General features: G+C 37.2%; 1 protein-coding gene across 1 annotated transcript; it reads left to right on the forward strand.

Annotated features, from left to right (window-relative positions):
• Positions 1-3554: 3554 nt before the first annotated feature.
• LOC129042590 (carbonic anhydrase 1) lies at positions 3555-57807 on the forward strand. The gene is made up of 8 exons (XM_054498799.2): positions 3555-3615; positions 44467-44527; positions 47704-47901; positions 49089-49207; positions 52537-52632; positions 53599-53661; positions 56305-56460; positions 57398-57807. Exons 2-8 carry the CDS (start codon positions 44491-44493, stop codon positions 57512-57514), a joined length of 786 nt encoding a protein of 261 aa, XP_054354774.2. The 5' UTR covers positions 3555-3615; positions 44467-44490; the 3' UTR covers positions 57515-57807.
• The last annotated feature ends 14282 nt before the right edge of the window (positions 57808-72089 follow it).

Raw genomic sequence — 72089 nt, forward strand, 5'->3', positions numbered from 1 at the left:
TAGCCAAGACAATCCTAAGCAAAAAGAACAAAGATGGAGGCATTACATTACCCTACTTCAAACTATACTACAAGTTTACAGTAACCAAAGCAGCATGGTACTGGTACAAAAACAGATACATAGACCAATGGAATAGAATAGCAATCTCAGAAATAAGACTGCACATCTACAACCATCTGATCTTTGACAAACCTGACAAAAACAAGTAACGGGGAAAAGATTCCTTATTTAGTAAGTGGTGCCGGGAGAACTGGCTAGCCATATGCAGAAAATTGAAACTGAACCCCTTCCTCACATCTTACACAAAAATTAACTCAAGATGAATTAAAGACTTCGATGTAAAACGCAAAAGTAAAAAAAAAAAAAAACCCAGAAGAAAATCCAGGCAATACCATTCATAACATAGGCATAGGCAAAGATTTCATGACAAAAATGTCAAAAGCAATTGCAACAAAAGCAAAAATTGACAAATGGGATCTAATTAAACTAAAGAGCTTCTGCACAGCAAAAGGAGCTATCATTAGAGCAAACAGGCAACCTACAGAGTGGGAGACAATTTTTGCAATCTATCTATCTGACAAAGGTCTAATATCCAGAGTCTTCAAGGAACTTAAACAAATTTATAAGAAAAAAAAGAACAGCCCCATTAAAAAGTGGGCAAAGCCCATTAACAAACACTTCTCAAAAGAAGACATATATGTGGTCAAGAAACATAAAAAAAGCTCAACATCACTGATCATTACAGGAATGCACATCAAAACCACAATGAGATATGATCTCACACCTGTCAGAATGGTGATTATTAAAAAGTCAAGAAACAACAGATGCTGGCGAGGCTATGGAGAAATAGGAGTGCTTTTCCACTGTTGGTGAGAATGTAAATTAGTTCCCCCATTGTGGAAGACATTGTAGCAATTCCTTAAAGACCTAGAACCAGAAATAGCATTTGACACAGCAATCTCATTACTGGGTATATACACCCAAAAGAATATAAATTATTCTATTATAAAGATACATGCTTATGTATGTTCATTGCAGCACTATTCACAATAACAAAGATGTGGAATCAACCCAAATGCCCATCAATGATAGACTATAAAGAAAATGTGGTACATACACACCATGGAATACTATGCCGCCATAAAAAGGAACAAGATCCTGTCCTTTGTAGGGACACTTAGCTGCCTTTAATTGAGACTTTGATTGTACCATTCAGATTGTGGCATTTTGGTCCAATTATAGCAGTATTCTGGACGTCAGCATCTTTGCTAGCTGTGCACCCACAAAGCCTTTGACTTAAAAGACATTTGCGAATCAAGCTCCCAGGACCCAACATTGTATTCAAATTCTACAAATGACTCAGCCTCATTATAACACAACAGAGCCACAAAAATACGGCCCACATCAACCCTAGTGGGTATCAATTTGGGAAGGATACCCTAGTCCGACACTGCCCTAGCTCAAGACCACGCCATTAAAGATGACATGCCCCCTGCCTCCCAACCAACTACGAGCAGTGCCAACTACACCAGCACATGGAATGTCTTGCCATTCACAGGAGACCAGAGGCTCTTGGTTTTCCAGTAGCTGTTTACACTGCTGACTTCTGTTTTAAAAAAGCAAGACCCACAAAACTGGAGTAACTTTCCAGACTTTACAGACACCTATAAAACTCTAAGTTCTGCTCCCTGTGATTGTAATTCCACTCTTTACCAGGTTAAGCCCTTATGAGACCAAGTCCAATGCCTCCTTAATGCTTCTAAGATTCGGGTTCCTGCTAATCCCACCCACTTCTCCTGACTAAAGGGTAACCTAACTGAAGTATCTACTCTGTGTGCTCTCCTAGGAGTAAAAGGAGCATCTGCTGGTCTCCCACTGTCAAACCATTTATTCCCTTCCATCCTCTTCCCCTTCACTTTCTCATTGTCAGTATCCCTACTCCCACCCCCATCTCTTCCATCCTAACAGCATCTTCTCCTCTTGCTCTCTAAAAGACTACATAAGTAAAATTCAAACCCACTGTCCCAGCTTCTCTGATATTTATATGGACATCCAAAATACAAACACATTTGACTGAAGTAGACTCTTCTGCACTGACTATCCATAACTCATCACCCTGCCTCCACATATCCCACACCACACATTTACCCAACTGATAATTTCCCCAGAGATGAAAAATACTGAGAAATGAAAACCACTTCCAAACGGCCTTTTCTCCTGTATTGTGGTGCCCCCTCATGGCAAGTGGCAACTGCACTCATATTTCCTCAATACATACCACAGATGGGCTACCCAATGAACAACTGCATATTCTCACCTTGTGCCCAACAAAAGCCACTGTCTTCCTCCAGTCCTATTCTTTAGTAATTTCCCTTTACCTAAATCAAGGTACAATTTTCCAATCTAAAGGTAATGCCACAAAACAATATTGTGCCCCAACCAACAAGGGTGTTTATCCCCTCTCCTTTGCCCTTCCATTACTCTGAAACTGGAAGCCACGAGATGCATTCTGGCCTCTCTTGGCATTCCTATTTATATAAATGTTAATTATTCTTTCCCCACCCAGCCAAATGTCATTGATGTGCCACGTTCGTACCTATAATACTGGGACTCACCACTGCTCTGGGACTTGCTGCAATGGCCACAAGGACCGTTGCTTTAGCCCAACAGTCAAAAATAATTGATGCTACCCTACAAATGTCCAAAATTCTAGTATATCATATTTCTAAATTACAACAAATATTAGTTCTGCTAGACCAGGGAGCTTTGGCAAAAATGTTTTTTGACAGTAAATTTGTCCTTGATTATATGTTAACTAGTCAAAGAGGTGTTCGTAACATTATTAGAGCTTCTGGTTGTAGGTGGGTTAACACCACCAGTCAAGAGGTCATTCTAACAGAAAGCCTAGATCACAAAACCATCACCCTAAAAAAACATGCCTTACATATTTAACACACTCTGAAATCCAGTCAAAATATGACTAAAGGCCCTTGCCATGACTGATGTATTCTCCCGGCCAACACCAAACAAATGGGAGCCTGGTTACAAGTCAGCCTTCAGGGACTTGTCACATTTCTACTTGGTTTCTTCCTTGTTATTGTCATAATAAAATGTTTTCTATGCTGTTTGGTGCAACTTAGGCCTTATTCTGTAGAAGTCTCCTCTACTATTCAGGCCACTCAAATACCCCAAATAATTGAGTTCAAAATCGACATCAAGATATAAAGGAGTCAGTGACTAAATATATTTTATATATGGTATTTTTATTGATTATTGTGCTGTCTTGACCTAGTATGGAGGCCTCTGCTAGAGGCTGGTCAGTTTCCTCTCTTGAGCAGCTGATTAAATCCACACCCCAACCACTTCCCTTATCAGGTTCTCACACTCCGGGGCCACTATGTACCCACTCTAATCACCACAGGGCCAGATATCAGACAATTAAGGACAGCGCCCATGCCCCAAAGCCTGCCAAAATTATGCAAATTATTCAACCTAGCTAACCCCACCCTTTTTGCTCTACATAAGCTGCCCTTTCCCCCTCCAGCTTGTGGTACCCGGTCCTCAGGTGCAACCCCTTGCGTGGTCCTCTGTGGCAGCCTTCTCTCATTTGGAGCTGTAAGTAACAAAGACTTCTGCCTTTCATCTAGCTGAGCATTGAAGTGTTTTGTCCGACAGCCAAAAGAATCTTTAAATCTTATAAAATACAGTCGTACCTACATCTTAATTACTATTCAATGAATGAAAGCTGTAAAGTTTAAAAAGCCTTTATAGTTTTTCTAAACCTTTTATATTTATCAAGCAGATATCTGTAAATCTGAAAAGGATAATATAAATTACCTTTTTTTTTTTTGAGACAGAGTCTTACTTGGCAGCCTAGGCTGGAGCACGGTGGCACCATCTCTGCTAACTGTAACCTCTGCCTCCCAGGTTCAAGTGATTCTCCTGCCTCAGCCTCCCGAGTAGCTGGGATTACAGGCACATGCCACCACACCTGGCTAATTATTGTATTTTTAGTAGAGGGGATTTCACCATGTTTGCAAGGCTTGTCTCGAACTACTGACCTCAGGTGATCTGCCCTCCTCAGCCTCCCAAAGTGCTGGGACTACTGCAGGCATGAGCCACCGCAACCGGCCAATATAAATTACCATTTAAACTTATTCCATGACTAATGTTCAATTTGACGTTAATTCCCCTAAACAATTAATGCAACTGATAGACTTGGTTAATTAAGTTCCTTTAAATATTATATATTATATCAATTACAAATTTATTCTACCTGAATCTCTCAAACATTTCAAATGCCTGACACATTAGTATCTTTTATACATCTTGCAAGTTTACAAAAGGAGGGAGGGGGTTCTAATAATTAAAGCAATTCCAGTAAAAGTAATAAACCAAATGTATGCAGTAGTAAGTTATGTTCTCTTGAACATTCAAACACTGTGTATAGACTGAAGAAAATGCTCTTGTACTTTAAAATTGAAATTATATGGTTCATATATCTGATTTTCTAATATATCAGGTTATATTAAATGCTTCAAGTAACTTAACAAACAATCTTTCATAGGTTATCTCAAGGATTAAATAATTAAATTTCTAAAGTTAATACAAATGTGTTAATACTGTGGATTTGACTAACTTCAACATTCTTATAGTTATTTCTCTCTTCTCCCAGTATTGTAAAGCCACTTATGCAAATAAAGAGAATAGAAAGATGTATGATCTGATTGGGCTGAGGATACTGTATCAGAGAATCAAGGCCAGGGTTGAAGTGTCAGTTAAAGAATTTGAGAGAGGGTCAGGGACATAATTAGGTACCACACATGGCCAGGGTGCCTCTACACAACCCAAAAGTCAATCTGCTGGGCATCTCCTTGAGGTAACAGAGCTTTCCAAACTCACAATGTTTCATGCAGTCTAGTATATCATGTGTACCCTTACCTAGTTTTATTTTATTTATTTATTTATTTATTTATTTATTTATTTATTTATTTATTTTTGAGACAGTGTCTCTGTCGCCAGGCTGGAGTGCAGTGGTGGAATCTCGGCTCACTGTAACCTCTGCCTCCTGGGTTCAAGCGATTCTCTTGCCTCAGTCTCCCGAGTAGCTGGGACTACAGGCATGTGACACCACGCCTGTCTAATTTTTGTATTTTTAGTAGAGACAGGGTTTCACCATGTTGGCCAGGATTGTCTCAATCTCTTGACCTCTGATGATCCGCCTGCCTCGGCCTCCCAAAGTGCTAGGATTATAGGTGTGAGGCACCGTGCCCGGCCCCCTTACCCAATTTTTAAAGTTACCTCTTTCATAACTTTTTTGTTTTTTTGAGACAGAATCTCACTCTGTCAACCAGGTTGGAGTGTAGTGTCACAATCTCTGCTCACTGCAACCTCTGCCTCCCGGTTCAAGCAATTCTCATGTCTCAGCCTCCCAAGTAGCTGGGATTACAAGTATGCGCCACCACGCCCAGCCAATTTTTGTATTTTTAGTAGAGATGGGGTTTCACCATGTTGGCCAGGCTGGTCCCAAACTCCTGACCTCAAGCAATCAACCAGCCTGGACCTCCCAAAGTACTGGGATTAAAGGCGTGAGCCACCATGCCCAGCTTCTTTTATAACTTATAACTGTGTAATTTGATAGTTGAAATTCCCTCTGTAGGATATTATTCAGTACTGGACTGAATTTAATCTCTTTATTGCCTGATTGGGGTCAACTTGCGTTTTACGTGTTTTATATCCAGTTCAATATCAAGAATCCTTTTGTCATTTTATTGGCCATTCCCTACGTGATTAACACTATCTACTGAATACTGTATCTTAGAATATTACCCACATTTGCATCAAGCTCATGATCTATAGCTCACCTACATCCACCATTCTATTTTTGAAATTTGGGATAGCAATTGCCAGGATACAGTTGTTCTGCCTGAGTCTTCACTGCACCTCAAGTTATTTTGAGGTTCATCCATCTTATCTGAACTTTCTCTGTGCTCTGGATTTTATTTCTCTCCAAGAGACACAAACTCATTTAGAGCATGTAGATCTTCCCTTGGGATGTTTCTGCCTATTTTATTCCTTGTTTCTATCATGCCAACATTTGTTCTAATCTTTCTATTTGTTCTAATTTTTTTTTTTCAAAAGAAAAGGAAAAAAACAGGTATTTTAGGCACCACTGGTCAGTGTAGGGCCGGTGGGTGGGACATGGCATTAGATGTGCTAGTTGAGCAGAGCTGTGCTGTTAATTTTCTGAAAGTGGTAACAAAATACATAAAATAAAACAGTGCAATGCCAGGACAGGCCAGCATGAGATAGGTGAGTTCTTCCCTCCGAAGCCTTCCTTCCAGGCTGTTTTATGTGCCTTTCCTTAGTGTGTCCTTCCTGTCTAATTAGGTTTCTCTCATTGCCCTTGTCCTAATGTTTTACAGTTATCTAAGGTGGAATAGCACAGTGGAGAGAAGCAAAAATATTGGAGTGAGACAGACTTAGGCAGAGGTGGCAATATTGTAAAAATAATGATGCTTAAGATGTAAGACTATTCATTGCTTGATTTACTTCCAAGATCCCAGAAGGGCACAAGAAATGTGTTCACACAATCATATGTTTTAAATAAAATTTGCAAAAGATATTTAACCACAATCAGTCAACCCCATTATCATTTTACTCTGACTGTCCGGCATCATATTTCCTGTATCAGGTGGTATTGGAGGGTCTGTGGGCATTTTTGAGACCCAAATGGGGGAAGTTGAGTTGAGAATAATTTCAGTTTGGCTTTAGTGGGACATATTTATGTGGGTGTCAGTCATATCTGTATATTGATAATTTATTGCTAGCCATTCAGGGTAGCATCCACTATGCCAAAACAAATATGCAGGGCCAGAAGTCATATCAAAAAGTGAAAGTGTGCTTCCCAATGGCTCCCAGGTTCAGAAATTTGTAGGTTATTGAAGAGAAGCAGATGGTGAAATGCACAGAGACAAAGCTAATCCAGGGAAAATAATTTCAATCATCCAGTGTGTAAAGCTGCAGACAGAGAATTTGGTTTTAGAATTTGACCAGAAAACCTAGTTAAGACAGGTTCTGTCAGGAATGTATCTGATAATGTCTTATGTACAATTAAAACCACATCATACGTTACAAAATTTTTTTGATGAAAATAGTACAAAATTAAAGAATCCTGTGTATTAAGACGCAAACCTATAGCAGTACTTCAAATGTGTGTGAAATTTTATGAATCCCAGTATTAATAAGAACAAACATAAATTTTAATCAACTGTGCTTGAAATAAGACTGAAATATCTTTCTATTCTCTCTACAGAAAATAATATAAAATTTTTGTTATATGAAGAGATAATCCAGAATTATGAAATTAAAATATAGATAAAAGCTATTAGAGAATTCTGTCTGGCATTGGCTGAATATAAAATATTGTTTTTTTGATTATGTGATATTTTTGATATTTAACTTTATAAAATATTTGATTTATTATAAATCATTTTCTTGTTCTAAATAGATATTCACTTTTGTCACTAATTTTATTATTAATTTTGTATTCTTTTTGTGGTAAAATTAAATTTACTACTTTAAACATTTTAAGGTATACAGGTCTGTGGCATTAAGTACATTGACGTTGCTGTGCAACCCCCATCGCGCATCATCTCCATAACTTTTTCATCTTTCCAAATGGAAACTCCATATTCATTAAACAATAACCCCCCACTCCTTCCTTCCCCGAGCTCTGGCAGCAATTATTCTATTTTCTAGCTCGATAAATTTGACTATTCTAGTTATCCCATATAAGTGGAATCACACAGTATTTGTCCTTTTGTATATGGCTTATTTCACTTAGCACAGTGTCTTCAATCTTCATCCATATTGCAGCATGTATCATTTCTTTTTAAGGCTGAATAATATTCCCTTGTATATACAGTAGTCCCCCTTATCTGTGAGGATACGTTACAAGACAATACATGAAACCATGGCTAGTACCGAACCCTATAAACACTATGTTTTTTTTCCTTATACAAACACACCTATGATAAAGTTTAAATTATAAATTCGGAATAGGAAGAGATTAACAACAATAACTAATAATAAAATAGAACAACTATAACAATATATCATAATAAAAGTTATGTGAATGTAGTCTCTCTCTCTCAAAATATTGCATTGTACCGTACTCACCTTTCTTGTGATGGGAGATGCTGTGATGTCTCTGTGATGAGATGACAGGAGGTGAATGATGTAAGCATTGTGATGTAGCCATAGGCTACTACTGATCTTCCTTATTTCTGAATCTGTGTATCCAGCCCTTTGCGGTGTGGTGTCACTCATTTCTTGCTTGCTGAAGTCTTCGTAGATGCTCAGTGCTTTCTGGTGCAACAGGTTGTTATCAAAACATGTTTTCTATTCATGTCTTCCACCCACCCATTTAAAGTCTTTTCCGTCTTAACAAAACACCCATCTTCCACTGTAGCTGTAACTTTTACAGTTTGAGTTGCAACAGCAACACTAGCATGAATTTCTTTTTCCTCCTTCACAATTGCCTGGATAGAAGATTTGTTCTTACCATAGATCTTAGCAACCTCAGTATATGACTTTTTTCCTTTCCTTATTAAGCCAAAAGCTTTCAAATTTTCACTTAAAGGAAGGACTGATGGCTTCTCTTTGGCATATCCAAATTACCAGCATCACAAGTCTTGGGCTTTGGGACCATTATGAAGTAAAATAAAGGTTACTTGAACACAAGCACTGCAACATGGCAACAGCAAATCTGATAACTGAGAAGGCTACTAAGTGACTAAGGGGAGGGCAGTGTGTACAGAGGCGATACGATGGACAAAGGGAAGATTCACGGCCCCATCAGGATGGAGTGGGATGCTGTGAGATGTCATCACACTACTCAGAATGGCATACAATTGAAAACGTATTAATTATTTCTGGAGGTTTCCATTTAATAATTTTGGACTGTGGTGGATCATACATAACTGAAACAGAGGAAAGCAAAGCTTTGGTTAAGGGGGAAACTACTGTATATATAGTACCACATTTTGTTTATTCATTCATCTGACGATAAACACTGGGTTTGTTTCCACCTTTGGACTATTGTGAATAACGCTGCTATGAATACAGGTGTACAAATATCTGTAGAAGCCCCTGTTCTCAGTTCTTTCAGATATATACTCAGAAGTGGAATGCTGGACCATAAGGTAGTTCTGTGTTTAATTCTTTGAGGAATCACTATACTGCTTTCCACAATGGCAACAGCTCTTTACATTCCCACCAGAAATGCACAAGGGTTCTCATTTCTCCACATCATCACCAACACTAGTTTTCTGCTGTATTTTTGTCTGGTTGGTTTTCTTTTTGTTTTGTAGTAGCCATCTGATGAGTACAAAGTGCATAATTTTTTAAAGACGGCCTCCCAAAAACCTGGGTCTTCTCTGTGCTCGCGTCTGAATTTTAGTTCTACCATGGCATATGGTCCATCGTCCATGATTTTGTTTCCTCGCTTGTAAAATGAGGATAAAAATAAACATGACTCTAGGATTGTTTTAAAGATTTGGTGAAATAATATATGTGAAACCATTAGCACGTAGTCTACACTTAAAAAGTAGCAATCCCTTTCATTATTATTTACTTACTTGTCTTTCTCCTGTACAACATTATGAGCTCCTCACTCATTTTCTGTCCTCAACACCCAGCATAGGACCTGACATATACTTGGTGTTTAATGGAGGTTTGATGGTTGAGCTTAAAATCATCCATAGAAGACAGGCCACAATTCTTTTAGTCACAATGCATATAGAAGTCAAAACTTCCTCAGTGAAGAGGAACTGAAAGTAAATATCAGAACCTTGCTGCTCTGTAATTCACTGAGTGCCATCAAGTCTTTATCAACACAGTAAAACCTTTACTGTTCTCATTCTCTAAAGTAGCTTCACTCACGCTCAGCAAATGATTTTATTTTTCTCATTAAGTTGTAAATCATATTACCTCTCTGGGTATTGCTTTAGACAAATATTTGTATTGGGTGGACCCTACCTGACTACTGCTGACAAGATTCTGGTGCACCAAAGGGCAAGAAAGTTTCAATGGCATGTGATTTAGGATGCTGCCCCAGCTGGGCTGATTTCTGCTTAGGTGTACTACACATGGCATTAAAGCCTGCAATATTCAGAGACCCCATTCTTTGGGGGTTGCCTTAGGATTCATGAAAGCCCAGAAACTGTATTCAAAATTGTGAGCATGTGTGTATACGCACACACATCTGAGAATATGTGCACTTTCAAAGGAAACAAACCTAACTTTTGTCATAATTTCAAAGGAATGCATGACCAAAAGAATTAAGACTAACAGACCTAGAAAGCCTAGGGTGGCAGAATCATTATCAAGCCAGAGGCTTACCTTTAGGAAAAGAAACAGGTCTTGAAACAATTTGTGGCATGAGTTCAGATCTTTAGGGGAGCTAGAACCCCCAATTACTAGGACCAAGGCACAGAATCAGCTAACCAAACTCCAAGGATGAAGAGTCATTGGAGTTGGCAGGGCAATTTAAATCTCCTTTAAACTCCCTCTAACTGCACATAAGTTAGATCCAGAATCTGTGGATCCATCCTAAAGATGGCAGTAGTCATTATAGCTGGGAGCTATTCAGAGAGGCATTCAAATATCACAGTGTGTCATATGTTAAATGCAGACAACCAAAGGTGATAGAATTATGACATCAAATTTAAAATTCTTAGAAGTATCCAGAATAGTATGAAAATGTAAATTTAGCACTTCTAAGATCCATTTAAACACAATGGCAAATTATATTTTAACCTATTTTGTGTCTTAATCTGATAAGAAGAAATTTGAAATTGTGCATCTTTTAATACAGGACTGAATGAAATAATTTCTGAGAAAAGTCAATAAAAATAAATATTAGCTGAGAAAAGAAAATCTAAGACATAAATTTAAAATAGTGTATCCGTACATACTTATACTACAGGTTGTCATACATTTTGACAGTACTTGTAATTTTTAGAAAATTGAAATTACTTTCTATTTACTCTCTGTAAATATAAAGCATCTCTACTGAGACATGGTTACTGAGTTCCATATTTACAGAAATGAGCTAGAATGTTTTACTCTCTAACTACAATAAAATCACCCAAGGTGATCATAAAGTTCCCATATCTCTTTCTAAAAAATAAAAATAAAATAGAACAAAGCTAAAAGATTTTAAAACTTAAAAAAAAAACTCCAAGGTCTTAGTACTATTAAAAAATGCCTAAGTTTAGAGAGTTTTGATTCAATTTCCTCTTAATTTCACTCTTCCCATGATAACCAGTCACTACCATTTGTATCCCCAGAGGTTTGAATGAAGTCTGACAAAAGTTTACTTCAATTGATTTCCTGCCATTCTGAGATAGGCTGAGACTGTCAAAGTGAAGGAAAAACAGTACAAATAAACATATAAAATACAAGAAGCATAAATCTTTATGGGCTTATAAATTACAGGTATTAATATACAACAATCACTAGTTCTCTAGAACAGTCCTAACCTATTCTATGGCTGTGCCATCTAGCCCTTAATGACAGGGTTCAGCTTCAAAGAGAGCTGGTTCAACATCTCCCCATTTCAGTTCCTGGCCTGATTCCGAAAGGTTTGGTGTCATGTTATTTCTCACTACTGAGGAAAAAGTTTGCTGGACACATTAAACCCTACGTAGCCAAATTCCAGTGATCTTATTTGGTCATATATTACTTGGCTACTTGTTGAACTGTAATCCTATCCTCTACATACAAGTCCAGGACTATAACAGTTTCTTAATCATAAGTAAAAGTAATTTCCAATTAATAAGAAACAGACTAACATGGGTAACAGGCATAAGGGATGAATGAAAAACATCAAGATTAACCCACCATAGTGCCAGGGTTCCCATTCATTTCCCCTTCAGGTAGCCATTTGGAGTATACTTTTAAAAGAGAACCCTGTTCACATGCTTTCTCTTAAGTACAACTTTTGCATCAACCAAACGTGGACTAGCTATTATGATGCAAAGGACCACGGGAAGCTGCTCTGGCTAAACATCTCCTTCTTGCTGGTCCTACCAGTCCACCGCATTTCATTGTTCAAAATGCATTTCTTTACTTAAGATCGTTGGAGTTGAAAATCACTATGTAAAGCAAAGATGTGACTGGAAGTTACCACATTAAGCTCTTTTCTGTCATTAATGCATTGATATGAATTTGTGTCAAGATTGTTAACTAGCCAAGGTTAGGCATTGAAAGTTGGACAGATGCATCCTAGGCAAGCCGGGGTGATCTCCAAAGTGGGGTAACCAAGAGCATTAGGAAACTGAAGTTGGAAAAGAGAGGGTAGCATGAAAGATGAAATCTGATATAAATAAGGGGGTAGCAGGGCAAAGCCATTTCACAGATCTGTAAACAAACTGCAATGCTGACCTCTGGTTTCCCTAACATAAGAGCTTTCACAAAGTAAACATGTTATTTAAAAATAATATCTCAAATAGCCATGCAGTTATGATGCACAGTTTAACTGAGGCAGGGGAGATTCTCAGAGGGAAGAACCCAGAGATCAGGGTTCAAGGCTGGGAGAGAAGTGGCTACTTCCTTGGAAATGTTCCTAGGTGTCCTGATCTGCCACTGAGCTACAGCCTTCAAACTCAAACTGCAAGGGAAGCTTTTTTCGAGCCTCCCTGGAAAAAACCCATGACCCCAAAATCCTTCCCTCGAAACTCTGTCCAGAGGCTTGGTACTGCTTCAAGTAGAAAATCTGATTTGGTTTCTGGGAAGGAGGACCTGTTGGAAAGTTACAAGATTGACATGACAGTGACAAGTCTGGAACCTCCTGGCTCTGATGCACAGTGCTTGAACTCCCTTAGAAATGAAGCATTGCCCCCAAGATAGTATAAAGTTACAATTATCTAAAGTTTTCTCTCTTTTTTTTTTTACCTGTTTCTCTTTCTCCAAAAAAAAGTTTAATTTTAAGAACAATGAAAAATCAATCTTAAACAATTATAGGGAAACCCAAAAGAGCACACTGTGCATTTCAGCTACTTCAGTCACAATGAAACAATCATTAAAAAGATATTATGTTTCACACAAAGAAAATGTGAAAAAAAAAACCCTCCATACTGTTAAAGCAATCATGTACCACAACTAAAGACAGGTAGAGTTTTTAAATTTTAAATTTGGCCGGGTGCGGTGGCTCACACCTGTAATCTCAGCACTTTGGGAGGCAGAGAAGGGCAGATCACGAGGTCAGGAGTTCAAGACCAGCCTAGCCAACATGGTGAAACCTCATCTCTACTAAAAATACAAAAAAATTACCGGGGCATGGTGGCACACTCGTCTAGTCCCAGCTACTCAGGAGACTGAGGCATGAGAATTGCTTGAACCTGGGAGGCAGAGTTTGTGGTGAGCCGAGATTGCGCCACTGCACGCCAGCCTGACAACAGAGTGAGATTCTGCCTCAAAATAATAATTATTATTATTTTATTTAATTTTTTAATTTTAAAATTACAAATGATTCGTAAACATTCTGTCCTCTCTTCTTTCAATATTTTATTTATTTTCTAATATGTATAACTAGCTGGAAAATTGTACAGTTCATATTCTTTTATAAGTAATGAAAAGAAAATAAGTGAGATTTAATATATATAAATAATTTTCTATTATTCTTTAATGCTTTTTATTTATTTAGTGCTTTTGTTTTATACAACATACAAAATACTACCGCAGCACATGTAGTGTAATAGACAGCTTAGTCGTAATCTTACTTTTCAAAAAATTGTATATAATACATAATCTCAACCCCAGTATCAGATATCACTTGTGTACATCTTGCCTTTATTCCTATTCTTGCTTCTGGAAATCTTAGCCATTTCTGGCAAAGGGTATACAAGGAATAGTTCTAAAGCAGTGGCTCTCTAAGTGTGTTCCTCAGAGCAGCAGTATCAGCATCACCTGGGACTTGCTAGAAATGCAGATTCTCAGCTTCCATCCCAGACCTACTGAATCAGAAACTCTGAAGGTGAGGCTGGGCAATCTGTGTTTTAACAAAGCCCTCTGATGCACAGAAATGTTTGAGAACCACTCAATTAAAGGAACCACAAGGCAAATATTTTTTACATGCTTCAGAACTTATCCCTAGCTTTGTTTTTCTCTTTTCAATCATTTAATTTAGATGTTTTCTCTTATGCCACAGAGTTGAGTGAGATTTCCCTGACTCCCTTGGTTTTTTTCAAACAAGTACATTTCTTTTCCTCTTAGGAGTATAATTATCATGTAGATCGTACAAAATAAAATAACTTCTCCATGTGTTCATCTGCTTAGGAGATTTCCAATTTTATAAGGCAATAAAATAGTATTCAAAAGGGGGCACAATAGCTATATTGACATGTCAGTAGACATGTAGAAACTATAGAAATGGTTCTTTTCCTCTTATAAACTTTTTTTATTGGTTAAAACAAGATTTTATTAAAATATTGGCTTATTTTTAGGCAAGAAATTTTTAATTTTTAAATTCTATAATCTGTCTCTTGGAAATTCTTCAGATTAATATCTCAAAATCTTATAAACTTTTAAATATGAGGTTAAGAAAAAATTTAAATAATTTTATTACAAAAATGATATATGTTCTTTGCAACTATCAAACAATACAGATGTAAATCAAGTAACAATTAACAATCTGTCATCTTTTAAAATCATAGTCTCTTCAAGGCAACAAATGTTACCAGATTGGTGTTTCTTTCTAATCTCTCTTCACTGAATGCATAAGTGTGTAGATGCAAAACAATTTTATATGCAAAATCAGGATCATATTATGCCATTGCTCTTCAATTCACTTTTTACACTTAAAGTATCACAAATGCACTTGTCTAGTATCACTATTTAATTCCATTCCCCTTTAGGTTATTTTGAAATGCCTGCTCTTATAAACATTGATTCAGTTAGCATCCTTGCACATTTATTTCCAATTACTCTTGTTAATTTTTCAATTACACAGACTCCTAAATGGGGAATATTTGAATCTAACTCTATGTCCATTTATAATTTAATTAAATGCTGCAAATGAATTATTGGAGTACTTCGTGTTTCCACAGGAATATTATCAGTCTTTTGAATTTTGCCTCCCATTCCCATGGTCTCTCATTGTTTTGATCTACGTTTCTCTAAACAGTGGTCACATAGATGATCTTTTCTCACACTGTTGGCCATTGGCTATTTTGTGAGCAAAAGGTCAAAAGTCTTCCTTGGAGGCTAAGGGGGAAAAGTGACCTTTTGAAGCTCAGGGTGAGAAACAGCATGATGGGTAGCACACAGTAACTCACACCTGTAATCCTAACACTTTGGGAGGCTGAAGTGGGAGGATCACTTGAGCTCAGGAGCTCGAAACCAGCCTGGGCAACATAGTGGGACCTCATCTCTACAAGGAATCTTAAAAAAAAAAAAAAAGAAGAAAGAGCATGGTGGGGCTTCTTCCCTCCTTAACTGTGTGGATTAACAATAGTTCTGCTCAAAGTTGCAGTTCCTCTCCAGGGCTGCTAAAGTTGGCCTGCAGAAGCAAGCTGTACATAGGACATTGGCAAAGGCAATTTTTCTCCAAAGACCAAGAGACATCTACTGGGTTTCACTGACTGCACTCACTCAGGGAGCCAAGGGTTCTGAGTTCCTTATCCCAGGGCAAAACATCAACCCTGTACCTAGAGGAGACACTGCCCTCTGCCTGGGTCTATAAAAGCCTTCATTATTTTGGAGGTCCCTAGGCCTTGCTTATTCTACTGATTGACTCTCACCTGCAGGGCACTAGCAAGAAGAGGGAGGTCATGGATATGCAAGGAAATTGTCATCTGTCCCAATATTTTGTATTTTCTTCATGTGTATGGCCACAGTTGTTCTCCCTGAACTTAAAAATAAATTAACAAGCACAGGCTATACTGAAGGTGAAGAGGAGATGGTTTTAAAATAAGTTTTAAAGGGAATCAACAATTTATAAATTTATTTAGAATATAACACAAGCAAAGTGCATAAAATGATTTACCAGTTCTTCCAAATGCTCATTTTAAAGCAAAAGCCCTGTGTACGAATGAGTGCAGAACACTGTGGCACAAAGTCCATCTTTGGCTTCCCCAGCCTGCAATGTGAGAGATTCCTTTTACCATAATAATATTAGGGAGGCTCTGTCTAGCCAAGCAGTGCTCACTTTCTTAAGTCATAGAGGTTTATCATGTCAGGCAAAGTTCAGAATCATTTAATCTCACCTTTCATCATCCATGTTGGTAGAGACAGAGCTACCTACTTCTAGATTTATGTGCCTGTAATTTTTTCATGTTGTTCTGAAATGAAGTGCCTGTTAAGTTTACTCCCCAGATAATCCTTTGTTTCTGGAAGTTCATGGAAGTCACCCTTTGTCATCATTAATGTAATATTGTCTCACAAGCAGGTATTATAACTCAATTCTGAGATTCCCTCACCCTTTTATATACCGATGATGCCATAACTAATTACTCTGCTTCATATAGCTCAGCTGTATCTCCAACCAGGGCCTGAGGCCTCCTCTTAAGCCCCTACCCCATCTGACCACCCACCTCCCCATCTCATCCTGGACCTCTTGCCCACAGAGGGAGAGCAGAGGGCTGCCTCCAGAGCCAAGAGACAGCTGCTGCTGCCAGTACCGTCTAGAAGCTGAACACCTACACCCACCCTCAGCAACTTTCTCTCCACATGCCCCTCGGCTGGCACTGCAGGGTGGATAATGCTCAAGTTAATTTGATACTCCCAGCCCTGTCAGAGTTATAAGCTATTAAAAATTGAAACTTATTTATTCTCCAGGTAGGTTTCACATTTCTGGTACTAAGACGAGGTCATGTCTTAGGGAAAGAAATGGTATCTCTTTCCTGAAAATAGTGTACTAAGATTCTGGCACCTTTTCCAGCATGAGATTTTTCATAGCTCAGTGGGTATTACAGCAGTGTAGCTTGATTAAAAATTCTGTTACTCTAGTTCCAGATGGTTTTTATTTTGGATGTGCTCAAAGTGTTTGTTCACCACATCACTAATGTTCCATAGAAATAAATTAACAAAATCAATTCACTTGCTTATTCATTCCAATATTTAACAAAAGTTTTTGATTATCTACTGAAGAGAATGGAAGATTCCTAGGATTGATAAAATTCAGACTCTGATTTTAAGAGTCTTACTACCCATCTGGTGGAGAGACAAGTATACACATAAATACAACCACGGTTTCAACGTGTGAGTGCTGTCATAAGAAAGATGTAAAACAAACTCTATGGCAATGCAAAGATGAAAGACTTTATTCAAGAAACACCTATCATCTGAGATGTATTTTTGATGATAGGTTAGATTTTCACAAGTGGATATGTGTGTTTGGGACAAGAGTTGGGCATTTCATATTAAAGAGCAGCACATCGCAAAGTCTGAAGGTAAAGAGAGAAAGACACAGAATAAATTTGGGGTTAATAGCCAGGTGCAGTGGCTCACGCCTGTAACTCCAGCATTTTGGGAGGCCAAGGTGGGCAGATCGCTTGAGCCCAGGAGCTCAAGACCAGCCTGGGCAACATGGTGAGACCCTGTATCTATTGAAAAAAAAAAAAAAGAAAAAAGAAAAGAAGGGAAAGGAAAGAAAAGGAATTTGGGGACAACATATAGTCCTGCTTTACTGAAAAATAAACAGTATAAAGGAAACTATTGAAATAAAAATCTGGAAAAGTAGATCTGAGGCCCTTGCCTGCTAGGTTGTGGTGTCTGCCTATTATGCAAAGCACTGGGAAGCTGTCGAAAATTCCCTGACAATGAATGAGGTGACTGGAACAGGGCTTCAGGGCTATCATTCTTGCAGTAGGTCTTTAGCTGTATATGAGGGAGCAAAGGCTTAGACAATGAGATCAGTTAGGATGTGATTTGATGTCAGCAGGTAAGAGGCAATGGTGATGAAAGGAGAAGGAAGGAAAGAACACCAGAGGGGTTGTGAAGATAGAATTGGCAGCATTTACCACGAGAGCCTAAGGAAAGGGAAGGAGACACAGATAACTCCAAACCAGTGGGCCTAGACCCTTACCATTGATAAGGATGGCAACAGTAACCAACACACTGGAGGCAGGAAGGGAACAATCACCAATTCATTTGGAGGCAGGAAGAGCTCAGAGTGTGAGCAAGTCACTCAGGTGGTGCTCCCTTCAGCAGAAAGGCTGTGTAGATGAGTGTTTAGTTAAAGAACTGACATTTTCACAGATATGCCTTGAAAATATGTAAATCTGTATTTCTTAAATGGTTAGCAAGCGGAGCCCTCAACAGCATTTATCACCTGCATGAACAGAATTATTTATTGTGCTGTGCTCCTGTGAATGGTATTCCAGGAATTGGAAAGATGTGGACAAAGTTTTGTTTTAAAATTAACTCTTAAAGAACAGGAATTTCTCTCATTAGTAGTAAAAGCAACAAGAGGTTGCCAAAAGCAAAAGTGTTGAGAAAGAAACATGTTCCCTTTACTTTTTCTTTAAATTCTAAGTGAATGGACATGACACAAAACAGCAACCATGATGACTGAGCAAACCTATGTAGACTTAACAGCCCTTATAAAACTCACATCACCCTGACTTGCTTTCGTGCTATTGTGCCAAAAGGGAATTGCAGGCAAACAGTTCACATAGATGACTATATTGATAATCATTCTGCCAAACTACACATCTTTAGTTCTTTCTAATTGCTTCTTCTCATGTATCTATTGCTAATATCAGCACTGATATTTTCATCAAAATAATATATGATAAGTTATCTGCCTAAAAATTTCAATAGAATCAATAGAATCGATGGATGACTCTTTTCTGCTACATCAACTACAGCCAATTGAATGATATCCATCAATATCCAGAGAATGATAAGCTTTAGTAATGAAACTATTTGTACATTTTATTATTTCAACCATCACTAACTCCCCTTGCTCTCCCCCTACACACCACAATTATACTCCCAATTTTGCTTTTTAGAAAGCAAAATCCCTGAATCTTTTTCAGCTCTCAGTGAAGCTAATTTCCTTGAATCCCACCCCCTCAAAATATGCCAATTCAATTACACCCAGGGCCAAAAATCATCTTTTATTTCCTGTTTGGCCTGTTTCCTCCTCAATACCCCAACCACCACAACCTTCAAACGCCACCATCACTAAACGAGTCCTTGAGAAGTTTCCCCTTGCTTCCTACCTGTAGTAGGCTAAATAACTGGCCCCAGTGATGTCCACATCTTAATCCCCAGAATCTTTGAAAATGTCTTACACAACACAAGGGACTTCACTGACGTGATTAAATGAAGGATCTGGAGATGGGAGATTATTCTGATTCATCCAGATGGGCCTGATATAATCACAAAGATTCTTATAAGAAGGAGGAAGAAAAGACGAGGGAGAGAAGATTTTATACTGCTTGCTTTGAGGATGGAGAAGGGATCATAAGCCAAGGACTGTAGGAGGCATATAGAAACTGGAAAAGACAACAAAACAAATTCTCCCCTAGAGACTGCAGAAGGAATGCAACCCTGCCAACCCCTTGATTTTAGCCCCAAAAACATATTTTGGATTTGTGACTGCCAGAAGTGTCAGGAGAATAAATTTGTATTGTAAGAGGCTAAACTTTTGGTGATTTGTTTCAGCAGCAGTAGAAAACTACTATATTACCTCTCTGTATGGTCTGCCATAAACTCAATACCATAAAGATGTGGATTGCCTGCCCAGAGAAGGTAACTTGCATGATCGATGTGTACCTTCAGATGATAGTAGCTGGTGAATTGGTGCTAATAGCGCTGGTCCAGTGAAGAAAGGATGAGGTGCAATCCACATGGAGTTTCCACATAGTAAGCCCCACTGATTGTTAGACATCAAGCTCAATACTTCACGTCTGTTATTTTATTTTATTTTAGTTTATTTTTTGACAGAGTCTTGCTCTGAGTCTTGCTCTGTCACCTAGAGGGCATCTCACATTGCACCCAGGGAATGCAGTGGTGTGATGGCTCACTGCAACCTCTGCCTCCTGGGTTCAAGTGATTCTCATGTCTCGGCCTCCCATGTAGGTGGGATTACAGGTGCCTGCCACCATGCCCAGCTAACTTGTGTATTTTTAGTAGAGAGAGGGTTTCGTCGTGTTGGCCAGGCTGGTCTCAATCTCCTGGCATCAAGCAATCATTCCGCTTCAGCTTCCCAAAGTGCTGAGATTACAGGTGTGAGCCATGGTGCCTGGCCACATCTGATATCTCTTTAACATTTTCTTCTTTATTATCTTTTCAAATGTATTTGACACATACAGTGCTTATCTTCTTGGGTATCTGGTGGTCTTCATAAACTCATTATTTGATGATTTGGGGGAGTCCTAAATTCCTAAACTGGACAATCTTTCCTTAAAGAGATCAGTAGCCAGTGGTCATCAGCAACCATGAACCAGTTCAGCTCCCTTGAGAGTGTCTGAGCAGAAGAGTCACAGACTCAGATTTCCCCTCCCACTGGCCTGAGCCTCAGATTTATTATTGGCATCCACTCTCAGGATGGGACACCATGTGTCTCTAAGGTCCAGTTCTCAGTTTTGGGGGGGTTTGCTTTGTGTTTAGAGGGAAAAGGTGCATTTCCTGAAAGGATCAATTACTTCTTGCAGAACCCACATTCTCTCCAGGAGTGTGGTCTCCCCAGGGCCTGGTGGTTCTGCAAGAGAGAAATGGTCGATGGCAGATGGTGGTGCAAAAGTAGATGATTTAAATTACGTTTAGGAGGAAGAAGCTATTAAACTTGCTGCTGATTTGATAAATAGATTTTGTGAAAGGAAATATTCAAAGAGGACTCCTAGGTTTCTTCCTTAAGAAATAGGAATGGTATAATGCCATTTACAGTTACCGGAGATGAGAAACAAGAGTTATGCTTGTATCATTTTTAACTGTTTATTCATATATTTATTTATTTATTTAGAGACAGGGGGTGTCGCCCAGGCTGGAGTGCAGTGCTGCAAACACAGCTTACTGCAGCTTTGACCTCCCAGGCTCAAGCAATCCTTCGGCCTCAGTCCACCAAGTAGCTGGGACTACAGGCACATGCCACCACGCTTGGCTAATTTTTGCATTTTTTAGTAGAGATGGGGTTTTGCCATGTTGCCCAGGCTGGTCTGGAATTCCTGAGCTCAAGTGATACTCCTGCCTTGACCTCCCAAAGTGCTAGGATTATGGGCCTGAGCCACTACACCCAGCCAACGCTTGTGTTGTTTTCTAAAAAGGCTTTACTGTTGAGTGCCCAGGCCATTTTAAAAACTTTTTATCTTTTAGATTGACAAGGAAAGGTCAGCAGTGTCTTTAGTTTCACATTTAGGCCTACTTTCAGGGAAAACTGGTATTTCATCTTCTTATAAATAAAATCTGGCTGGCTTGATTTTTCTATTTAAGATATGAAAAATTACTAGATATTTCAAGCAAGTTAGGGTTAGAGGAGGTAAAAGACTACAAAATCTCATATTTTATCTTTCTAGAAGGATTTATGGAAGAAGGGCTATGGAATTTGTTCCCAAAGACTGGCTAACAAAGATTCAATGGGACTTGAACCGTTCTTTCTATATGTTCATAGCTTGCTTTTTCAGTGTCTTCTTTTTAACCAAATGCTACAACCAGAAAACATAATTTGTCTGGAACATCAGCACATGTTTTCCATGGTCTTCCAGGGAATTTAATCTCCTTATTGGTAAATCATACACAATACCAATAAGTGGGTTTTAAGCTCCGGGACTCAGGTTTCAGGGTATCTGGATGTCCCAGAGTATATCAAAGAGGCCAGTGCACAGAGATAAGATACATGCCTACATTTTTAGGCACATTAGTGGAATAAGCCTTTGTTATAGCACCTACCAAGTTATCAACAATATGTGAAAGACTGTTGCAAGCAGCTTCTTCTGTGCTCTTGCACAAACAAAGATAAACAGAAAATAACTGTTGATGAAATTAGTCTTTTGTTTCTCCAGCTGCCCTGTCCTGTCTCATGTCATTTCCATGCAGGGCTTCCTTTTTATTCGAGGTTCAGTGTCTCTTCTTCCAAACCCTCTCCACCAATTAACACAAGAAGAGTCCTGATATCATCATTTACAAGTGGTTGAATCTTATTTTTCATTCGTTAGCAGTTCCAGGTCTTTCTATTTTTAAGAGTTACTTGAATTTCCCTAGGACTCATCCACCGAACGAAGTCACTGACTCATAGATCTGGCCTGCAGGAATAGATTCTCCCCATACTCCACTCCAGTCAAAACCCACCATGTTAATTCTTGGATGTTTCATGTGCTCAGAAACAAGTCTGCTCATGTTCTTCCATCTGGCCTTCCAGTTATGGCCTTTCTTGCCTCAAAAGCTATTTTTAAAAGGCACTTCCTCTCTACCTTGGCTTCTGAAAACCATTAAGAGAATATGGCTTTGCTGAGTAGGGTACAGTGTGTGGGTGCCTTCCCAACTGCACAGCATCAAGGTACAAAGTGACACTTCATTTCTTTCAGTTCTCACTGTGTTCAAGGTCCTATGTTGTACTTGGTGAACTAATGGGCTAAAGATTTTGCAAATTACCACCTAAGCCTTCACACAACTTTGCTTTGGCCTTTGATCTCACCAAAATCACCTTGAAAAGAGTTCCTTTTGTTTCTACCTGCCACATTTGCTTCATTTAAAAATAATAATAATAAATTATTGATACCATTAAAGCTTTAATCTAGATTTCCCATTTTCTTGCTTTATCTTTTCCTTCCTGGAGGCAACTGTGATCACCTGAACAGGTAGTTATTTTTCTCGAGTGTATTGTTCATGTGATTGCTACCTAGTCTGAATTTGTAAGTTACATGTTGCATTGCTATGCATATTTTTAAACATTATAAAATTGGTATTATGCTATATACATTGTTCTCCAATTTAACTTTTCTTGATTAATTATGTTTTTGAGAATTATGTATGTTGAGCATATAGTTCTGTTTATACTCTACTGTATAACAATGCCACAGTGTACTTGTCTATTCTCCTGTTGCTGATATGTAAGTGGTTTCTAGTTTTTAGCTACTAATGACTATGCTTCAATAAGTATTTTTCCTTTTAAATGGATTTGAAGCAATAGTAAGTGTGGAAAACTTATTAGGTTGGTGCAAAAGGGTAATTATGGTTTCTGCCATTATGTTCAATGGCAATTACCCTTGTACACCAACCAGATAGAATAAGGATGTGTTGTTCTTCAGAGCTCATACTTAGTTATGGTTGTCACAGAGGGTCATCTACAATTTGGCAGAAGAGTAGTAAGAAGAAAAAGTTGCTTTCCTGGAATATCGCTTTCTTTCCTTTTATCTTCTCCCTAACTCTAACACAACTTTTCACCTCCTCTCTTTCTGCCACCAAAACTCTCATATATTGCCAACCCAGAGCCCATCCAGATCTTATATTGACAATAGCTTGCTTTTGGAATTAGGAAGACCTAAGTTAAAATGCCGCCTCCACTTCTGTGAAAGTTTGGACAAAGCTATATAGATCATTTAAACTTCATTTTTCTCATCTGTAAAAATTGGAGTGATATTAATTACATGATACTGGTATTGTGAGGATTAAGAGACAATATCCGGGAACTTATGGTGGACTGCACTCTTCCCATAGAAAGATAAGGTATATCTCCTCCTCTTGAATTTCGGGGCAGAGCCGGGTAAATGGGCCTCTCCATGTAATTGCTCCAGCAGAATAATTAGCTTTCTAAACAGATGCTCAGGCCTCCCAGAGAGTGTTCCTAAAGAAGGGAAGTAGAGGCTACCAGTCTGATAAGGCCTAAGCCTGGGAACTGGTGCCGGGTCTCTTCCACCATATCCCATTACTCAAAGCAGCAAAAGATATCTGGAATAGCCTCCTAACTGATCTTTTCAGTAATAAGTCTTCCCTTCCTTCAAACCTGTTAATTTCCATTGTGTTTAACATACAGTAACTTGACGTGTGTAAGGTTCTGAACGATTGTTTTGCTTTCTAAACCATCGAATACTACCTTCGCCTGCTCGCTATGCCTCGGCTCTGTTTCAGGTTTTTTGCACATAGCAGACCACCCAAAAACTCAGTGGCTTAGAGTGACAACTTTTGTTTTCTTCTCACTGTTACGGGGTTGATGGGTGGATATTTCTATTGGTTTTACCTGGACTTACTCACTGAGCGCATTTCAGCTGGGTGGCTGAATTTCAGCTGGGACAGCTGGAATGCCAGCACCTTGCTCTCCAAGTGGTATTTCCTCTTGAAGGAGACCAGACCAAGCAGGACTTTCTCACATGGCTCATCTGTGTTCTGAACAAGCACTTATCAAGCCTTCGCTTGTGCTGTTCGCTGATGTCCCATTGGCCAAATAAGTCATGTGGCCGTGCCCTGAGTCAGTAAGGGAGGAGACTACATAAGGGCATGGATAAGAGAAGGCAGGATTCATTGGAGGCCATTAGCATCAACAAGACCCAAATGCCTCATTTTATTTCCTAGAATGCACCGGGCTCTTTTTTGCTTTAAGGTCTTTTCATAGTCTTCCTTTTAATCATTCAACAAATATTTAGGCACCCTCAGACACTGGACAAAATGCTCAGAGCTCTCAAGAGTCTTTCCTTCTAAAGAGGGAAAGCATATAATAAATATATGCAAAACTAGAAAAGATAATTTCAGAAGGTTATAAAACCTCCGAAAAAATAAACTCGGCTAATGGGTAGAAAGTGATTGGCAAAAGTGCAGAGTGAAATGAAGTTCAGCCAGGTCAAGAAGGCCTTCTGAGGGGATGGCACTCCATCTGAAAGCTGGTGATAAGAAAGCACAGCAGTGAGGTGTCACAGAGGAGGAGTGTTCTGGCCATACCTCAACCTTGGTCATGGCTGTCCTGTCTCCTCTTGCCTTCCTCCTTGTAAGTAGCCCATTCCTGCCCTTACCACTGCCCACCTAGTTTATCCCTTTAGAAAATTCACCACAATTTTGGGTGATTTGCTGTTGCTCCTTGTTTAAGTCCCTCATAAACTATAATGCTAATGAAGATAGAGTTGTTTCTGTATGTTTCTTGGATATTTTCATAGATCTATGCTTAGTTGACATTCAAAAACAATTGCTAAATGAATAAATGAATGAATTCACATAGTCACTCATGCAGGTTGAACACATGACCACAGATGCTCAGGGTGAGACAGGTTCCTATGTCCAGTTCCTCATGGGCCCAGACTACATTTTCCTGTCTCTCAGTTGGGACCAACCCACTGTGCAAGTTCTTTCTACCCTCCTGGGTGTTTCATTTCAGGGGTTCTTTGGACTCTTTGGAACTTCCCTGACTCTGAGCTGAGAACAGTTGCTATTCTGTCCAGCCTAATAGGTTTCAATAAATGTTAAGTCCCAGAGACAAAGCTTTGGGGCCTTGCCCCTTTTCCCTTTAGGAAGTCTGCTAGAATTCATATACAAAATTTCTACCCCTTTTCCCTGCTACTTTCAAATTTGAAATAATAAAAAAAGAGATTTTATTCTATTTCATTAGATACCACCTCTCATGAACAATGATAGCAGCTATCAATCATACTGTAAGTACCAGGTAACTAGACACCTGGCCTATATTATCATTAACCCTCACCACAATCCTGCAAGATAGGATTCTTTTCCCCATTTTCAGATAAGGAAACAGAGGCTTATAGAGGTGAAATAATTTCCACAATAAATCCGAGGATTAAAATGTAGATCAGGTGTTCAGGCCTACTTGAGTCCAGATCTGATGATCTTCCTACCAGACACGTTACCTTTGTGTTGACCCGCTCCACAGTGGGGATAAAAATACAGCTCCTTGTGGTTTTGATTTGCATTTCTCTGATGGCCAGTGATGGTGAGCATTTTTTCATGTGTTTTTTGGCTGCATAAATGTCTTCTTTTGAGAAGAGTCTGTTCATGTCCTTCGCCCACTTTTTGATGGGGTTGTTTGTTTTTTTCTTGCAAATTTGTTGGGGTTCATTGTAGATTCTGGATATTAGCCCTTTGTCAGATGAGTAGGTTGCGAAAATTTTCTCCCATTTTGTAGGTTGCCTGTTCACTCTGATGGTAGTTTCTTTTGCTGTGCAGAAGCTCTTGAGTTTAATTAGATCCCATTTGTCAATTTTGGCTTTTGTTGCCATTGCTTTTGGTGTTTTAGACATGAAGTCCTTGCCCATGCCTATGTCCTGAATGGTAATGCCTAGGTTTTCTTCTAGGGTTTTTATGGTTTTAGGTCTGACATTTAAGTCTTTAATCCATCTTGAATTGATTTTTGTATACGGTGTAAGGAAGGGATCCTGTTTCGGCTTTCTACATATGGCTAGCCAGTTTTCCCAGCACCATTTATTAAATAGGGAATCCTTTCACCATTTCTTGTTTTTGTCAGGTTTGTCAAAGATCAGATACTTGTAGATATGTGGCATTATTTCTGACGGCTCTGTTCTGTTCCTTTGATCTATATCTCTGTTTTGGTACCAGTACCATGCTGTTTTGGTTACTGTAGCCTTGTAGTATAGTTTGAAGTCAGGTAGTGTGATGCCTCCACCTTTGTTCTTTTGGCTTAGAATGAGATACCATCTCACACCAGTTAGAATGGCAATCATTAAAAAGTCAGGAAACAACAGGTGCTGGAGAGGATGTGGAGAAATAGGAACACTTTTACACTGTTGGTGGGACTGTAAACTAGTTCAACCCTTGTGGAAGTCAGTGTGGCAATTCCTCAGGGATCTAGAGCTAGAAATTCCATTCGACCCAGCCATCCCATTACTGGGTATATACCCAAAGGACTATAAATCATGCTGCTATAAAGACACATGCACACGTATGTTTATTGCGGCATTATTCACAATAGCAAAGACTTCATGTCTAAAACACCAAAAGCAATGGCAACAAAAGCCAAAATTGACAAATGGGATCTAATTAAACTAAAGAGCTTCTGCACAGCAAAGGAAACTACCATCAGAGTGAACAGGCAACCTACAAAATGGGAGAAAATTTTTGCAACCTACTCATCTGACAAAGGGCTAATATCCAGAATCTACAATGAACTCCAACAAATTTACAAGAAAAAAACAAACAACCCCATCAAAAAGTGGGCGAAGGGCATGAACAGACACTTCTCAAAAGAAGACATTTATGCAGCCAAAAGACACATGAAAAAATGCTCACCATCACTGGCCATCAGAGAAATGCAAATCAAAACCACAATGAGATACCATCTCACACCAGTTAGAATGGCGATCATTAAAAAGTCAGGAAACAACAGGTGCTGGAGAGGATGTGGAGAAATAGGAACACTTTTACACTGTTGGTGGGACTGTAAACTAGTTCAACCCTTGTGGAAGTCAGTGTGGCGATTCCTCAGGGATCTAGAACTAGAAATTCCATTCGACCCAGCCATCCCATTACTGGGTATATACCCAAAGGACTATAAATCATGCTGCTATAAAGACACATGCACGTGTATGTTTATTGCCGCATTATTCACAATAGCAAAGACTTGGAACCAACCCAAATGTCCAACAATGATAGACTGGATTAAGAAAATGTGGCACATCTACACCATGGAATACTATGCAGCCATAAGAAATGATGAGTTCATGTCCTTTGTAGGGACATGGATGAAATTGGAAATCATCATTCTCAGTAAACTATCGCAAGAACAAAAAACCAAACACCGCATATTCTCACTCATAGGTGGGAATTGAACAATGAGAACACATGGACACAGGAAGGGGAACATCACACTTCAGGGACTGTTGTGGGTTGGGGGGAGGGGGGAGGGATAACATTGAGAGATATACCTAATGCTAGATGACGAGTTGGTGGGTGCAGTGCACCAGCATGGCACACGTATACATATGTAACTTACCTGCACATTGGGCACATGTACCATAAAACCTAAAGTATAATAATAATAATAATAATAATAATAATTACAATAAAAGAAAAAAAAAAGAAAAAAAAAAGAAAAATGCCTTGAATTTTTTAGATTAAATATTCTGATAGGCAAAATGTACCCCAAAGATATCCTTGCCCTAATTGCTGGAACTTATGAAGAAATTACATGGCAAAGGAACTTTGCAGATGTGATGAACATTTGGGAATTGAACAATGAGAACACATGGACACAGGAAGGGGAACATCACACTTCGGGGACTGTTGTGGGGTGGGGGGAAGGGGGAGGGATAGCACTGAGAGATATACCTAATGCTAGATGACGAGTTGGTGGGTGCAGCGCACTAGCATGGCACATGTATACATATGTAACTTACCTGCACATTGCGCACATGTACCATAAAACCTAAAGTATAATAATAATAATAATAATAATAATAATAATAATAAAAAAGATTATGCTGGAAAAAAAAAAAAAAAAAAAAAAAAAAAAAGACTTGGAACCAACCCAAATGTCCAACAATGATAGACTGGATTAAGAAAATGTGGCACATATACACCATGGAATACTATGCAGCCATAAAAAATGATGAGTTCATGTCCTTTGTAGGGACATGGATGAAATTGGAAATCATCATTCTCAGTAAACTATCGCAAGAACAAAAAACCAAACACTGCATATTCTCACTCATAGGTGGGAATTGAACAATGAGAACACATGGACACAGGAAGGGGAACATCACACTTCGGGGACTGTTGTGGGGTGGGGGGAGGGGGGAGGGATAGCATTGGGAGATATACCTAATGCTAGATGATGAGTTAATGGGTGCAGCACACCAGCATGGCACATGTATACATATGTAACTTACCTGCACATTGCGCACATGTACCATAAAACCTAAAGTATAATAATAATAATAATAAAAGAAAAAAAAAATACAGCTCCACTGTCTCTTATCTCCAGCTCTGAAATCCAAAAATTTCTGAAAACCAAAACTGTTCCTGAAAACACATGACCTGATGTGACCTGAACTCATCTGTGGGCCTAACCTGACCTGACACGAAGCTATTTATAGTCTTTATTTATTCCCTGTACTATGACTATTCATACTTTTGCTCCAAAAATAGTAACATGTTCAATTACAGGGTACTCCCCCAGACCCTGATAAGGGAATTCATATATAGTGTTTGCATTGTATTGCTTTCCAAAAATCTGAGAAATTCTGAATTCTGAAACACATGTGGCCCCAGGGTTTTCAGGTGTGCAACTGGGATTCTGTAATAATAAATTATGTTTGTGAATGGTTTTAGAGCTCACAAAGTTTTTAAGGGTTGAGGAAATTTTATTTTGTTTTCCTCTAGTACACAAAGAGTAATTTAGGAGATTTATCTGCACCTTATTTTCTTACTCTTCCATAAAGCAGCTTTATTCCTGATTTCAGGCTATTAATCATACTTGATCCCAACAGAAGTCTCAAGTTATTTCTTCTTGCAGAAAGACATTTAGTTTTAAGATTAAGAGAAATGAAAAAAAAGGAAAACACTTTTCAGAAGCACTCGTATTCACTTCACTTAAACTAACTCTAAATTTTTAATTTCCTAAAATAATGGCTTAGAATAGCACTAAAGTGAATACACTAAATGGATCCAACCATTAAAACGTATTCTAAAAATAGTGAATAAATATTTTTAAATGTAAGAAAACAATTATAATAAGAGTACCTTGCATTTATTAATTTGCAATTTATAAAACATTTTCACCTACCTGATCTCCTATACAATAATAATTATTATTATCATTATAGGAAAGTTGCCATTCACTGAGTGCTATCTTTTCATGAGACACTTTATATATACTATTTACTTATCCTCACAACTGTTTAAGGTTGTTATTATTATTTCTACCTCACAAACAAGAAAATTGAAGCTCAATGAGGCTGATATATTTGCTTCCAATTGCACAAATAGAAGGTTAGAGTGAGTACCTGAGAAAAACTGTGTGTAGAAGGCATTTACTATTTGGTATTTTATTCTTACCAACATATGACAACATTCAATGTGTTTTTAATTTCAAGGTTCCTGATTGTCATGGAAAAAACTCTTGGGCTGGAGGCACAAAAAGTAGGATCAAATATCAACACTGCCACCCTGACTTCTGGCAAGTGACAAAATATTTCAACTTAAATCTACTCATTTGTGAAATGAAGGACATTATATTCAGTCCGCACGTTTTCATGGGAATTATGTCAAATACTAGAAGGATTAAATGCTAGTAAAGGAAGCCAAGAAAGTCATGGCAGGCTGAGGTTCTTGATCTTTCAATAAGAAGAAGAAAAAAAAACTAGACCTGCCATTTATCACTGATCAAAATGGCTTGGTTCACACAGTAAGTTTAGCTTCAAGTTACATTAAAACAAAATAAATAAAATACACTTAATCACTTTTTTAAAATAAAAAATATATACTTTTTAAAGTAAAAATTTAAATCTGGGCCAAGCACAGTGGCTCATGCCTATAATGCCCCTACTTTGAGAGGCCAAGACAAGAGGATTCCTGGAGCCCACGAGTTCAAGACCAGCCTGAGCAACATAGCAAGACTCTGTCTCTACTGAAAGTAAAAAAAAAAAAAAAAGGAACTAGACATAGTGGCATGCACCTGTAGTCCCAGCTGCTTGGGAGGCTGAGGCGGGAGGATCGCTAGAGCCCAGGACCTGGATGCTGCAGTGATCTGCACCCAGCCTGGGTGACAGAGCAAGACCCTGTCTTTTAAAAATTTGTTTTTAATTTTTAAATGAAAAAATAAGTGCACAGGTACATTTAGTTGCTTTCTCACTGAGCTTTAAAGTTTCTTTCTTTGTATATTCACCTTCATACCTCAGTTAGAGAAAAACAATTTTGGGGTGATGTTTCTCAGTGTTCATGTGTACCATTTCTTCCTTTGCAGCTACAGTTTTTCTCGCACAGCAGTCAGTGATCTCAGTGCTCTGATTGGCTGCGTTTCTCTCAACCTCTGGTTCAAGCAGTCACTTGACCCTGCACTCAACTAGTGGTCAGTATCAGGCCATGAAAAAGGGTGAGATAAGAGGGTCCTGGAGTAGAAGCTGGGTTGAGCTGGCAGGAAGGGGGTGGGCAGAGCAGGGACATGCATCCTGACACAGGCAGCAGTCAGTGGCTGTGAAATAAGACCAACCACAGGTCAAAGGCAAGGTCACAGTCTAGATTGGAAAACTGGGGCTAAGGTCCAGAGAGCTGAGTTGCTCCAGATGGCACAGGACAGAATGGAAAGCAGGCATACAGGTACAGGTTGGACATTCAAGCTAACCTAAATCTAGCTTCCAGAAAAGACAGGTCCATACATATCTATTCCAGGATGTAACTAAGGTATGCTCCCTTGGTTTTAAGACTGTGCTCACAAACTTGTTTTCTCTCTTTATATCAAACACAAAAGTTGTCCTGGAGAGCTATTTATAAGGACAATGAGACTGCTCCTGCCTCCCCACCACCACACACACCTTTCAATCAGAAGCTGGTTCGCCACCATGAAAGATCTCTCTTCTCTGTTGTCTCAGTGACTTCCACTGGTGACTCCATCTTGAATCTGCTATCAATCATGTAAAAGTCATCCTTGTTCTATGAGCTATTTGTTTTCCTTTACTTTGTATATGTATGAGGAATCAGATATTTTTTAAAGCACTCTAAAAACAGATCATCCCAACAAGATTTTGTCTTAGCACTTTTTCTGGAAGGAAGAATGGACTTCTCTGTTAAAAAGTGGTACTCTGGGGTGTATCTAAGAGATGAATTTCCTTCCATTCAACTTTCCCTTTAAAGAAAGCTGTTACTTTGTCTCTCTCTAGATATGTTTTTCCTTATGTTAAAAAAAAAAAAAGAAAAAAAGAAAGAAAAATGGGCCAGGCACAGTAGCTCGCACCTATAATCCCAGCACTTTGGGAGGCCAAGGTGGGCGGATCACTTGAGGTCAGGAGTTTGAGACCAGCCTGGTCAACATGGTGAAACCCCATCCCTACTAAAAATACAAAAAAAAAAAAAAAAAAATTAGCTGGATGTGGTGGCACGGGCCTGTAATCCCAGCTACTTGGGAGGCTGAGCTGGGAAGATCTCTTGAACCCAGGAGGCAGAGGTTGCAGTGAGCCGAGATCCAAGTCACTGCACTCCAGCCTGGTTGACAGAGTAAGACTCTGTCTCAAAAAAAGAAAAGAAAAAAAAAGTATGTATTACCTTTCCCTCCCTGTCAGGATAGTTATTAGAATCTAAGCAGTGAGAAGTCATTGAGAAGAACAAAAATCTGTGTATTTATTTATAAGGTATTCATATTACTAGGCCCCTTTTCCTGTATCCAGGGCAAGTCCTCTCCATATACAAGGAAATGTACCATTCATTTCAACTTTGTTTATAACAATGAGAAATAACCTAAATGCCCGTTGATTGAGGAATGGCTAAATAAACAACGGCAATCCATAAAAAGAACATTGCAAAGCCAAATAAAAAAATACTCTTTGCATAATGGCCAAATTCCAAGATAATGAGTTAAGGAAAAAAAGTAAAACAAAACATGTAAAACAAAAAGAAATAAAATTACTCTTTGTGTAGTAATAGGGCCAAATTCTAATGTATTAAGGGGAAAAAGTAAGGGACAAAACAAGCATATACAGTATGTATTATTTGTATTTTTTTCAAAAGAGCAAAATAATACATGCAGTTATACCCGTGTATATGCATCAAATATCTCTTTAAATGTATGAAATAAATTGATAACTTTAGTTTTCACTGGGACAGAAAATGGGAGAAGATTGTTTTTTACTTTGTACCCTTTTATACCTTTGAATTTGAAACCACATGAACACAGTACCCGTCCAACAAAATTAAATTAAGATCATAAATAAAAATATCCCTGAGTGATTTTTCACAATGTGTGAGAAACTCAAGATGCAAATGCTGCCCAAGTGAGCTGAGTTGCAAGTTTATAGCCTCATGTTAGTTATTAGTGTAGCACAAGATTACTGGCTCATGTTCTTCTTGCTTTCACTTTTCTCCCACTTAAGCCAGATATTTCTCCTCAAATTTTTGACCACTGGAGAGCACACAGTGCCCTTTGTTTCTGGCTCAAAGCCGCCTGTACTCTCCCCTCTGGGACGTGGGTCCTTCAGCAGTATTCTTCTCAGGCCTAAACTCTCAGCCTCTGGTCTGAGCAGTCACTTGAGCCTGAACTCAACAAGCGGTCAGCATTAGATCATGGAATAGGATGGTGTAAGAGGTCCTGGATTAGAAGCTAGGCTGAGTTTGTGACCAGTCTGTCTAACTTGGCAAAACCCCGTCTCTATTAAAAATACAAAAATTAGCCAAGCATGGTGGCACATGCCTGTAGTCCCAGCTACCTGCAGGCTGAGGCACAAGAATCGCTTGAATCTGGGAGGCAGAGGTTGCAGTGAGCTGAGATCACACCACTGCACTCCAGCCTGGGCAACAGAGTGAGATTATGTCTCAAAAAAAAAAAAATGGAGCTGGGGGCTGAGCTGGCAGGAAGGGGATGGGCAGAGCAGGGGCATGCATCCTGACACAGGCAGCAGTCAGTGGCTGTGAAATAAGACCAACCACAGGTCACAGGCAAGGTCACAGTCTAGATTGGAAAACTGGGGCTAAGGTCCAGAGAGCTGAGTTGCTCCAGATGGCACAGGACAGAATGGAAAGCAGGCATACGGGTGTTGGTTGGACATTCAAGCTAACCTAAATCTAGCTTCCAGAAAAGACAGGCTCACACATATCTATTCAGGATGTTACTAAGGTATGCCCCCTCAAATGGTTTTAGCACTTTTCCTGCTGAGGATGTAGAGAGAGGGAGCCAGGATTCTGCAAGTGCCACTTTTAACATGTAGCGGGGCCAAATGTGATTCTCTCCCCTCCCACACTCAGTGCTGTCTAGCCCAAATTTTACACCCTAAGAAGCCATGGATCATTGAGTTCAAAACACACTGTCTCCATCCACCCCTTGAGGTTAGGTTGAATGATTTGGGTGCAGACCTGGTGTTTAAGGAGACAGATTGGTGACATTAATGGTAATATGCAACTATGAGTTACAAAGTAAACCCATAGCTAATTTCAACGACCAGAAGTTGTGGTGCCTGAGACAGTGCCCAACTGCCATGGTACCATTTGTTTTTTTCCTTGTTCATATTATGATGAGGGGATTAAGTTGTGCTCGAATCAGCTTCATCTAGACACTGCAGTTCAAGTCTTTCGTCAGTAGCTGCATTTTAATTCTACTGGGTTTAATAACAATACTAAAAATCTTTATGGTATGTCATTTAATCATCGACCTTTGCATTACTTCAACAGCAGCCTTACAAGTAACAAAGAATCAATCCTGTGCTTGCCTCTAGGTTTTCCACAGAGGTAGTGAAAAGAACTGGATTTTCAAGTTCACTTTGCAAGAGGCAAGTAGGAAGGAGACTGAAAGCTGCTCGTAAATCAGTAAATCAGTTGCTTTAGGCAGGACACCTGCCCTGTCAGTCTCAGCTACATCCAAATGGAAAAATGGGTGATCTAGGATTACCCTCAGGTGATGCCAATGGCCAAGGCACTAAAAGGTCACATCTATTATTGCTGGCATTTCTCTCCCCACTGGGCTGTTTTTTGAGTGGATGTCATACTCATCTCATACAGAAGGCATGTCCATCATGCTAGAGCAGTGCTGTCAATGTTGGATCTAATAAAATACACTCTATTTTTCTTTTCTGCAAACTTCATTATACCTAGCTGCTGCTAAAAGATGATTCCTTTTTTCCTTGCCACTCCAACATTACACTTTAGGGACATGAATCCTTAAGCAAAGTTTCATTTGCCACCTCTGATTTTAAAGTTAAAATGAGCCTTTTAAAAACATTAACCAAAATAAATGGCACAGTGAGTGCCATACCCAGAAGTGGCTACATAAAACCACTACATAAACAGTCAATGCTCCCTTGGAAGAAGTCACTGGCCTTTACTAATAATATCATGTTCACCAGCAAACAATTTGTCAAGTGTGTATTATCAGAAGTTGGGGGAGGACTAGAAACACAATCTTAACACACAAAAATAAATGTGGATAAAAAAGTGTAGTAACAGCTGTTGCCAGCTGCAAGCAACCACGCAGTAAAATGCTGTCCAACTCTGCAGGGGACTGTATGAGGACTCTTGGAGCCTGAGATAGGAGTGACAAAAGATCGCATTGTAAGAACATCAAACGTGAACCCTGGCTAGCAAGCTAGGAATTACCAATAGGAGGAATTGAGAACATTGCCAAGAATTCTTCTTCCCCAGATCGAATCACTGCATGAAATCAGCCCTATTTGTTCTAAGAAGTCCACATTCATAAGCTTCATTTTAACTGAGCTTGGTTCTTAGCCTATAAGGCCCATAAGAACTCCTCTGGAATCTGCGGATCTCCATTTTAAAAGCATTATTGACATGAACCTGGGGAGGTGTTTTTCCTGGAGTTCTTTCTCACCAGACTGGTTCTGGCTGCCTCCTGGGTGATGACGGAAAACTGAGGCACTTGCCAACATGTCATCCCCTCATTTTGCAACCCTCAGGCAGTTGCACAAAGGCTATGTGGAACTTTACCAACTAGTTAAAGGCAGAGTCTGGGACAGTCTTAAAGGAATTAGGACTACTGCAATGTCCAAGTGTTGCATATTAAGGAACTCCATCACAGGGACAGTTAAACTAGGTGCAAGGTGATGCAATTAAGAGCCTTTCATTCAACACCTCTTCACTCATAACCCTGGGGTTTTGAAATGCAGAGCCTTTCAAGTCACACTTGAAAACTGTTGCCTAAGCAGCCTCTCCAGAGTTTTCTGATTCCAGAAGCTAAAAGAGCCCTAAGAAACCACAGGAGAAGCTGCCCTGCACTCCTTCTGTGGGAGTCACTGAGGACAGAAGAGTTACTCGATATCAAAGATCTTTAAGAGGCCTGAAAATTCTTCACTTACTTAGAGCTAAACCCATCTTAGAAATCTGCTTATTGTATATGTTTAGGTAACCCTCATTTGCCTGGAGCAACTTGAAAAAAAATTTTTTAGAAAGTAAAACAGGAAATTCAGAATAAGACATGGCCTTGACCAGCTAAATTAATTGCCCAAGTAACCTTTTGCATAAAGGAAACAGGATCAGGAAGGACTTTCATTCAAACCTTGCTATTTTGCCTTTAGCTAAGAGGACAGGATTCTTTTCTGAAATTTTTCTGTGAAGACCCTAATAAATAATTTTGCCTTTTTCTCCTTCCTATTCTAGAAATAGAAGGGAGGAGGACCTATTTTGTTCCATCCTGTAGGCTGATCCTTTACACTTAGGACTGGAAGAAATAAAGTAGATTTTTGTGGAAATATAGAATATGCATTCACCAGCTACATTGGAATCAGGAAGCATAAATCACAAGTAGCTTGGTCTCTCCACAGAAATGTGGAAATGGTAGGCCCTGAAAGAGCCTCAGTAGGGATGCATGTGATAGCTTCGTGGGCTGGGCAGACTAGCTGTGGAGATGCAAAAACCACAGCATGCAGCATGCATTCTCTCCAAAGATGGTCCATACCCCATCACCAGCACCCATGGACAAAATCAAGCCAAAGTTATGGGGTCTGTTTTAGGGAAACTACAACGACTGTTTTGAGGTAATAGCTTCCCATGTGACTAAACCCTTTTGTGATAATAAAGTAAAAAGTAATGAAAAAAAGTTATTGTTAGTTTGATTTTATAATTTATCATAGTGGGAAGAATTCTTGACCCAGAGTTTAAAGACTTGACATTCTACTTTTAACAGTTTCATCTGACTTTGGACAAGTGGCTTAATTTTCTCATCTGTGAAAGCCTCTTTCTTCCTTTTGAAATGGAAATACTGATATTTGTTTTTCTCAGCCTCTGAATTTCTTAAAATTATAAATTAAGATCATGTGATTAAAAAAAGTACTGGAGTAAAATGGTCTCATTCTATTGGGCTATTCTAAAAGAAACTATTTATATTTCTTTCTTTAAAAGCACCTGTTGTGTCCTTAGTGTAGAAGCTAAAAATAAAAAGATTTTTTAAAAATCAGAAAGCACTTGTAATCATTCCGTTTATTCCTTCCCCACTTATTAGAAAAACTCCAGGGTGAGGGGGTCAGATTATGTCCCTTGATTTCAAGGCTGAGCAGCTAATGTACATCATGAAATCCTTGGAAGCTCAGACATAGCCATGTGTCCTCCTTAACACCTGGCTGCATTTAAGTTTCAACCATAGCCCACACAGTTTTCTATTAGTAGTAGCACACTCAGTAAAAAATAAAAGCCATCTTTTACTGTGCATCTGCTATGTGCAATTAATCATTAATCCTCATTTAGAAAATATTTTTAGGTATTTTATACTTATTAACCCAGGTTTATCACAAAGAAACAGCATTACTCAAAGAAATTGGGTTAGACAGATTTTAAAAATTTTACCGTTAATGCTAATTCTTAAAAATAACTCTGAAGCAAAAGACAGTCTAGAGACTAAAGGAACATTGTAGATACTACTTCATCCTCATTCTATGTCTTTGTTTGCTCTTTTAAGATCAGTAAAGAGGACCTCTGTAATGTACTTTTTCTGTGAACCCTGCCCTTGAGTAATGAGTCATTCTGAAAATCATTAGTTCAAATAGTGCACTTGCCACTTTTCTTTGGTAGATCTACTAAGACAAAGATCAGATAAGAGTAAATTAAAATGACAATCTCCTGCAGGCAACAATTGGTATTTCCATTACTAGAAGGCATTTAGTTATTGTATCTGTCTTTACTTAATCATGGCTCTGACTTGAGCATTTGATTTAAAAACTACTGCAGAGCAAGTCACCACCCTGTATTTAGCATACTGACTTAATAGTTAAAAGGGTATCACAAAAAATGAATGAAAAAAAATTTATTCACTGGGGTTAGGTACTAGTAAAAGCATTAAAAATTCAAGAAATCTTATGGGGGAAATCTAATTTAGAAAAACAGTGAGTAGTTTTTGAAGTGGCTGTTGAAGTGAATATTAATTCAGTATTCTTCCTAAAGGAGAAAGCATGTCAAGAAAACAGCATTTAGGATTTTTAAAAATGTTTGTGAAAGTCGACAAATATGTTTTTAATATATTACCTGGAAATGTTTGTTAAAAACATAGATTCCCAGGTCTTGCATGCAGAGATTTTGATTCAGTAGTGTTATAATCATACATCACTTCAGTATAAATAACTTGTGTTCATATAATCTAATGCCTAATAGGAATGCTTGATAGTGTCCTAATCAGGACCTGCCCTCTTCAGAGGTGGCTACTTAGCTATTTGTAGTGAAATCAACACCTAAAGTTTTGTTATTTACTATAAAAGGTGTTAGAAAGAATTTTGTACAATTAGAGGTATCAAGAGTAGTAACTGCGAAGGAAAAATTTTCTGGACCCAGAAAATGTCTTGTATGAACAAGACATAGGAGTGGAGAAGCCCAGCACTAAAATGTCATTGATGGACTATGTGAGGTCTAAGCCCCACTGAACTCAGCTGCCTGACCCAAAAGAGGTCTTGATGTCATTGACGTCTGTTTGGAGTGAGCTTTTCATGCAAGGTGCTGGTTGGTGATCCTCACTTGCAGCCAGCCCGCCTGAAATTACAGGCAAGACATATGACTATTTTCTGGCTGTTTGCTTATAACACATGTACACTTGGGAAATTCGATTGTTGAAGACATGCTTTCACTGAAATACACCTCTTGGTAATTAGATTGTGAGGATGGAGCCATCTAACTCCCAGATACCTCTAACAAAGCTACCAATACTTACTAAAAGAGCTTATTTGTTGATCATCTAAACTGGCCAAGGCCATTCACAAAAATAAAGGATTGGTTGAGACACACACATTGTGTTTTAATATCACTTCAGGTGACTCTGAAGCAGGTGATTTACAAACCGTACACTGGGAACCACTGGATTAAGAAAAGACATGTCATTACAAATGTATTTTAGAAATCTAGTCTTTGATAAAAGGATTTAAGAGCTGATTTCAGGAGTAATAAGACATTTTTTTAATCTTAAAATGATTTTAGGTAGCTAGAACCCCCAAACAGATGCATGAAGAATGTTACTACAAGGTAACTAATAGAACTGACTTTCACCTCCCTTAATATTTACACTTGAGAACTTATCTCTTTTCATATTTACATATAAGATTTAGTTTAATCTACAGCAAACATGTATCTATGTAGCAAGTGTTTGAATTTCAGGCCACATGCAATATTTGAACTATTTTGTTTTATATCATCATCTATTTGCCTGAGAGTTAAAATCAAACTCTTTTTTTTTTTTTGAGGCTTATGTCGATCATTTATATTTGTGCAGAATTTTATTATTTATTTATTTATTTATTTATTTTGAGACGGAGTTTCACTCTTGTTGCCCAGGCTGGAGTGCAGCGGTGCAGTCTCGGCTCACTGCAACCTCTGGCTCCCGGGTTCAAGCGATTCTCCTGCCTCAGCCTCCTGAGTAGCTGGGATTACAGGTGCCTGCCACCATACCTGGCTAATTTTTTGTATTTTAGTAGAGATGGGATTTCATGATGTTGGCCAGGCTGGTCTCAAACTCCTGACCTCAGGTGATCCACCTGTCTCAGTTTCCCAAGGTGCTGGGATTACAGGCATGAGCCACCATGCCTGGCAGAATTTTATGCTTTATAAATCATTAATGAATGTTATTTTCTTTTTAGGTGAAAAATGTTACTTAATAGTGTCATCATCTGTTCTACAAGACTCATTAATTTCCCAAATAGTTATAGAAGATAAGATACAAATAGTATATTCTCAATTTTAAAAATAAATACAGGGATAGTACTATTAACCTGCCCAAGTTATCCATTCATGCAGTAGAAGAGATTCCTAATTATTAACATAAAAGTTCACTAGACATTCTCTGAATATACAGTGTGTCTTTCTAGCTGGTAATTTCAATAAGCATGACAGTCAATGAGATATACTTAAAATTTAATATTTTCAAAAGCATGAAATTGTAGGACATTGTGAATGCCTCTATGCTGTGTATTAAAATGATTACATATAAAGAGTTGACTTGGTTGTTAATAAAAAACACCTATTAGCAGATTTAACAACTGTGTTAAAAATAAAATATTCCAAGACAGGAAATAAAAGGTTGAAACTTTTCTTTAGTTACAGCAATAAAAGCCATAAAAGTGATGGATTTTTGAAATTTATATGTCAAATTTCAAACTATATTTGAAGAGTTAGATTTTGACACTTACAAAGTGTCATAAACTTGACACTTACAAAGATCAGTGTTCTCATTCTCCCAGTAATGACTGACAGACACAGACGGGTCACTTCATTCCTCCCATTAATAGAACTGAGAGGGGAAAGGCTTTTTCCTTAATCCAAAAACAAACATGAGTATAGCAAATCTCATTCACATGCCCAAATATCAATGTACCACACAACCTGAGTTCAGACCAGTGCACTTGGGTAAGCATAGTCCCTGATAACATTCTGTTCTTCTACATCTTTAAAAATATACAATAGTTTAAATTAAAAATGACCATTTAATTATTCTCTCTATAAGTGTCTATTGAGCGCCACTGTTTTCCAGGCATATTATAGGTGAAGAGAACATGGTGGTGAAGAAAATGATCAAGGCTTTATCATATCATAGAGACGCCATTTTAGAGATCGTTATAGACATTAAGCAAGTAAATTAATTTCACAATACAAACAAGATGTGACAAATGCTATGAAAGAAATAAGACAGAATGCTATCATGGAGTGACTGGGAAAAGGAGGACATGTGAATTTGGAGTTCAGGAAAGTCATTTCTAAGCAGGAGATATTTGAGGCTATACAAAGGTCTGGGTACAGAGCAATCTGGACAGCAGCACAGCAAGCACAAAGGTCCTAAAATGGGAACAAGCTCGGTATGGATGGAGACAAATACAAACCCTGGAAGGAATAAAGCTACCAACACAGCTTTGTTACAGGTGATGAGAAAGCCCAACTGAGAGAAAACGATAGCTGTGAAATCCAGATAACCCATCCTGACACTTCAGTTGATTAATCAGAATTTCTAGTTGTCTCAATGCAGAAATGTCTAGGCTAACATCACCATTTTCCGTGACCCACTTCTCCACTGGAAATAAGATTTATCTTGCCACCCCAAATGATACCATTTCTGGAGGGGCAGGGAATTTAGGAGGCAATGTGAGAGTCAGGCCAAATTTAATAGTCAACAATGACACTTATTTTCACAATATATAATTCCTCATTTTAGGGAAAATATGAATCCCAGGAAAGCCACTTATTGTTGTGGAACTCTAAGCATTGTAGAGCAGCTATGGCTTTTTGGAATTTGGTCCTGCCAAGGTGTGGATTTTTCCTTTCAGTGGCATTTAGCAGATCTCCTCCGTAACTAGGCACGGATGGCACTCTTTTTCACTTTTTGTTCCTTTTATACCAGAGTTATTTTCTAAGTACAAATTTAAATTTGAAACTCAACATAATTTATTTGCTTCCAGAAGAGTTCATGTTTTTAATTTTTAAATATTAAAATAAAAATTAGATGAAAAGTATCAAAGGAACTAGAAGAACAAAAGCTAAAATAAGAAATACTAAGGCTCTCAAATACAATTTAAAACTGACTTAAATATATACTTAAAAACACTGAAGAAATGCTTTTTTGAAAAACATTTTAGGTTACTAAAAAATCTTTAGGTGAAATTAATTGGTGTTAATAAATAAATGTAATAATCTAATATATATATTATATATGTATAAATTCAAATTATATTATCTACTATATATAATATATAATTATCTACTATATATAATATATAATTATCTACTATATATAATATATAATTATCTACTATATAATATATAATTATATACTATATATAATATATAATTATATACTATATATAATATATAATTATATACTATATATAATATATAATTATATACTATATATAATATATAATTATATACTATATATAATATATAATTATATACTATATATAATATATAATTATATTATATATCTAAATTTAAGAGTTATATATAAAATTTAAAAGTATATATATATATATATACACTTTTAGTTTAGAAGAGCAGAGTCTGTGTAGATTAAACTCCTTCTTGGTAGGCAAAAGTAACCCAAAGATCATTCTGGAAAAGTATACTGGGAGGAGGCTGTTGGTGAAAGTGAAGTGAATACAAAACTAAACATCTTGAATTTGGCATAGATTCAGCTGAGAGAAGCAAAATTTGTAAGCAGAAAAAGAAGGATAAAGGTAAATGGGAAGGGTGTTTGGACTTATAAAGGCTCATTAAACTTTATATCCTTTCTCTAAATAATTTTCTGCCAGTACAATAACACACCCTGGGTACACAATAAAATAAAAGGTGATAATAGTGAGGGTCCAGTGTCATTCTGCACCTAAAACTTTAAATAAATTCCCATTCCATATGGATGTTAAAGCATTTATGTGATGAATCATCGCATAATTGTGTAATGAAAGGGGGTTGCTGTTTTTCAAATCTGTTGATTAATAGAGTAGTTCAAGCTAAAGTTACTTTTTACAAAGTATACAATATTAGGAGGTAAATTACCTGGCAGGGGGTAGCCTGCTCCTGTCATTCCATGAGCTTCTGGAGTGAAGAAAGCCCAAGGATGAAGCTGACTCTTGGTCATCTTGAGCCAAACCAAGCTACATCACCTAATCCAATCCTCCAGAAAATAGAATCAACTGGAGGTCAGTGGACAATTGTTGACAGTGGAAGGCTAAGCAAATGTATTAGCTTTGGAATTACACAGATCTAGGTTTAAACCCTAGGCTTATGGGATATAAGCAGCCACTCGCAAGTTTTGTAACCCTGAGGTGTCTTCACCTCTCTAAGCCTCAATTTTTTTTTAATGTAAAACTCAATTTTTTTTCTTTTTTCAGAAACAGAGTGTCACTATGTTGCCCAAGCTGGTCTGGACCTCCTAGGCTCAAGAGATCCTCCCACCTCAGCCTAAAACACAGATTTTAATGCCCAATTTTGGTACAATAAGAATTAAATAAATTAATGCACGTAAAGTTTTTAGCACAGCAGTTGATCCCTATTGGGCCTTCAATAAACAGTACTTTGAAAAAAAAAGGAATTCCCTTTTAAACAATACCTTCTTATGCTTACTAAAGCCATAGAATGGGAGCTTGAGCCTCTTCCCACTCTGTGGATGTTCATGACCACAGCCCACTCTGCATATGAGATAATGAACCATCACTAACTGCAAAGGAGCAAACAACATGTCTCCAGTCAGCCTTGGTGAAAATTGCTCATGATCCCTCTCTTCTTTCAGGGGTTGCAGCAGCTCAGACAATCCTTACCGTGTGAAAGGAGGAATACTGTCATGGCATGAAAAAAGCATCACTATGGAAGCTTATTTTTCTGGTTTTCTTTTCTTTGAGCATGTTTAGAGCTTTGAACATGTAGAACTGGCCAGAGTCTGGCACATCCTAATCAGTTTTCTTTGCCTTCCTGAAAAGTCCTGTGTACCTTCTCATCATTCAGTTGGCATCAGTTCTCATCTTGGTCCAGGCTTAACGTGGACTTAAGAGTATTGTGAGCATAGGAGGGGAATTAGTGTGGCATTTGGTGGAGGTATAGTGAAGAAGGGAACTGGATTAGGAGGCTGAAGTCTTGGCTTCTTGGCTTGTTGCCAGTTGTGGCAAAGTACCTCAACATTTCTCAATTACAAATGCTAATTCTTACTATATAGCATTTGTATGTACGTGTGATGTGAAATAAAATAATAAGAAAGGGGTTTATAAATTATATAGAGCTATTTAAAAATAAGACTTTTATTCTAGTAGACCTATTTGATTTATAAAATAAATATTGTGTTATATTTAACTTTAATATTAATAAAATCTTCTCCATTTATGAATTCCAATATTACTCCAAAATGGACTTTATTCTTACCCTGCATATCTATAAAATGTGCCATTATAAATAACATATATTACAAATGATTAGTAATTTAATTATCTGATTTTAAATTAACATTAAGATACTAGTTCAGATCAGCCTGTAAACACACAAATTATTCTCCTGATAAATTACTTTTGCTTATACTGCTTAAGTAACTAACAAAGGTAGAGTTGGAAATCTTGAGTGTACAAAATATTTTTCGTTTAGAAAATCTAAAGAATTACATATTATAATATTAAGCCATATCTTCTGCTAACATGAGTGAAACAGGACTTGGCTTTATAAAATCTAGGATTTGATAATTCTCTTTTACAATATAAGAAAATTAAGCAATTGAAACTAACATAGCCCTTGTAGAATTTTTTACAACACCTTTTTTTAGATATGTGTACTTCCTGATAAGCAGAGATGATGAAATAATGGCCTATTAAAAGCAAATAAGTTTCTATAAAAATGCCCAAGCATGGATTTAAGGCATCTCCTGCATGCACAGTTCCAGTTAATTATTCCAGGTATTATTTTTGTTTTCAGGAAAAGAAAACTCAGTAGAAGATAATGGCAAGTCCAGACTGGGGATATGATGACAAAAATGGTAAGAGTTCTCCTGTTTATATAGGTCAAAATGATAGCTTGTTCCCATTTCCAACAGAAGAGATATTAAGCATTTAAAGTAATTGTACAGCCATAGGTTAATTGTTGAACTGTCTGCCTTAAATAATTATACTATCTTTGCACGTATTCTTAGCATTGTCTTTTGGGGCACGGCTGACTACAAAACATGTTTGATATGTATATACAGGCATACCTCAGAGATACTGAAGTTGCAATTGCAGACCTCTATCATTAAGCAAATATCACAAGAAAGCAAGTCACATAAAATTTGGAGTTTCCCAGGGCATTTACAAGTTATGTTTACACTATGCTGTTGTCTATTAAGTGTGCAATAGCATGTTTAAAAAATCTACATACTCTAATTAAAAATACTTTATTGCTGAAGTATGCTAGTGATCATCTCAGCCTTCAGAAGTATTAATTTTTTTTCTTTGACACAGAGTCTTGCTCTGTCGCCCAGGCTAGAGTGCAATGGCATGATCTAGGCTCACTGCAACCTCTGCCTCCCAGGTTCAAGTGATTCTCCTGCCTCAGCCTCCAGAGTAGCTGGGACTACAGGTGCCCACCACCACGCCTAGCTAATTTTTTTGTATTTTTAGTAGAGATGGGGTTCCACCATGTTAGCCAGGATGCTCTCAATCTCCTGACTTCATGATCTGCCCTCCTTGGCCTCCCAATGTGCTGGGATTACAGGCATGAGCCACTGCACTCAGCCAAGTATTAATCTTTTTGATGGTGGAGGGTCTTGCCTCAATGTGGATGACTGCTGACTGATCAGGATAGTGGTTGCTGAAGGTTGGGAAGGCTCAAAGTTATCCATGTCTTTGGAATCAACTTCTTCCAAACTCCTGTTAGTGTTGATAACTTGACCTTCTCCCATGAATTACAAATGTTCATGCAGAATGGTGAATCCTTTCCAGACAACTTCCATTTCCTTTACTCAGATCCATCATAAAAAAAATTATTATCTATGGGAACTACAGCCTTACAAAGTATATTCTTAAATAAGATTTGAAAGTTGAAATTACTCCTTGATCCATAGACTGCAGAATAGATGTTGTGTTAGCAGGCATGCACATAACATCAATCTCCTTGTACATCTCCATCAGAGCTCCTGGGTGACCACGTGCTTTGTCAATGAGCAGTGATATTTTGAAAGGAATCTTCTTTTACTGAGGAGTAGAGCTCAACAGTGGACTTGAAAATAGTCAGTAAGCCAGGCTGTAAACAGATGTGCTGTCATTCAGGCTTTGTTGTTCCTTTTATAGAGCACAGGCAGAGTAGATTGAGCATAATTCTTAAGGGTCCTAGGATTTTCAGAATGTTAAATGAGTGTTGGCTTCAACTTAAAGTCAACAGCTGCATTTGACCCTAACAAAAGAGTCAGGCTGTTTTTAAAAATTTTGAAACCATGCGTTGACTTCTCCTCTCTAGCTATGAAAGTCCTAGATGCTATCTTTTTCCAAAAGAAGGCTGTTTTTTCTACTCTGAAAACCTGTTGTTTAGTGTAGTCACCTTCATTGGTTATCTTAGCTAGATCTTCTGTATAACTGTCTGTGGCTTCTGTATCAGCACTTGCCACATCACCTCACACTTTCATGTTATGGAGATGGCATTTTTCTTTAAATCTCATGAACAAACCTCCACTAGCTTCTAACTTTTCTTCTGCAGCTTCTTTGCCTTTCTCAGCCTTCACAGAATTAAAGAGAGCTATAGCCTTGCTCTGATTAGGATTTGGCTTAAGGGAATGTGGTTGTTGGTTTGATCTTCTATCCAAACTACTCAAACTTTCTCTATATCAGCAATAATGCTGCTTTGCTTTCTTATCATTTGTGTGTGCACTGGTGTAGCACCTTTAATTTTCTCCAAGAACTTTTCTTTTGCATTCATGACTTGGCTAACTGGCACAAGAGGTCTAGTTTTTGGCCTGTCTCAACTCTTGACATGCCTTCCTCACTGAGCTTAATCATTTCTAGCTTTTGATTTAAAGTGAGAAACATGTGACTCTTCCTCTCACTGGAGTACTTACTTACAGGTCTTTGTAGGGTTATTAAACAGATTAATTTCCATATTCTTGTCTCAGGGAATAGGGAGACTTATAGAGAGGGAGATAGATGGGGAATAGCCAGTCAGTAAAGTAGTTAAAACACACGCAACATTTACAGATTAAGTTCATCATCTTACTTGGACATGGTTTATGGTGCCACAACACTATTATAATAGTAACATCAAAGATCTCCATGATAGATATATGAACAATTAAAAAGTTTAAAATATTGTGAGAATTACAAAATGTGACACAGAGACATGAAATAAACACATGCTGTTGAAAATATGCCCCTAATAAGCTTGCTTGACGCAAGGTTGCTACAAATCTTCAGTTTGTAAAAAATGCAATATCTGCAAAGCACAATAAAGTGAAGTGCAACAAAATGAGGTAAGCTTGTATTAGAAATCTATTGCTAATAATAAAATATGTATGGTCTGATTCTATAGACTATAAGTATACATCTATATTAGTAGTATTGACAAATACACTATTTTATAGTACAACATAGAAAAGGGGCCTGGTGCAGTGGCTCATGCTTGTAATCCCAGCACTTTGGGAGACCGAGGCAGGTGGATCACTTGAAGTCAGGAATTCAAGACAAGCCTGGAAAACTTAATGAAATCCCATTTCTACTAAAAATACAAAAAAAAATGGCCAGGCATGGTGGCATGTGCCTGTAATCCCAGCTACTTGGAAAACTGAGGCATGAGAATCGCTTGAGCTTGGGAGGCGGAGGTTGCAGTGAGCCGAGAGCGCATCACTGCACTCCAGCCTGGGTGACAGAGCAAGGCTCTGTCAAAAAAAAAAAAAGAAAGAGAGAGAGAGAAAGAAAGAAAGAAAGAATGAAAGAAAGAGAGAGAGAGAAAGAAAGAAAGAAAAGAAAGAAAGAAAGAAAGAAAGCAAAAGAAAGAAAGAGAAAAAGAGAGAGAGTAAGAAAGAAAGAAAAGGGACATTTTCAAACACAGAATTTCTATTAATCTTAAGAGAATATCATTTAATACACTTAAATAAACCCTAATCTAATAAGGAAACAGGTAACTATACTCCTAAAACTTGGAATCAAGCATTTGATAAAGCATTGATTTTACACGTGTTTGTCCTGGTAGGTCCTGAACAATGGAGCAAGCTGTACCCCATTGCCAATGGAAATAACCAGTCCCCTGTTGACATTAAAACCAGTGAAGCCAAACATGACACCTCTCTGAAACCTATTAGTGTCTCCTACAACCCAGCCACAGCCAAAGAAATTATCAATGTGGGACATTCCTTCCATGTAAATTTTGAGGACAACGATAACCGATCAGGTGAGCTGAAGGACCCTTCTGATATTTTTTTTCTTACAGTCTACTGGGGAAATTTAAAAAACAGTACTCGAAAAATATGACACCCATTCTAAGTCTTTTGTGCTTGTGTGCAGCATTCTGTAATCTACTGAGGCATCTTGGACTTCTGGAAAACTCCCAGGTGGTAAAGAAAATTTTTGGAACTCCCAGCTCTCTATTTTCAGTCTTTCTTTTCAAAGTCACCATCACATCTCTTCTCGTCATTCCAGTATCTGTATGCTCACTTCACTGTCTCTGAATAAACAGCATTTATCCAGAAAGGTCTTGTGAACCAGTCATTACAAATAGAACAACTAAAAAGAAAAATATTTTCTAATTGGGATGAGTATGAATGAGCACAGTAGAAAAGAAAAACAAAGCAGTAACTGAATTATCCTTATACTCCAGAATCTGGAACAAATTTTGCTACAGAGTTAGCTTTTCATGAAGTTTTATTGAATATTTTATTAAATGACAATTCCATAAAAGAGTTCTACAGATTTAAAATGCTAAATTTGTTTACTAGTTTCTGAGGCCTATATTTTAGGCACCTTGGGGCTATGTCCATTATTAATATTAGATTAGGTCTGGTATTATGTGCATTTAACTAATATTATCATTGGATAGTCTCTCCAAACAAAGTTTTATAAGTGCCCCACTGCCCCACTGGTACTCTCTCTTGGTCCCTGGGCAGGGATTCTCAACAAAGCTGTCAAGATATACTGTTGTGTCTTCATCAGTTACATAGTAGGTGATGAATGGTTCATTACTCAAAATAAACTACTAAAGATTTTTGATGCATACTGTCTTTGTTGAAAGAATGAAGGAATAAACTTGCAAATTAAAGGAGATTCAAGGACAGCCCTGTAATGATGTAATTCACTCACATGGCAATATGCTTTCTAGGAGTTAGAAACAGGTAAAATTGTAGCTCGTGTGCTGGGAAATGTGTATAATTCATGGAATATCTCATCAATGCCACAGTCAAGGGTGCACCATACATATGACTGTCATCCTCATGGATGTGGGGGAAAACAAGATGAAAGTCTAGGCACTAATGTTTGTTTTCACTTCTACTCAACACAATTTAGTGTTAGTTTATATTAAATGCAAAGATAAGCTAGAGTTTGTGGAGCATCAGGCTAACAATCGGTTCCCTTTACTTCCAGTGCTGAAAGGTGGATCTCTCTCCGACAGCTATAGGCTTTTTCAGTTCCATTTTCACTGGGGCAGTACAAATGAGCATGGTTCAGAACATACAGTGGATGGAGTCAAATATTCTGCCGAGGTAATGTAATTTAGTAAGTGAGAGATAATTACCCTGAGAGTACTCCCAGAAGCAGCTTCTCCCTTCTCTTCTAAGACAACATCATAATGACTCCAAAGGAATGGGTATTCCAGTAAGGAACTCCCAGGTTCCATTAAAATCAAGCACAGACACATAATGTTTGGCAAGAGAGGGAAAATTTTCATGTGGAAAGAGGCAGCTAAACTACTGAGCCCAAGATTCACCTTTCCCTGAGAATGCCTCAAAAACTGTTACCTTGATATCAAAGCTAGCTTCAAAGGGTGGCACTGCTCTCCTTTAAAGCTGTAACCCCAAATGGAACACACCACCATTTCCTCTTTATTTAAATGTTCAAGTTTGGATACACCAGCAGTATCGTTGTGGTCAAGCCAGGACAATTCAATGAGACTCTACTAAGAGCAATGGTCATAGCAATGGTCACCGAACAGCATACACCTAGATGAGGGTCTGAGCTTCCCTGGCTCTTAACTTGCTCTCACATGGAAGCTTGTGATTTATTTCAGGACATTATTATCAGTATATCCAAAGAAAAATGGAGACATGTACACCAAACTGTCAACAGAGGGTCTGGGAGATTAAAATGGGAGAAATTTTGCTCTTTACTTTAGATGTATGAATTATATAATACATGTGTACCCATATATGCAGGTTGACTTTTTAGTTTTATTTTCATCAGATGAATTCTATAATATATATAATTTTGCAATCTGCTTTTTTTCTATTTACTCAATTATCATGACAATTTTTAAAAATCAGAAGATTGAATTCCACCTTTTTTACTGTCACCATAGTATTTCATTTGGGTGAATGCATCAGAATTTATTTAACTGCCTTCTATTGATGAACAATCACAACATATGATTTTTGTTATATTGGTTTCTTTTGCTTTTATTTAAAAATGCTTCAGTGAATATATCAGTACATATATCTTGTGCACTAGTGAAAGTAATTATGTAGGATAGATTTTTACAGGGAAGACTGCTACGTTACAAAGTATGTGTATCTTTTATTATGATAGAATATCAGCAGATTGTATACAAATAAAACTTGCTTTACCTTGTGTTGTAAAGCATGACTAACACCTTTCAATGCACAGAAATCTGTTAATTGGGTTTTCCCCTCCATAAAATTGAATGCAGATTAAAATGAAATGGACTAAGAGCCTAAATTAGAATTATCTTTTTGGAAGGATTGTTGGTAGTATCCAAGAAAATTAAATTAGTGACTCTCTCATCTAAATTGAGAAAAATCAATATAATCCATGCTAGATATGAGAGACAGCCACAAAGTTTAGCATATGATTAAATTCAGTTCAATAAACCCTCTTGGGATACCTATAAGACAATAGGTTTGAGTGGCAGTGCAGCCTGTTGCTTAAGAATGCAAGTACCCAGCTGACTGCCAGGGTTTGAATCAAAGCTCGACCACTTACTAGCTGTACAACTTCGAACAAATCACTCTACACTCCAATATTCCTATATAGAGAATCTAGATAATATAGCATTAGTATCTATCTTAATAATTGTTGACAGCATGAAAAGAGTCAACCCATACAGAGCACACTTAGACCAGCACCTTTCATGTTGCATGTGCTGAATAATGTTACTTAACATTTCCATAGAGACACAAGCAAACGCTTTTCAAGCAGGGAAGTATAGGCATAAATTATTGTGATTAAATATAGCAGTAAATGGCAGTATGACTATTCACAAAGAAGCATGGGAATACAGATGTAAGAATAATTAATTACAAGAAGGGACAGAATCTACACTGGCATGGTCAGAGGAAATTGCAATAAGTGATCCCTCTTAATATACTGTCTTAATCATTCTTTTTTCATTCATCAGATATTCATTGAACACCTGCAATATGCCAGATACCGTCTTTATTTATTTTTTGTTGTTATTTATTTATTTATTTTTGAGAAAGAATCTTGCTCTCTTGCCCAGGCTGGAGTCCAGAGGCACGATCTCGGCTCACTGCAACCTCCTCTTCTCAGGTTCAAGTGATTCTCCTACCTCGGCCTCCTGAGTAGCTGAGATTACAGGCATGTGCCACCACACCCGGCTAATTTTGTATTTTTAGTAGAGATGGAGTTTCACCAGGTTGGTCAGGCTGATCTCAAACTCCTGACCTCATAATCTGCCCGCCTCGGCCTCCCACAGTGCTGGAATTACAGGCGGGAGATACTGTTTTTAAAAAGTACTTGCTATCAGTACTTGCATTTGATAGGGAAAATAAAAATTTCAGAGGCAGGAAGGCAGGAAAGAAGGGAGGGAGGGAGGAAGGAAGTGAGGGAGGAAGAAAGGGAAGGAGGGAGGAAGGAAGGGAGGGAGGGAGGAAGGGAGGAAGGAGAACAGGAAGGAGAGAGATTAAATAAGTGATATGGATAGAACTGTTTTTATTTGTGGTGGTTACTTTATATTGGATGATCAGAAAAGAATTAAGGAGTGGCATTTGAGTTCAACCCTAATTCAAGACAAAAGTCTGCCATTTGAAGATCATGGGGAAGGAAATTCCAGAGAAAGTTAGAAGCTAATGCAAAGGCTCAAAGTTGTGAACATGTGACGAAGTATAATCTGTAAGATGTGAATGTTAATAGGTGGGGAAAGTAAGAAATGAATGATAATTGTTGTACTTATTGATTGAGCAATTTAAAAACCTTATCCTAAGAAGGTAAAATTAAGCAGGTATGGCAAGAAGAAAATCTAGAGTTCTATTTTGGCCAGATTAAGTCTGAAATATCTATTAGACATCCATGTAGATATATCAAGAATAAATCAAGAATACGTATATACATACTTGGATGTACAAATCTAGAGTTTGCAGAGACATTAAGCTGGAGATATTTATTTGAGAGGTGTTTGGAAAGGGCACTAATGTGCCCGAAAGAATCTGTTCTTGGCCAAGACTCCCAGGTACTCCAGGAACCCTTTCTCATAAATTTACTATAAAGTACCTCATGTGAGAGAAAATTACTTCAATTATTTTCTCAAAAACTAGTTAGTCATATTTCCTGATCTTTTCATAACAAAGAGAGATACATTTAAAGGCGTAATATCCAATAACAGTATCATAGGAAAGGACATTTTGCTTACTGCTTCCAGGTTTTGTAATCTCTACTTGGCACACAGATAACCCTTCCTACGAGTGAGAACATAACTCTTCTAATCCAGTGGATAAAGGTTCACATAAGTTTTATGTGTCTAAGCCAAGATACATCATCATATGGTAACAAGTTAACTTATAACTTACCTTTTTTCATCACACTGGTATAAATAATTAATTAACCATAGTATCATTTTTAGCTTCACGTAGCTCACTGGAATTCTGCAAAGTACTCCAGCCTTGCTGAAGCTGTCTCAAAGGCTGATGGTTTGGCAGTTATTGGTGTTTTGATGAAGGTGAGTTACAGATAATTACACAGCTCTGCTTCCACTGTCTTACCAATTAGACCTCAAAATAGAAGGATATAAGGTAACATATATTTTAGAATTTCTTATTTTAAAGTTTCCATTTAACTGATGACTACAGGTGAACAAATAGTTCCCTAGTATTTTATTGCTTGGTTTTATCTCTGCCCTCTTAAAGAGAGAAATGAGTTTCAGGTGGAGGTGAGATAGAACGGTGTTCATAGGGAAAAAGGAATTTCTATTTTCCATCTCTTCCAAATTCCTCTTCCTCTAAACTTCCTACATCATATATTCTGAAATTTATTAATTTAATATCTCATCAGGAAAGAAATATTATTAAATATTAATAACGAAACCTGAAATCATAGATTCAGAAATTTAACAATTTAATATCTCATTAGGAAAGAAATAGTAAGAGAATTTTTTCTTGCAAAGAACATTCAATTGATTTTTTAAATGGCAGATGTTGTTCAAATCCTCTATAGAAGAATCCCTGAAAAGTTCCACGAAAAAGTTATTATTAAATTGGGTATGCCTGGGTAACCAAGTAACTCTTGAAATTATAGCACCTCTACTTAACCTTTACTGAGCACTTACAATATGCCAAATACTGTAGTAATGAAAACTAATATAACAGACCAAAATAAGAGATTTGTTTTTGTGTCAGTTTTGATAAATTACTAGATTTTGCCCTGTATAACTTTGAACATATTGCCAATAATTAAGTTTAAATCAAGCTTTTAGTTTGCTACTTTATCTGTAGGTACATATTATAAACAATTTATAGAGTACAAAGGCCCTCAAAGACATACAGCTTGAAAAATTTCCCCTTCTAAAGCAGAGAGAAAATACCTTACCTCTTGTCAGTTGTTAATTGAAAAAAAATTCAAAACTTAGTTAAGCAGTGTTCGATTGATAATAATCTTTATCGCATACTTTATTTTCTTAAATCTCCAGGTTGGTGAGGCCAACCCAAAGCTGCAGAAAGTACTTGATGCCCTCCAAGCAATTAAAACCAAGGTAAACACACTAAGTAGTTTAAATCAGAGATCAAGAATTTACAGATCTATGGAAATCATTTAATGAAGTATTAAAACTGGGGAGTAGGAAGGCCATAGCAAAAGCTACCAGCTGAAAATCAAGGTGCTACTTCAATACTGCCTACCTCTGAGAAAGTCTCTAATGCAGGGAATTGTTTTGGTTTTTTGTTTTTCATAGTTATGGTTTCTTTATTTCAGCAGAATATGGCCTGTAGAAAACCAGATTACACAGCCATTTAAATTTGCTTGAAAAACTATATCTAACAAAATTGTAATTTTCCATTTCATAAATAAAGATATCTCTAGTTTTTTAGCAGTACAAAAATTCAGAAGTAAAGGGCATTCTTCTGAGATATGATTGATATACAATCTTTGATAACCGTAAGTCTTGTCAACTCAAAAAAATATGGATTTTGTGATATACACAAACAGCTTTATTGTTTTAATGGTAAGCAGTTAAACCATAAATCAGAGATTTGTCATGTTTTGCAGCATGGAGAACTGTCATATATTTGTGTAAAATAAATCTGATTTATGCTGATTCTAGAAAAGATTAAACTTAAATGAGTGTCTTATAAAGTATAAATGACAGAAGATAAAAAATAAGCCCTCAACTCAAGAGTTATCAAAAAAAAATGAAAAGAAAATATAAGGAAATAATTAGTGAAGATAAAAGCAGAAAAGAATAAAATAAGAAAGAAAAATGATGGCTGGGTGTGGTGGCTCATGCCTGTAATCCCTGCACTTTGGGAGGCCGAGGCGGGTAGATTGCTTGAGGTCAGGAGCTCAAGACCAGCCTGGCCAACATAGTGAAATCCTGTCTCTACTAAAAATACAAAAAATTCGCTGGGCGTGGTGGTGCACACATGTAGTCCTAGCTACTCAGGAGATTGAGGCAGGAGAATCGCTTGAACCCAGGAGGTGGAGGTTGCAGTGGGCCAAGATTGTGCCACTGCACTCCAGCCTGGGTAACAGAGTAAGACTTCATCTTAAATAAATAAATAAATAAATTTTAAAAAGAAAAATGATGACTAAGTAAGGGGTAAAATTTTATCAATAAATTGAAAAGTTGATTCTTTGGAAGAACAACAAAAAAGTCAGACTTTGGGGAAGCTGGATAAAGAGAAAAAAAGCAGTACATATGAAACATTATTAGAAATAAATAGGTTGTGACTAAAGATATAGAAGAGAATTTTAAGAGACAAAATTTTTTATAACATTATGGCAGTAAATTTTAAAATTTAGATAAAATGGATAATTTTCCAAGAAAATGTGAAGTAAAGGCATTGACTCAAAAGGAGTTAGAATACCTAAATAGACTGAGAACCTAAAAGTAAATTTAAACAGTAGTCAAAATGTATCTATTAAACAAAAAGACTAGGCCCAGACCACTTCATGGAAAAGGGTTACTCAACTTTTAAGAAACAATCATGCCAGTGTTAACTAAACTGCCCAGATGAAGGAACAGACAGAAAACTTCCCATCAATTTAATGGAATCTGATACCAAAACCGGGTATGAAAACTACAAAACAGACAAAACAAAAAACATAGGATAAACTTTCTTAGGAATGTAGCTAAAGGAAATCCTAAAATTTATTATAACAAATCAAATTCAACAGTGTATTAAAAGAGTAGTTTCTGAACTCGTAGAGTTTCTGAACTAGTATTTTTGGGAAAATACAAGAATGACTCAATATTAGAAAATCTTAAATTAATTCATTATATTAACTAGTTAAAGATGAAGAAAACCTCATGATCAACTTGTTAAATGCTTAAAATCATTTGATAAATGTTAATGCCCTTTCTTTAGGATGAAACAAAATGAAAGAAAACTGTCTGAAAACTTATTGAATTTGATAAAGAATTTACCTAGAAACTTGTATCAACATTTAACTTCATAGTGAAACACTTAAGCATTTTCATTTCAATCAGGGACAAGACCAAGGTGCCACTGTGACCATCACAATTGAAAATTATAATAAGGGTCCTAGTCAGTGCAACAAAATAATGAAAGAGTACATATTATGATAGATATTGAAATAGCAAAAAAAAACTATCATTGTGTGCAGTTGATATCATCACTAACATCCACCTGAAAACTCCAGAAGAATCATCTAAAATACAGAATGCATAAAAGATTAGCATACAAATATCAGTATATTTCCTATACACCAGTAATAATCAGAAAAGATGATAGGAATAAATAGAATAAAACTAAAACAACCAATATGCATGTCAATAAAGATTTTTGCCATTGAAATAGAATCTGGCATCATTCCTAGAGAAAAAACAAAAGCTTTATACTAGAAATTAAATATGTTTTAAAGATATAGATTGTAAAAAAGGTTTTTGAATCTTTGCTTATCTGCAACCAAATGAAGAAGGAAACGTCTTGGTCAAAAACTTACATATAACACATTTTTCATCTTTTTTTCTTCTGTTGATATTGTTGTTTATATCCACAAACACACCAGTCATTAAATACTAAATAGTAGAAAAATCAATGACTCTTAGCTAAAATCTCTAAATAATGTATAACAAGATAATATAGCATATATATGTCACATATATTCATATTAAGTATTTTATATCATGCTGTAATGATGTATTCTTTTCTTCCAGGGCAAACGAGCCCCATTCACAAATTTTGACCCCTCTACTCTCCTTCCTTCATCCCTGGATTTCTGGACCTACCCTGGCTCTCTGACTCATCCTCCTCTTTATGAGAGTGTAACTTGGATCATCTTTAAGGAGAGCATCAGTGTCAGCTCAGAGCAGGTAGAGCTATGAATGAATGGGAACTGGGAATGCGTAGCAGGAATATTACTTTAATTGATAGTATCAGTGAGAGAGATTATTATTTCAGTCAGCTTTGTGAGAAGTTCATTTTTCCTCCCAACTTAAAAATATTAATTTGGGGACATAGGTTTATTAAACTATCCAAAAATGCATTATAATACTTTTTTTTGCCTTTGGCAGAAAAAAAAAAATGACTCCCACCACTCTTTCCTCCTTAATAAGGAAAAGTCCAACCTTGTTAAATATCTTCTTAAGCATTTCAGAAATAAAGGAAAAACTGTGACTGGACATTTCAATAAGACTTTGGGGAATTGTGGCTCCCAGCTGGCATACCTTGATAGTTGGCAAAATATTTTTATTCCTTTTGTGGAGTTTAAACTTTTAAATATTCAACAAAATATCTCATTAACTGTTGTTTATAATGGTGATTATAGTATCATTCATTGCTCAACCACGTTTATTAGGTGCCTTACATATATTTTATTAGCCGATTCTCATAACAAACCTACAGGACAAGCATTGCAGCCTGTTGCTAACTGACATTTAATGAGCACATGCTATATGTCAAGCAACATTCTAAGGGCTTTGCGTGTATTAACCCATTTAATCTTCACAACAACACAGTGAAGTAAGTACTATATGGAAACTAAGGTACCAAGCTAATAAGTCACTCACCCAATGTACCCCCAGCTGAAATTGAAAAGTTGATACTTTAACCCAGTTATCAATAATTAAAGCAAAATGCCTGGTTCAAAGGAATGAATATAAAGGATTTGGGGCTTACTCTCTTCCTATTAGTGATATTACTGCAATTTCTAACTCAGTTTTCTAAATATCAGTGGTTGGTAATCCTGTAAATAAAATGCTTTATGTAACTTTAAAAACTTTGTATTTTAAAAATATTTTATCCTTCCAGCTGGCACAATTCCGCAGTCTTCTATCAAATGTTGAAGGTGATAATGCTGTCCCCATTCAGCACAACAACCGCCCAACCCAACCTCTGAAGGGCAGAACAGTGAGAGCTTCATTCTGATGAGTCTGAGAAGAAGCTTGTCCTTCCTCAAGAACACAGCCCTGCTTCTGACATAATCCAGTAAAATAATAATTTTTAAGAAATAAATTTATTTCAATATTAGCAAGACAGCATGCCTTCAAATCAATCTGTAAAACTAAGAAACTTAAATTTTAGTTCTTACTGCTTAATTCAAATAATAATTAGTAAGCTAGCAAATAGTAATCTGTAAGCATAAGCTTATGCTTAAATTCAAGTTTAGTTTGAGGAATTCTTTAAAATTACAACTAAGTGATTTGTATGTCTATTTTTTCCAGTTTATTTGAACCAATAAAATAATTTTATCTCTTTCTTTCTATTGTGCAGTTTCTAAAACCATTAAGTTTCTACTCCATTTACATTCAAAAATCTTAAATACTTTACTTGCAAGAGTATTTTGCCTCAAATATAACAACCTAGGAGCAGCTGGAGATGAAATATTGAGAAATTAGTTTGCTTACTCCTGAAGACAAAAATACAGCTGAGATGACAACTGGATTTAATATCGTTATGCTGGCCCAACATTGCCACCATTTGTGTTGTCTGTGATCAAAATGATTATCTTTTATATAGGAAGATGATGCTTCTAGATATTGCTTTCACTTCTTCTCCCCACGTTAGCAAGGACAATGCTTCTCTGCCATTATTACAACTAGTTAGATTGCATGGAGAATCCTTACTTTAAAATTGGAAGAAAAGTCACAAGTGAATGGTTTATAAAAATGCTAAAGAAGTCATTTGTGCTTAGAATCCTATAGAAACATCATGCAATCTTTTAGTCAGATGTGCACTTCACCTTATGCTATTTTTATCTTTAATTGACACACAATAATTGTACATGTTTATGGAGTACAGTGTGGTGTTTTTTGTTTGTTTGTTTTTTGAGACAAGGTCTCACTCTGCCAGTCAGGGGGAATGCGATGGTGGGATCATAGCTCACTGCAGCCTCAAACCCCTGGGCTCAAGGGATCCTCTCACCTCAGCCTCTTGAGTAGCTGGGACTAGAGATGCATGTCACCATGCCAGCCTAATTTTTAAATTTTTTTTGTAGAGACATGGTCTCTCTATGTTGCCCAGGCTAGAAGTGTGATATTTTGATTCATGTATACAATGTGTAATGATCAAATCAGGGTAATTAGCATATCCATCACCTTAAACATTTATCATTTCTTTGTGTTGAGAATATTCAAAATCCTTTCCTCCAGCTATTTTAAAATATACAATAAAGTATTGTTTATTATAGTCACCCTATTATGCTGTAAAACACTAGAACTTATTCCTCCTATTTTGCCGAAGCCATATCTACATCCAGAATTCTACAAATCCTGTGTCCGGTGTTTAATCTTGTGATTTACTTTAGTTATCTCATTTGAACTAGTAGAGACCAAGCCCAGTTGTTCATTTCTGTACGTTTTAGTAAAATTACTTTAAAAACATTAAGCAGATTCTTCACTGCCCTAATAAGCCTTTCTGCAAAGGCTGTGTTTGTTTTACACCTAAAAACCATACTAAGAGACTTCTTTTGAAATATTTGACTTGGGGCCTAGAATTTAGGTGAATCCTCTTTATTAAAATGTAATTTGTTTTTATTTTATTTTTAATCAAAATTGATTTGTTTTTCTACACAAAGATGGGAAATTTAGAATTTATTAATTGAAAAAAATAAATACAAATATAATGGAGTCAACTAACACATTAGCTCTGCCCCCAAATGCAATCTCTAAATATAAAATACTTTATTTGCAAAGGAATCCAACTGTGTATGATACTCTGTAATTGTCAAATACTGAGAAAGCCTGCAACACTTATACCTGGCCTAGGATCCTATTACTTCACATGAGTTGTATTGATAGGATTTTAATTACAAAGTTATAAAAGTCTCTCAAAAGGTGAGACCCAAAGAAAGAGAGATATGAGCTGAAGTTGAGAAACACATTTGCAAAAGATGTTCATTTGAAAACATTTTCTGAAAAGAAATTAAACAATTTAGAAATAAGTTTCACAGGAAGGATCTGAAAAACAATTGACCTGATGGTCCATATATTTTTTAAGAAGGTTAAAATGGATTCCAGCATTTAGATATAAGTCTGTAAGTCTTATTATGGACAGGGCAAAGATGTGACAAAAAATACATGATGACCATCAAACATTATCCCTAACGCAAATGCCAAATGGGGAGCATGTTTCTCCTTACTGCCTCTGCCAGAATTTCATATATTTGGCAGAACTCATGAGATGCATTATTAATTTCTCTGAAGTAGCTGATAAAAACAGCTCTTGAGAGAAGGTATGAAAACTAGGCACTGGATCATCTGAGAGTGTAACTCATATGTGTCACTGACTCACCCTCCTCTTGTATGTCCTCATCCTTTGTCAACTTACGTAAAGAATTTAAACATCCTGCAAGGATTCTCTGGTTTTTCCATGATGTTTGGCAGCTGACCTTCTTTATACCACATCTATTGGCATCTAGAATGATAAGCCAGCTGGTGAGGCCCAGCGTGGGCTCAAGGATAAAGAGTGCTCCTACTCCATGCTGTTTTCTGTCTTTTCACTTGCCCTTCAGAAACACCCTGATGTACCCTTATCACTATGGCACCCTTCTGCTGAATTGTGAGTCCAAGTAGACCAAAATATTTTCTACTTTGTTCATTTAAGTAAAGTTTAGCAAAATGACTCAAAATACATTAAATTCATCATAATAGGAATTAGGGCAAAGGAAAGAAAGAAAAAGAAATATTTTCATTAAATTTAATTTCCTTACATGACTCAAAAGAGCAGATATCTATTTATTATAACTCTAGGAACTCCCTATCCTTGGTCCTTCTCTGTTTTGTGGTGGCAGATTCCTACCAATATGTGATTAAAGCTATGAAACTTCTCTCCCTTACCAAAAATGTTACATAATCAAATATAGCCAAAATTTTGCACTGAGTCTTAGAATGTTTAGAAACTCAGCCTTTTGCTTCCTTCCCCATCACAAAGTCATTCCTGGACCTCAGGAAAAGACACCTGCTCTAAACTATTTAAAAAGTTAAAAATGGACTCCAAGTCTCTCTTGATCTTGCATCCTAGTGTAATATTTATTTTTGCTTTTCTGTGTCATCCTTCATAACACATACCTACAAATGGAGTGACAGTATATTTCTGATATCATTCATGAATTATCTTTTTTTTTCTTTTTCCTCTAAAAATATTACTTTGGGTTAATATAAGGTTTCATTGTAGAAGAGATATAAAAAGATTTTTTTCAGAAAGAGAACCCAAACCTTAGTGAATTGTTTATTAGTAGGTAATAAAAGATTACAAATGAGAATAAAAGGGCATAGAAGAGAAAGTTTGATTGAGGAAGATATCATTGGATAAATAAAGGGCCAAAATCATTTTAAAAGCCATCAATATTCTCTGCATCCAAGACCATGAAAGCATAAGGAAATACTTATTTTATAAGCATTATCTTCTTGATTATCTGTAAACCCCAAATGTTTATTTACCCACTCATCTTCATGAGACACTGCACAGATTTTCTTATTACTCTTAATAGATTTACCAATTCTTAATCTCAGTAGATACACAAAGAGATAGGCAGACAGACAGACATAGCTACTGTATACATGAGTATATCTACTTCAGCAAAATGGAACTATGGATGTGGGTATTTAACCAATTAACAAAAGGTAGCTGATTTTGTGTTCCTAGACTTAAAGCTAAGGAAAAAAATAAACAGAATAAAAAATATTTTAATAGAAATATAACATGCTTGAAAGAAATGTGGAGAAGTAGCCATAGGATTCTTGTACAAAATCTTGCTTTCAATAAAGAAGTAAGTTATAAGGAGTAACCTTAGAGTCTTAAAAATATGTGCACACTATCACCATGTACCAAAACAGTGAACTGGTGAACAAAGGGATTGTGTTTGAAGACTTTAGAATGCTCAGATCACAGGTGCACTTCCTAGATGTTGTGGGAAGTCAGGGACCCCGAACGGAGGGACCAGCTGGAGCCATGACAGAGGAACATAAATTGTGAAGATTTCATTTTAATACAGACATTTATCAGTTCCCAAATAATACTTTTATAATTTCTTACGCTTGTTTTACTTTAATCTCTTAATCCTGTTATCTTCATAAACTGAGGATGTACATCACCTCATGACCACTGTGATAATTGTGTTAACTGTACAAACTGATTGTAAAACATGTGTGTTTGAACAATATGAAATCCGTGCACCTTGAAAAAGAACAGAATAACAGCGATTTTTAGGGAACAAGGGAAGACAACCATAAGGTCTGACTGCCTGCAGGATCGGGCAAAAAGAGCCATATTTTTCTTCTTGCAGACAGCCTATAAACGGACGTGCAAGTAGGGAAGGTATCGTAAAACTATTTTCCTAGCAAAGAATATTAATATTAATACCCTGGGAAAGGAATGCATTCCTGGGGGGAGGTCTATAAATGACCACTCTGGGAATGTCTGTCTTGTGCAGTTGAGATAAGGACTGAGATACTGCAGTACCCTCAGGCTTACTAGGGTGGGGAAAATCTCCACCCTGGTAAATTTGTGGTCAGACCGGTTCTCTTCTCTCAAACCCTATTTTCTGTTGTTTAAGATGTTTATCAAGACAATATGTGCACCGCTGAACATAGACCCTTAACAGTAGTTCTGCTTTTGCCCTTTGCCTTGTGATCTTTGTTGGACCCTTATCAGTGCTTTTGCCCTTTGTCCCGTTCCCTCAGAAGCCTGTGATCTTTGTTAGACCTTTATTAGTAGTTCTGCTTTTTGCCCTTTGAAGCATGTGATCTTTGTACCTACTACCTGTTCTTACATCCCCTCCCCTTTTGAAACCCTTAATAAAAAAACTTGCTGGTTTGAGGCTCAGGTGGGCATTGCAGTCCTACCAATATGTGATGTCACCTCCAGCAGCCCAGCCCTAAAATTCCTCTCTTTGTACTCTTTCTCTTTGTTTCTCAGCCAGCTGACACTTATGGAAAATAGAAAGAACCTACGTTGAAATATTGGGGGCAGGTTCCCCCAATAACTAGAGTTTTCTCACAATGGCATCTTGTATGCTAATCCCCTAACTATGAGAAGACAGAAATAGCAGTTATGTTACAGAGGAACAAACTTTAAATGGCTTTATTTTTTTCTCTCAAAAACTAGAGTATATCTATCCCAAGTCATTAATAAATATTTTAATACCCCTTACAGGTAGAAGCATGTTATGCTATTTGGGTATGTTACCTTCTACTATGTTATTAGATTATCTAAATCACCAGCAGAAGCAAACATGCATAACAGAATCATACTCTGCTAGAATAACATTTATCTACTTAAAAAAAATAGTTAGAACCTGATCTCATATATCAAAATATGTCCAAGACGGGTTAAATTTTTCAAGGAAATCATTAATATGCTAGAAAATACATAAATATTTAAATAATATCTGGTAGGAGAATTTTATTCAAAAACACCAAAGGCAAACCCAGGAAATGGCAGAATAATTGATTGAACTGTGAAAAATTAAATATGTTGGTAAAAGCAGCAACAATAAAAAAATTCAATAAAAAGGAAAATGACAACTGGGAATAATGTTTCAATATAAATGGCATCTACAGGAACAATGTCCTCACTATGTAAAAAGCTTTCACAAGTTTTAACATAAAAATTGAATTTCCAAGAGAAAATGTCAAGAAGACATAAAGAGGCAATTTAGTAAAGAAGAAATACAAATAATAAATAAATACATTTTTAAATGACCCAACTTAAAGAAGTACAGATTAAAATAATGCTCTATCAATCTTTACATTCTTTAAATCACTAAAGATTTTTAAATAATACACAGTGCTGTCAATGATGCAAAGAAATAAGAACTGTCATAAGTTGCTGAGAAGAGCATAAATTGGTACCATCTGTTCACTATTAATACAAAGGGTGTGTTCCAGAAGAAGTCTTATTATAAAAAATCATGTAACAAAAAACCATAGGTTCAATGTAAAAAAAAAAAGAGTTAAGTGGCAAAATTTTAAACTTGCTATAATAAGGTTTGCTTATCCATAACTTTGGCTTCAAAGGCTATGTAACCTTTTATCAGGTTTATGATCTTAAATTTACATTTTTATGCAAGACTGTTTCAAATGCCCACGTCCAATGCCTATTTGATATTTCCATTTAGATGGCACAAGAACATCTCAAACTATTCAAAACACGGGTCATGATGCTCTCTCAAAGCTGGTTCCCACCAGCCCCACTGTGCACAGAAATGATGAGGCAGGAGGAGCTTCCTGTAGCTCAGGGACTGCTTGTCATGGTGGAAATCCATAAACCATGGCCCTAATCAATGTCACCACTGAGACTGATGTGACCCCTTCCTTCTAATTTTTCAAACATAATATTTTTCTTATCATTATCCTCCTCATTTTTTGTATTATCAAGAGCAGTGTTCTTGGACTAAACTTCCTATGTCACAAGCTACCTCCTACATTTTTCTTTTACAGCAATGATGATACCTACCACATGAAGAAACAGATGTATTTCTAGTCCCAGTTCCATATTCCCAGGAAAAGGACCCCAGCTGGCTTGGATGGGACCCAGCTATGGTCCTATCAACTGTGGTTGGAAATGGGGTGGAGATCCCACTGAATTCACTGACATTTAGGAAGATAGGTTGCAGGAGCAGATGCAGCTTACAGGCCATTGTGAACCAGGTGGAAACTTTAAAATGTGTTACCACTTCTTTAAAGATGAGAGAGGAAAAAGATTGGGCTAGGAGTAAAGTTAGGTGAATCTAGATAAAGTTTAGAACTGGGCTCATTTGAGAAACACACTTCCAATTCTGAAATCTGAATTTTCCCTGAAATTTCTAATGGTAGAACCCTAGTATGTCAATTGAATATCAAAAACAGCATTTTCCTTCCACCCACCATATGAACTGAATAGCAGGTCAGGAAGTTATTTTTATTTTGTAAATACTAGAGCTAATCATTAAGCCATTTCCAGGAAAATAAATCCCTATACTAATCAGAAAATTAACTGTGTTAGTCAGAAAATCAACTCAAAAAGAAATCTAAGCTTTCAGGTGGAACATGGATTAAACAGCAGCATTTGTTACTTCTGCAGAAACGAAGAGTCTCAGAAAGCTCTGCAGCTTAAATAACATGTAAAAGAATATAAATGGAAGTTCCTGGAAACATTTATTGCTTCCTTAGATAGCTAAGATTCAACAAGAGATAAAGAAGTTGTACCTAGAGAAATATTTTAGAGTTGAGAGATCTCTCAGGTATTTATTTTCTTTCTAAAATTGAGAAAAGATTTTTTTTTTTTGTATTTTTGTACATTGGCAATGTTCAAGAAGAGTATATAAACTTTAAATTCCTTATTTCAGCAGAAATATAATTTTCTGTTGCACTGAAGGAGAAGTTAACAAAGACTCAATTCCAGAGACCACCCACAAGCCAAGCATTAAGTGCTTGGGAAATGGCACCAATTTTATTAAAAACTTGGGAAATCCATAGTTCTGCCAAAAGGATAGCTCACGTTTTGCTTTACTTTCTGATGATTTTCTTTGGCATATTTTTCCCCTTGATTTTACTGGACAAAGCAAACAGAAACGGAAGCTCATCCATCTCCCCATTCACTCTCATCCCTATTTCAAGTCATTATTTCACTCTGAATTACTTACAGTGACTCTGAAACCTTTCACCTAACTGAGCCCCTGAGCTTTTGATTAAAATTTTACCTCCTCAGGGTCATCTCCCCTAACCAGAGTTGTCAGGCCCATCATTATGTTTTCTCACAGTACCCTGTGCTTCTCCTCAATGGTACTTAGTACAGTTATAATTTGTGTAATTACTCATTTAGTGTTGGTTAATCCTGCTAGGCTGTAAATTCTATGAGATCAGTGATGGTGCCTGTTGTCTTCCTTTCTATATTTCCAGTAATTACACAATGTCTGATACACAGTAGGTGTTCAACAGACTTTTTTTAATTTTAATTTTAATTTTTTGAGACAAAGTCTCACCCTGTCGCTAGGCTGGAGTGTAGTGGTGCAATCTCAGCTCAGGACAACCTCCGCCTCTCGGGTTCAAGCAATTCTCCTGCCTCAGCCTCTGGAGTAGCTGAGACTACAGGTGCTCACCACCATGCCAAGCTAATTTTTGTATATTTAGTAGAAACAGGGTTTCTCCATATTGGCCAGGCTGGTCTCGAACTCCTGACCTCAGGTGATCCACTTGCCTCGGCCTCCCAAATTGCTGGGATTACAGGCATGAGCCACTGCAAGCCTGGCCTCAATAGACTTTTGACAAATGAGTGAACAGAATCTCCTGGCCAGTAATCTATAATCCACAATTGACTCCCAAACCTGGGAAATAAAAATTACCTGAGGAATTTTGGGGGTTTTGTTAAGTACAGTTTCCGAAGTCACCTTAATATTCTCACTCTAGAGATCTGGGCTGATTCGGTATCTTTCTCCAAGATACTCAAGTGGTTTTAATAACCTGCTATGGTTTGGAGCCCTCCCCTCACCCCCATCTTTCTCTTTCTCTCCTTACTCACACACATACACACACACATACACATACTCTCATGCATGCACGCACACATGGTTATGGCTCTCCACTGTCTTCCCAAGTTAAGTACAGGTTCCCTAAATTTCATAATATGTATTCCATCTACCTTGACCTTGTAAGACTAATCTCCCACTTATTTGCTATTTGTACATTAAGCCTGACAAACCCATTTGACATTCTCTAGACATATTTTGCTTCTCTGTCTCTACTCATGTTCTTCTCTTCTCCAATGGTCTCTTACTTCTTCAGTCAAAATCCTGGCCATACTTTCATGTTGATTTCAAATGCCACTCCTCTAGAAAGTTCCCACAGCTGGATAAAAGCCTTTCCCAGCATAGCACTCCCCCCAGGACATCAGATGAGCATCTACCTAAGCTTTTTCCCTTTCTCATGTTTCATAATTTTGATGCACTTGATTTCTCTCTTCTTTTTTTCTTGTTTTGGAGACCAGCAGGATTGAATTTGCATCAAGCAGTGTAGTTGATCTAGCTATAATAAGGCATATGATAAACATATAAAAAGACCCTATCTTCTTTTAGAGATAGGGTCTCACTCTGTCACCCAGGCTGGAATGCAGTGGTGCGATCGTAGCTCACTGCAGCATCAAACCTGGGTTCAAGAGATCCTCCTGCCACTACTTCCCAAATAGCTATATCTCTTCTTTTAGATAATAGAATGCAAAAAGAGCAGATGAGAGGAAAAAATTAAGGAAGGCAGTGATTCATCTTATCATTCATGTTTGTATCTCTTGAAGAACTTGAGAAGTTAAAGCATACAGTGGGCACTCAATGTATTTGACTTGAACAGAGATGTAGCTGTTCTCACCATAAAAAAAGAATAATACGGGCTGGGCACGGTGGCTCATGACTGTAATCTCAACACTTTGGGAGGCCAAGGCAGGCGGATCACGAGGTCAGGAGTTCAAGACCAGCCTGGCCAACATGGTGAAACCCTGTCTCTACTAAAAAATACAAAAAAAAAAGCTGGGTGTGATGGTGGTTGCCTGTTATCCCAGTTACTCAGGAGGCTGAGGCAGGAGAATCACTTGAATCCAGGAGGCAGAGGTTGCAGTGAGCGGAGATCGTGCCACTGCACTCCAGCCCGGGTGACGGAGTGACACTCCGTTTCAAGAAAAAAAACAGAATAATACATTGTGTGAAGAAACAAGCACAGAAAGCCAATATGACAGCTGATTTCTATGCAGGAAAAAAATTTAAGAGTAAATATGCATTAGAAAAGTGATACTCTAATTCTGTCTTTACTATTCAAACATTTACTAGGTATTTCACCATGTGGAAAACATTACATTAATATATAGCAGGTAAATGAATAAGACCCTGATCCTACTAATGAGAATCTTACACATTCTAATTTTATTCTATGTCTTTATTTTTTCAACCATTTACTATGCATTTACCACCTAGAAAGCACTACCCTCATGCTGCAGGGCATACAGCAACAAATAAGAATAGACCCTGTCATAAAGGACCTTACAATCCTATTGGGGGAGACTTAAATAACTGTAAGTCAAATTGGAATTAAATGCATACTATAATATGTACACAACCAAATGCTAGGAAGGCAGAGGAATAATTATTTAACTTCGACTTCCTGTTGCTATTTATCCAGCAAGGTTTTTCTACTGGTGTATGAGCTACAAATTTGCCTCTCTTCCAGGATACAATCAATCTGCTCAACAAATTGGAATGCTATAGAAGGGTTTGAAAGCTGTTGTCAGCCGTTTCTCCTGGGATGAGGAATACACAAGAAGAATAGGCCTAACTTAAGAAGATTAGATACCATTGAAGAAAAACCATCTTGTCATACAAACTAAAATATGTAAAAGATAATGCAACAGACAAAAAGTGGTAAGTCCATGTTAAAAATTCAGACACAAGATAATGGTGTGCCCTGGAAAAAAAGCCAAGACCAGCTGGATAATACAGAATGTAGACACAAAATCGAGTCCCAGTCCCAAAGTTGGGATTGAGGAACCAGACTTCAATTGCTGTATTTAAAAAAAAATAGATAAAAGTGTGTTATTGTCCATATTTTAGACAACCTTGGTTAACAATTCCTGGACTCAGATACACAGAATTGGACAGAAGCAGTTATTAGAACCAGATCACATGGTCAATAGCAGTAGGAGGGTTGGCTAGGTGTGGAGTTCCTAGTTGTTAGGGTAGGCTTCTCAAATCCCTTTGTTTAAGCTCAGGTTATATTTTGGATTGAGTTTGCATCAAGTAGTGTAGTCGACCCAGCTATGAAAAGGCGTAAATAAGGAGGGCTTTTAAAAAGAGATATAAGAACCACATAGTCCCTTTTCCTTCCATTATCAGATTTCCAAGCCAAGTTCAAGCTACATTTATTATAAATCTGCCCCCAACCTGTTTTGAAAGGTTATTTGAAATCAAATAGAGCAAACCAAATCTAAAGTTGTGTTAGGTTAAACCTGATTTTAAAATAAATGATTCAGCACTTTAAAGAACAAAGGAAACATTCTGTGAAGTTACAGTCTATTTGGAAAATTTTAAAAGGATTCCAAATGTTCCCCACTGGGCAATGTGGACAAAGAATCTTATGAAAGGTAACTGAACGGCAGGTTTTTTTCTGTGTACAGAAAACTTGTTGATGAGCATTGTACATTATATCACAGTTATCTATGACCTGACGGACCCGTGAGATGAACTTGGACCCGAGGAGCTCATAATGGGAATGAACACAGCTGTGTAACAGTAACAGACCAGCTTCACTGAGAACTTTGTGGCACCACTCTGTTGGAATGAATCTTTTCTTAGTGGTAAGAATGTACCCACTTTGCAATTCAAAGTATTGAAACAATGTATGCAAATCAACCACAGTTAACAAGGGTATGTGATAGTGTAGTTAAAATGCTGGAGGCACTGGAAACGAGCAAACTTCACCCAAACAACATTTATTAAACAACTAAAATGTGCCACCCTCATGCAGACACCCAGCCTCTCAACTTATCCCGGATCCCTCTTAACTTCCCTCATCATTTCCAAGTCCACTAACACATCATTATTAAAGTCATCCTTGCTTCTTGCAGGGATAATCACCACCCTAATTGGTGCCTCTGCCTCTATGGTTGCCCTTCTCTTAATTATACTCCCCCATCCAGGGTTCAATATAATCAACTATTTCCCTGTATAAAACCCTTTATGTTCCTCTTTGATTTAGGACAAACTCCGAGTTCCTTAAAATGGCTCTTGAGACCTCTGGGATGTGTCCTAACTTATCTCTCCTGCTTCACCTCGCAGTACTTCCCTCAAGCAACCTGTGCTCCAGCCACACAGATATGTCTGCAGTTCCTTTAACAGATTACATCACTACATACCTCAGTGCCTTTGCACAGTCAGTAACATGTCTCACGGTGCTATATCTTCTTCAAGACGCAACTAAATATCTGTCTCATTCTAAAAAATTCCTTGGTCCCATAAGAAATAGTTACACAGACCCTTAGACCTAACCCTGCACTTCAGAGGACCTCACACATCATAAACAAACAAAAATAAATTTCTTGAGGAACATATAAACATAACTGTCTTTTTGGATCTGATGCTCAGACTGGCACAGCAGAACTCATAACCCTAAATATCTGTTGTCATGACTAAAATGATTCAGTCCCAAGGAAATACCTCTCTCCAAGTCTTTAGTCCTATGTCCTTGAAACAAAAGGCCACTGTGTCTGAACAAGGCAAGGTTTTGTGGGTTCTGCCACTGCCAATACTGGAGATGGAGACTGCTGCAGGGTATGGGGAGGATTTAAGCAGTAATAGCACTTAGGCAAGAGAGAGGACACAGTAATCATTTTCCTCAAACAGCATATGTGCAATAGATTCTTACAAAATAAACTGTTATTCCCAGTTCTCAGAAGAGAGAGCCAAGTACACATTTTCTTGTCTATGTGCTCAAATTTATGGTTCCAGAGATACTCAAAAATGAATGAGTATTCATAGCAGTTGCATATGGCAGCTGAGGAATATTTTGAAATTTTAAGCAATTCGTATTACTCTTAAATGTGCATGTAAGTTGGTCTAGATGTAACATGTGTGACACATCAATCCAATTGGCAACTAGATGGACATTGATTGCTAGAATTAGGAATTGTTTTATTTTTATAAAAATACTAAGGAATTAAATTTTCAAAAAATTGAATTATAAATTTCAGGTTTAACTAATTTTTCTAAATTTCTTATTTAATACTTTTATATCATACATTTTATTTTTAATAGATGATATAAAAATAAATTTTTTAAAAAATATGAAAATGACAAATTTTTAATTTTGTGTATTGTTTTATTTTACTTTATATATTTATTGAGACAAAGTCTCTGTTGCCCAGGCTGGGTTCCACTGGCATGATCTTGGCTCACTGCAACCTCTGTCTCCCATGTTCAAGCAAGTCTCGTGCCTCAGCCTCCTGAGTAGCTGGGATAACAGGTATGCAACCACCACGCCCAGCTAATTTTTGTATTTTTAGTTGAAACAGGGTTTCACCATGTTGGCCAGGCTGGCCTCGAACTCCTGTCCTCAAGTGATCTGCCCTCCTCAGCCTTCCAAAGTGCTGTGATTATAGGCGTGAGCCACCACATCTGGCAAAATTTGATTTTAAAATGTTAAAATTATATGCATTGTGAACACAAGTATATTTTAGGTATTTACATTATTACTGTCAACAGTACACAAATTATGTAAAAATCTCGATTATAAATTATAATTCACTATTTTGCTAAAATTAAGGCCAGAAAAATATATTTGTGAAATAAATAAAATTTATTTATGAATTATTTTATTACTCACCTAAACATTACCAAATATTCAATTGAATACACAGATTTATCCACGAATATTTAAATCAGTTGTATTTGACACTGTACTGACTTTTGGTCACAAAAAAACATAACTTTACATGTACTTTTAATTTTGTCATTATAAGAGTAGCTGTGTAAAAGTTGATTTATAATGTTTAAGTTATTGGGCATATGTAATGCGTGTGTCCATGTGTACCTCTCCCACAGTCCCTCAAATGTGGAGGTTAGAACTTCCAATAAACTTTCTCTCCACTGTGCTTACATAGCCCACTGCACATTTCTTCTACATTGTATTATAGTTATTTGTTCACAAGTTTTTTTTTACCACTAAACTATGATCTTGTCAAGGGTGGAGACATCTTTATCTTTATAATACAAGTGCCTAGGACATTTTCTGACACATGGTAGGAGTTAAATACATTGGTTGAATTAATATATAAATAAAACAAGGAGCATTGTTTAAGAATATGAATTATTGGCTGGGCACGGTGGCTCATGCCTGTAATCTCAGCACTTTGGTAGGCTGAGACAGGCAGATTACCTGAGGTCAGGAGTTCAAGACCAGCCTGACCAAAATGGAGAAACCCCATCTCTACCAAAAATACAAAATTAGCCAGGCTTGGTGACGCCTGCTTGTAATCCTAGCTACTCGGGAGGCTGAGGCAGGATAATCACTTGAACCCAGGAGGCGGAGGTTCCAGTGAGCTGAGATTATGCCATTACACTCCAGCCTGAGAAACAAGAGCAAAACTCCGTCTCAAAAAATTAAAAATGAGTTATTGAGCCTAATGGCTCAGGTTGCTAGCCTGGCTCTGGTATTGTCTTTTAACCTCGAATAGTTATCTTAAACTCTCAGCCCCTTGGTTTCCTCATCTATAAAAGAGATGTAATAAAATTGCCTACCTTACAAGGTTATGAAGATTGAAGTATTAAATGAAAAAATTAGTTAATTAATATTTACAAAGACTTAGAACTGTGACTGCACATTGGGTAGTATTTTCTAAATAAATACCTAAATGAAATCAAGCAATATTTGTTTAGGCTTAACTAGAAATCATATCTTATTTCATCATCACACCAACCCTGTGAATTATGTACAATTCTTATCCTTATTTTACAGATGAGAAAATTGAGGTTCAGAGAGCTCTAGCTGCT

This window comes from Pongo pygmaeus, chromosome 7 (genome assembly GCF_028885625.2).
Source record: "Pongo pygmaeus isolate AG05252 chromosome 7, NHGRI_mPonPyg2-v2.0_pri, whole genome shotgun sequence".
Lineage (NCBI taxonomy): Eukaryota > Metazoa > Chordata > Mammalia > Primates > Hominidae > Pongo > Pongo pygmaeus.

Excerpts from the sequence above, each read along its gene's own strand:
- LOC129042590 (XM_054498799.2), top strand. The coding sequence starts at position 44,491 with ATGGCAAGTCCAGACTGGGGATATGATGACAAAAATG. Across the intron at positions 44,528-47,703 it reads GGGATATGATGACAAAAATG|GTCCTGAACAATGGAGCAAG; the intron begins GTAAGAGTTCTC and ends TTGTCCTGGTAG. Across the intron at positions 56,461-57,397 it reads TCAGTGTCAGCTCAGAGCAG|CTGGCACAATTCCGCAGTCT; the intron begins GTAGAGCTATGA and ends TTATCCTTCCAG.